The following is a 72,089-nucleotide window of genomic DNA, read 5'->3' as shown; positions in this document are numbered from 1 at the left end:
ATAATTAAAGCAACTTAGACTGATTTAAAAAACTTAGGAAATAAATCAGATTGTAAGGTAGTTACACAAAGAAGACTTGTAAGATAACTGTAAAATATATGTTTATCTCAGATAATTAAAGCAACTTAGACTGATTTAAAAAACTTAGGAAATAAATCAGATTGTAAGGTAGTTACACAAAGACTTGTAAGATAACTGTAAAATGTCTAAGAGATTTAGAAATAACTGAAATTTTCATTGTTCATTAAAGTTAACATTTTTATTTCACAAAAGGTTAAATATATGTTTACTTACACAAATTAGAACTGTAAAGATGTAAAGTGAAGTAACATTGATCGTTGTTAAATGATTATTATATAAACAAAATTCCACTTCTATCCAAGAAGTATGTGTTTGAGTCTAGAATAATTAAAAACAAGTTACTTGTGTGTGTGCTTAATATTGTTTTTACCATAATTGACATCAATCAACATTTTGTTTCTTTATACTAAAGAAAATTAAGTTCAGGTTGTAATTAAGAACATGTATTTGACATGAACAAAGAATGAAAACATTTAAACAGCTATAGACTGGGTAATAAAATACAATAGAAAAGTGACATACCTTCCTCATTTCCACCCTCTCTTGTAGAATCTGAAAATCTTTTGCCATAGTGTGGTGACCTTCCTCCCTGTGGGAGCCTTCACAAAGAATACATTTCTTGTACCTATACTTCTTTCTTTTCATTTACAAACTCTTGAAACAGTACAATTTTAAACAAAAACATGAATAACTAATGACTGATTAGTATGTTATCCAAATTATAAAAAACACTTATTTTACCTTAAAGAACATGAAGTCAAAACTATGTGTAACATAGTTAAAAGTAAAATTTAATGACATGTAAATAAAGGAAATGAACACAAAACAATATTTTAATCATAATCAGGTAACTTGTTTTCAATATAATACATATGATTATATAAGATTAATGAAACTATTTTCATTGTTACCTACTCCACAACCAAGGTTACTAGATCTTGTATTATGATTAGTTTACATGCAACTGTTTTGTTTTTTCTAATATTCTGCAGTACAATGCCAAAAAAACAAAACATTTTTCCCATCATGCAATGTTCTATCTTCCCCTGCATTAGATAACGAATGACATTTATAAATCATGTTTCGTGCGTTTTTTCTTTGAGAAGAAAAATTAGATGTATAACCATCATGTTTAAAAACTTCAATCCAACCAAATATTTTTATACAGTCAAGCAAGTCGGATGTTTTCCAACAAAAAAATAAATTACATACATATATATTTCATTTTCATTTCAGTACTTAAAATAAAAAAATCGCCAGTATTTTCTGACTGAAAGTTTACTGGTTACTTTTCCCACGAATCTCCAACAACACACACTAACAAGGTATCACTAAGATTTTAAAACCTAGTTTCCAGTTTTGCTTATCAAACAAATGTACAACAGGACATGATTGTTTGTTTGGCATAAAACTAAACTATTTGTAAAATGTAAAAATGAATCAAGATAAAACAAAACAAAACCCCATCTTCAAATCAAACTTAAATAGAATTAAAAAGGCCAATGGTCTTTAAAAAATTAAAAACATTAGTAAGGTAGGCAGTGTCACCATCACCAATGACTCTGTCCAACAGCAGGTGTAAACCCATGGAAAAAACATGTCTAAAATAGTGTCACTGTTCAGGTAATAATGACACAACAGTAAAACATGGGCTATTGTGACTTAAGTCAAGAATAAATGAAAACAATGAGTTAAAAACTGTAATCAATGCATAGCCTAACCAGGACAGCTCCCTCCTTCCAAACCTTATGGAAACAAGACAGCCAAAGAGCAAGAGGATTTGATCTGAAAAACCTTGTTTGTCATGTTGCTCATTCTAAGTTGACTGCCAACTGGTGTGAAGCCTAGCTTTCAATATAGGACCATGGCTCATATATGGGACAGGCATGGCAGTGATAGCACCAGAGCAGACAGACTTAGCTGTGGTATCAGCAAGCTTATTCCCAAGAATACCAACATGGCCTGGTATCCAGAAAAACTGGAGAGAAATGGGCCAGTTGGTTTTGTATTATAATAAGAACTTACCTGAAGCAATTCAAGGATAAGTGAAAGCTAAGTTAGTCAGTATAAATAGTACAACTGGAGTACTGATTAGCTTCTATATGATACAGGGCAAGAGGAATGGCAAACATATTAGCAGTAAACACAGAAACTGCAGATGGGATCCTGTGTGCAACCAGTGAACCACAATAACCCATGGCAGAGCCCACAGAGTAACCTGATTTCAAACCATCCATATAAATGGGAATAAAAGGATGGTTCAAAAGATGTTCAGAAAACAGAAGGTGGTACTTACAATCAGGAGTATCTGCCTTCCACAGATGATTCAAAGAAAAGTCACAGGTGGGAATGGTAAGCCAAGGTGGGATGGACCAACCAGTGGAGAAATAACATTATCCAAAGATAGATCCAAGTGCACCTAGATAAAAAGGCCAAAAGAAACAATGGCAGATCATCTATTCTGAAAAAGCATGGCCCACTGATGAGGAAGACACAACTCAGGTGAGATTTTGTAATAAAGATTTAAGCTTTAAAACATACAGTAAAAAAAAGTTGCAAACTGCAGAGGTGTAAATACAGTTCATGAGACTCAGTGTATAAATTCTGTACTAGAGAAATGCAGAACACCCTCACGTAAAGCCTAAAGTCCAAATGGTGAACCAGATCCAACATCTTCAAGGTTGAAGTCCTAGCAGAACCATAGACCAAAGAATCGTACCCCAGTTTTGATCAACTGAGGGCACAACAGGCCTTCAGTATATAATATCAATCTACTTCCCAAAAGATGGAAGAGAGGACACAGAGGATTTCAGTATCTCCACATAGTGTCGAAAGCGTTTTCAAGATCCAAGAATACAGAAACAAGATGTCACTTGAGAAAGGTAACTCTGGTCAATGTTCCAAGTCAAATCAGGTGGTCCATGGTGAAGCACTGTCGTCGTAATCCACACTGGGTGGGCAAGAGAAATTTCTTTGATTTTGAGGAACCAAGGAAGATTAACCATCCTCTCTAAGATCAGAGATAGCTCATCAAAGCAACTGGACAATAGTTTGAAGAAATTTTGGGATCCTTCCCAAGCTTAGAAAAAAGAGAACAATAGTCTGGCACCAAGCATCAGGAAAATCATTCTCTTGCAAGATCTGGTTATAAGAAACCAGAAGAATAGCAAGAGAGAGATGAGGCAGCATTCTGCAGTGAACATCAAGAGGTCTGACCAATGTACCTCAAAAACCAAGGAAGAGCAGTTTGAGTTTCACCAGTGTAAAGTGTTGATTAGCTTGAAAGGAAAGAGGTGATCACTCTGCCCGTGACTTGATATCCAAGAAGGTGGGGAACAAAACAAAAGTGCTAGATGCACAAGAAAAGCTTTCACCAAGATAATCAGTGGTGCTCTGGGCATCAGCAACTTTCTGGCCATTGGAGCGTAAGATCAAAAGGGGAAGGGAAGTATACTGTTTAGTGACCTTCTGAATCTTGTCTCATATGATTTTGAAACTAGTGTCAGAAGAAATGCCAATTGTGAACTTAATCCAACATTCCTTCTGGGTTTAGTGCCTTACCTACTGTGCATGTGCATGGGCCAGCTGAAAAGCGATATGATTTGAAAGTGTGGCATCCCAGGCCCATTTTTTGAGCATTCAGTGCCATTTGGCAGGTAGGATTCCACCACAAAAAACATGTCAAGCTTTTAGGAACAGAATGAGCAGCTGTATTAGTCAGCATTGCTGCCATGCAATCATCTATTGATGGCTTACAGATAATGGTGGGATCAAGTTCTGAGAGAACAGTGAAAGATGGCCAGTTGGCCTGATCCAGTTTCCACCATGGGTGGAATCAATCATGGCAGGTCTTTCTCAAAATAACAGGAACATTATCACTGCCCCATGGGTCACTGTCAAACCAAAAGAAGTGAAAAAAGTGAAGGGAAGCAGAGAGAGAGATCAATATCTGTAAAAGACCAAGCAGATGCATCAAAATAAGTATAAGAACCAGTATCAAAAAGAGAAAGGTTGTGATCTGAGAACATACTCTCCCCCATCAATATCAGCACCAACCAAGACAAAATTATGTATATTAAAGTCCCCAAAGATTAAAACGGTAGTCAGCAACTGTACACGGTCTGATTGACGATAAGTCATTCCAGAAGATTACAATACCAAACAAGGACACTGCAGCAATGCCACGGGTTTGTGAGCACTATTCCCAAACACCAGCATCAGACACAATATCCACAACACTCACTGAGAATATTCAACACTGTTACCTGATTGACCCTAGCCCAAGAAAACAAGCTAATTGACCCTGGGGGCCATTCCAAGACCTCTCATATACAGGAATTCAAGAACAAAGTAGCTTGTTGGGGACGGACACCATGCATGTCAAACACATGTGGATGTTCAGATCCCAAAAAAAGGTAAACAGAAAGTGCACAACCTTCTCTGGAAAATTCTCTCACTATATACAGGAATCCACCTCAAAGGGCAACAGAACAAAGAATCCACAGTAGACAACTATTTATTTTCCTTCTTTCAATTAAGCTTTTCTGCAACAGGGTGAAAAATTGGTAACTGACATTTTGTTTTCTTCTCACAAGATAAATACTCAACTACACTGGATAAACCTTACTAAAAAAATTACTAAATAGTACCGGGTTTTAATTAAAAAATCATACAGTTTAATTTACATTTTCTAGGCACTTTCAAATTGTAAAATTTCCAAACTTTTGTTGAGATAGTTTTGAAAAAAATATTTCATTCATCTCAGAATTCTTTTTATTTTTATCAACACATTCTATTTTATATCAGTTTTAACTTCTTAATGACAAGAAACCAGCTTGAAATAAAAATGTTTCTCAGTATGGCTGGTATAGGTATTAACACTTTTACTAATAAAAGCTGAAACACTGTTCTCTGCTTTATTAGTAAAAGTGTTAATACCCATACCAGCTATCCTGAGATAGTTTTAACTTGATTAATATTCATTTACATATTTCTGTTGTCATGGTATTTATTTGTTTGTTATAGCTTACATCACTTTTAATTATGAAACACATAAATATGACAAAACAGGCACATTTTCTCAAATTAATTCGATTTTTGCCAAGATAATATTTGGTCTAGATCTATCCATATCTAATAAACATAGTTCTTTTTGAATAACTATTATTTTATTTTTGTGAGTTTTCTTGAATAAAATAAACTTTATATCATTCACATAACTGAGTAAAACAAAAACAGCTGTGTTTCTTTAATAAAATAAACTTTATATCATTCACATAACTGAGTAAAACAAAGACAGTTGTGTGTTTCTTGAATAAAATAAACTTAATATCATTCACATAACTGAGTAAAACAAAGACAGCTGTGTTTCTTGAATAAAATAAACTTAATATCATTCACATAACTGAGTAAAACAAAGACAGCTGTGTTTCTTGAATAAAATAAACTTATCATTCACATAACTGAGTAAAACAAAGACAGCTGTGTTTCTTGAATAAAATAAACTTTATATCATTCACGTAACTGAGTAAAACAAAAACAGCTGTGTTTCTTGAATAAAATAAACTTTATATCATTCACATAATTGAGTAAAACAAAGACAGCTGTGTTTCTTGAATAAAATATACTTTATATCATTCACATAACTGAGTAAAACAAAGACAGTTGTGTGTTTCTTGAATAAAATAAACTTCATATCATTCACATAATTGAGTAAAACAAAGACAACTGTGTTTCTTGAATAAAATAAACTTTATATCATTCACATAACTGAGTAAGACAAAGACAGCTGTGTTTCTTGAATAAAATAAACTTAATATTATTCACATAATTGAGTAAAACAAAGGCAGTTGTGTGTTTCTTGAATAAAATAAACTTTATATTATTCACATAATTGAGTAAGACAAAGACAGTTGTGTGTTTGAATAAAATAAACTTAATATTATTCACATAATTGAGTAAAACAAAGACAGCTGTGTTTCTTGAATAAAATAAACTTCATATGATTCACATAACTGAGTAAAACAAAGACAGTTGTGTGTTTCTTGAATAAAATAAACTTTATATCATTCACATAACTGAGTAAAACAAAGACAGTTGTGTGTTTCTTGAATAAAATAAACTTTATATCATTCACATAACTGAGTAAAACAAAGACAGCTGTGTTTCTTGAATAAAATAAACTTTATATCATTCACATAACTGAGTAAAACAAAGACAGCTGTGTTTCTTGAATAAAATAAACTTTATATCATTCACATAATTGAGTAAAACAAAGACAGCTGTGTTTCTTGAATAAAATAAACTTAATATTATTCACATAATTGAGTAAAACAAAGACAGTTTTGTATTTCTTGAATAAAATAAACTTTATATTATTCACATAATTGAGTAAGACAAAGACAGTTTTGTATTTCTTGAATAAAATAAACTTTATATTATTCACATAATTGAGTAAGACAAAGACAGTTGTGTGTTTGAATAAAATAAACTTAATATTATTCACATAATTGAGTAAAACAAAGACAGTTTTGTATTTCTTGAATAAAATAAACTTTATATCATTCACATAATTGAGTAAGACAAAGACAGCTGTGTTTCTTGAATAAAATAAACTTTATATCATTCACATAATTGAGTAAAACAAAGACAGCTGTGTTTCTTGAATAAAATAAACTTTATATCATTCACATAATTGAGTAAAACAAAGACAGCTGTGTTTCTTGAATAAAATAAACTTTATATCATTCACATAATTGAGTAAAACAAAGACAGTTGTGTGTTTCTTGAATAAAATAAACTTAATATCATTCACATAATTGAGTAAAACAAAGACAGTTGTGCGTTTCACGAATATTTATTATGATTTCACCCATGAAGCCATCGTCATGCAGTAATAAATGAAATATTTGCACATTTTGGAAATTCCAACAGTTTTTCAAATACATAAAAATATACTGTATTAAATTATTGTTAATATTTACAGGAACATCATCTTATAATCTAATTTATTAGTGTCTATGTCAGGCTGACATTGTCAATTCACACACAGTAAATATATGTTTGTAACACATCTGATACAACAAACATGCCACTTTTGTGTAGATATACATAGCAAAATTTGAAATTAACAGTCAATATTCCTTCTCCAATACATGGTTGGTCCAATGGATTGAGTCCATGTGCATTTGAATTATGTAATGCATCATGTGGACTACACTGGTAGTGAAATCACAGTGAGATGAGGATTACTTACGTTACACTAACTCATCTAGAACCTAATAACATATTACAGACTTTCTACAAGTAACTGGTGACAAACAGATCCTGCCAAACTCAAAAACTATTTGCTAAATGATTTTTTTACTTTGTCTTTTCAAAACTAATATTTGCATTAGAAACAGTTTATGAGCATTTAAAATAATAAATTATCAAATAAGCTCTAATATTTATAAATACAGAGCAATATTAATCTTACACTTACCTAGGAACCCAAACAGGCTGCCCTGAATCCAACTTGTCTGTTGGTGATGACTTTAGGTGAACATTTTTGCTGTGATGTATGGCTTTTTTAATTTCTTGGATAACCTGAGAAACAGAGTCTGGATGAACATCACATGGGTCAGATGACAAGTGACCATTCTGTTCTGAGGGGGATGTAAAGGACCAGGACTAGACTGGTCTGATTTTTCAACTGAAACAAAACAGCAAAATTATTATATCTTTGCAAAATTTTCTATTACTCATGTAAAAAAAAATCACTTTTATAAAGGAAGGACTACCATTCTCAGCTTATGCCTCTAGCTCCAAATACTCCCACAGACAATACACACACACACACACATAAATTAAGCAAGCATTGGTATAACTTCCATTGCCAGTCCAATTTGTCAACTTTGTCATAACTCATGCTCAAGTTCATTATTGTTCTATATTGCTAATATTAATCTCATATCAACAATTAATGTAATTACTAATATTAGAGTTATATATATATATATATATACATACATACATACACCCACCCTTGTGCAAATTAATTTAATCAAGATGGAAATTTACAATTTTCTCAATTTTTGCATTTTATTTCTGAGAATCCAAAAATTACTCACAAATTAATACATGATAGGACCGCCTTTATTTCTCAGAAGATCATTAATCTGCTTTGGCATCAAGTCCATGAGTTGACTGCAATCTTTACTAATTTTTGGATCGCGGTACCACACCTCAATTCGCTTATCTTTTGTAATGAAGTCTTTTCCCCGAAGTCTTTATTTACAAATAATCCAAAGATTTTCAATAGGATTTAAGTCTGGAAAGTTTCTAGGCCAGTCCAGCAACTTTATTCGCATTGTAGTCATAAAATTCTTCAAGTTTCGATGTGTGGCATGGAGCCAGATCTTGTTGAAAAATGCCAGATCCATCTGGAAATCTCTTTTCCCATTCTAAAATGACTGTTCTCTGCCAAAGTTCAATGTACTGTGGTCCTCGCATCATACCTTCTATGATACGTAAGCCTCCGAACACCATAGTAGGTGATAAAGTCCCAAAACATCTTCTTCAAGGGATGTTTTACAAACTGATTGATGTGAGATTCTCAAATTTTCTTACCTGGAGATCTGTGAACATGCAGACTTCTTTGACCCTGTATGAAGAAATGAGTCTCATCATTAAATAACACCTTCCTCCATTGTTCATGCATCCAGTTTTTGTATTTCAGACCCCACTGATACAATTTTTTCTTCATTGAGTTGTTAAGAAGTTGTTTTTTGACTGGTCTCCTTGCCCTTCTAACGCAATTCCGAATGACATAATATTCCTCAAAATTTCGTCATGTATCCCAAAAATAGATCGACCATACTGCAAAACACAGCTAATGATGCTGCCTGTGTGAAAAAATAACTATTAAATAAAATTGGCAGGTCCAGCGAGCCTACACCGGCCGCTATGCTGAAAATATTGTAAAATAACCATTTGTTTCAATTAACTTGCACAAGGGTGTATATGAATCCACTGCCAATTACTTCTGAATAAAAACTCGGGAACTATTTTCTTTCTTCTGCATAACACAATTTTCAATTTGTAAATTAATCATACATAACTATGATGCTTATGAATATGGAAATTTTTGTTAATAAAGCATTTATGCCATTTTGTTTGTTTTCAAAGTACAGTTATTCCCTCAATAATCTCATTATATTATATGAATTGATAAACAAATGTTTCACTATCAATGATTATTGTTTTACACACCCTTGTGCAAATTAATTGAAACAAATGGTCATTTTACAATATTTTCAGCATGGCGACTGGTGTAGGCTCACTGAATCTGCTGATTTCCTTTAATAGTCATTTTTTCACACAGAGAGCATCATTAGCTGTATTTTGCTATATGGTAGATCTATTTTTTGGATAAATGAAGAAATTTTGAGGAATATTACATCAATTGAAATTGCATTAGAAGGGCAAGGAGACCAGTCAAAAAACAACTTCTTACCAACTCAATGAAGAAAAAACGGTATCAATGGGGTCTGAAATACAAGAACTGGATGCAAGAACTATGGAGGAAGGTGGTATTCAGTGACGAGACTCATTTCTTCATACAGGGTCAAAGAAGTCTGCATGTTCACAGATCTCCAGGTGAGAAACTTCAAGAATCTCACATCAATCAGTTCGTAAAACATCTCTTGAAGAAGATGTTTTGGGGCTTTTTCAGCTACTATGCCATCAGAGGTTTACATATCATAGAAGGTATGATGCAGTGATCACAGTACATCGAAGTTTTGCAGAGAATAGTTGTTCCAGAATTGAAAAAGAGATTTCCAGATGGATCTGGCATTTTTCAGCAAGATCTGGCTCCGTGCCACACATCGAAACTTGTGAAGAATTTTATGACTACAATGTGAATAAAGGTGCTGGACTGGCCTGGAAACTCTCCAGACTTAAATCCTATTGAAAATCTTTGGGTGATTTGTGATGAAAGACTTCGGGGAAAAGACTGTACTACGAAAGATAAGCTAATTGAGGCCATATTTGAGGTGTGGTACAGCAATCTAAAAATTAGTAAAGATTGCAGTCAAGTCGTGGACTCGATGCCAAAGCAGATTAATGATCTTCTGAAAATAAAGGCAGTCATATCATGTATTAATTTGTGAGTAATTTTTGGATTCTCAAAAATAAAATGCAAAAATTGAAAAAAATCGTAATTCTCAGTCTTGTTTCAATTAATTTGCACAAGAGTGTAATTATAATGGCAATTAGAAATAACCAAGTAGCCAGTTAGCTAGTTTTTCTATAGTATTTGTATAAACATAAAAATAATATTCAGTAAATAAAAATTTGTATTATTAGAATATTTTGCCATCAGCTGCTGTATTGCATATATTTAAGCTTATCTGATGTCTTCTCAAGGATCTTCTGTCAAACAGGTATAATTTATAATACAGAAACACTTTCATGAACAATAAGAAAGCACAAAAACATCCACAGGTTTGACATTTCTTCCTTCAAAACTTCCCACTAAATGACTTTAGTCCATCTTGCAGTAGCTTCACCCAGAAACTTCCTCACTAAATTATAAAGTGCCATCCACACTACTATTTTTAGCATCACTTAAAAAGTCTAATTCTTTCTCTATCCAGTCACACTTAAACTTACTTTTATAACTGTTTCTAAACTTGTATTTCATTGACAAATGATAAAACTACTTGATATTGTAAAAATGCTCGAAAATCAAGAAATGGACAATACACTGTTGATCAAATCTGACATATACTTGAATGTGTTTCACTATTTCTCACAATGAAAGTCTTATTTAGTTCACTAGCATGTGACATAGGGAAAGTACTCTCACCTTTTGAAACTTAAAACAACTAATATACACAATTACATTTTACTAATGTTAACATGGCACAATCAAGGAACTTCACACAATATAACTAACTTTAACAAATATTAACATACCCCTTGAAATTTAGTTAAGAGTTGTATTAAAACAGCACATTTTATAGTTATTAACATTAATAAACAATATAATGGTGTACCTTCACATTCCTATATTCTTGTACTCACCATTCCTACATGGAGATCATTACCTTATATATTCCACATTACAAACTATCTTAGCTACAATCAGTTTAATTCTATTTTGTAGCATTGCATTCAAACTTTTTGTTGTAAAACATCCATCAACTACATATCTTTTTCATTGTTTGTCATGCTCTTTCTTGTCACAACTGATAAGCTTGGCACATAAAAAACTGTATACATAATAGTCACAAGTCTGTCACACTATATTTCTTGAACAGTTGATCATAGAAAACATTATATGTTATTACAGGATAATTATTCATTTTTTCCAATTCCTATACATTCATAGTAATATGAACATTGATCCAGCAGTCTTTTTATGTGCTAACTGGTCAATCTGAGAAAAATACTTATTAAAAACATTTATTTCACTGTGGATTAACTGTCATATTCATCCATAATTCTCTTTAGAAAAATAACAAATGCAATGTTTCAATGTTAATGACACAATAAAACAAACCATTACATTTAATTTTTCCAGAATTTAAGGACTTTAGCAACACTAATAGCCAATCCTTGTGAATTCATCAGTTTCAAGATAATGTATTTCTTCATGTAGCTTTTTTAAAATTACATTTAATTTTAGCCAATAAAGCTTCCTTTTGCCTCATAATGAACTGGCATTCAAGTATAAATCAATGTTTTGTCCCAAATGCATTTGTTTAGTAAATATTAATAACTTTACTAATCATGACATTAAAAACCGATGACCTCTCACTCTGATGACTAAATTTAATGTTAGGATGTAATGAATCTAAAAAAACAACAACAAAAAAACTGTTCAACTATTTGTTCAGAAATCCCTCATCACCATATCTGGCAAAAACTGTCCAACATTATCTGTTCTTTTAATTTTACAGTGGACCTTGTTCATGAAAAATGTTAGCTCGAACAGATGCAAGTGAATTACCTATACTTATTTCTCAATATAATCCAAGAACTCACCACTAAGATGAGATCCCTGTAGAAAATAAAGCCCCGACATCTACATGTTTCTACATCATCAGATCGAAAAACATACATAATTTAACAACTTTTTCATTCTTAATTCTTGTAAAGATTGGTTGAACTTGTTTTCTTTACTGTTAGTGAAATTACAGTTAAATGTTTATAATACTATTGATCAATCAATAACCTTCTAATGGTATAAAAACTACAAGTTTGTACAAACACATACATTAAGTATTTTTTACTACAACTTTTGATGCAGTGTGTGTATCTTCACAAAATTTGGTAGACTTTTAGTAAACAAGTATTTTGTACAGAAAAAAACTAGTTTTAATGAAATATTTTGGGGAAATATCAGGTCTGTTTTGTTACTAGTCTGAATGAATGCAATGTTATTAGTAACTATTCTCCATTCCAAATATCTCATATATTTACAGAACCTATAAAACCACCTAAATACATTTCAAATGTTTGTCTTCAGTGAGACTTTATGTTTTATGTTATTTTCTACATTCTTAACTAGTAAGGTTTGTCACCTGATCAACCTCATAACCACTAGAGAAAAACATTGGGAAATAAATATAAATTAAGCTTTTTTTGTGCTAGAACAACTACGTAAAACATAAAAATACAAATATTTAGTTTAAATCTCATAATACTATATATTTATTAAACTGACTTTCCACTGGTCCTTAGCTAACATTGCATAACTTGCACTAATGAGGTGCATGTGCACTCAGGTTACCTACCCAATAATATAAAACTGACCTTTAGTCTTTCCTGTGTTTTAGTAGACTAGAATTTTGTAATATACAGCCACATTTCAATTATTATACATGTATATAGATTATTACTATTTAGAAATAAATTATTAAACTTATGTTTACTAAAACATAGAACAATAAATAAAGAACTAAAGCAAACAATTATCTCTTCTAGCTACAGCTTTTGAACTCAGCTGCTGTTGGACATAGGTTGCTGAGCCTTTTAAAGTTTCACATGTGAAAGATCAACATGTTTTTTTATATATATATATATATATATACACACACACACACTTGAATAACCAAGAAATAATAAATAACTACTTGAATACTACACAATTCCACTATAATTTAAGCTTATAACTGAGATTTATTTAGATTAAAAGAAAGATGAAAGTTCAAGCAGACTAACAACAACACTTGTATTATTGAAATCTTGAATTTAAAGAATGTTGTAATGTTTTCAGGCATTAAAATGGTGAGGAAAACACCCAAGGGACATTTTAAGCTGTTGATTGGTTATTCACATGTCATATATATTGATGTAAGTGTATATAAAGGACTGTTTCCAAAATGGAAAGAGATGAACTGGGCCATTGCATTTCATTCAGTGCATAAGCTATATATTAGCAAAATAAAAAAGATAGGAGATCCTAATTTTATATTCTAGCTTGATAACAGCAGTAATTTGAGTTCATACTATGCATGACACATGCTGATTTGCTACTCTTTTCTGAAGATGACTGCTTTCTCTCTGGTGGTGTGGGTAGAGGGAGCTCAGGTAGACATTAAAGATCCAGATTACAATTTCAGAGGTGCAGCTTGTGAAAAAAGTCATACTGCCCCAACCAAAGAGATCTCGATGACTTGATCAGAGATCTTGGTCTGACAAAGTTGAATGCTGGGCTTTTGACATCTGGGCTCAAGGAGTGGGATTTGTTATATGAAAGTGTGCAAGTTACAAGTCACTTCCAAACATTTTTGTTCATTGTTTATAAGTTTAGTATAAATACACGAAATCTTGATTCATATGTTGTTTTATTCAGACCTTATGTAAATGAAAATGTGCAAGTTTGCCCATTTCTACATATAAAATAGGTTAATTTCTAAATTTCATCATCCAAGTCCCAAAAGCAAAGATTGAAGGGAATAATGGCCATTTTCTGTACAACATAAGCAATAAAAAAAATTATACAGGAACAAAATTTGTTACATAATGTTATCAGTAAAATAAAGTAACTCAAAACCATCCACAGACAACAAAACCTTCCAAAATTTAAATAATTTAATACAAAACAAGATAACTCACAACTTTCAGTGAATTACTTACACCATTAACACAACAGTCTTTAACAATACATTATCTACACAACTGACACAACAGTCTTTAACAATACATTATCTACACAACTGACACAACACAGTACATTATTTCCACCACTGTGTTCCCAGGTGTTATAAATAAAAAAATTATAAATAATATTTATGTTACTTATCTTAAACAGTGTTATACTTTTGTTTATTAAGAAATAAACAATTTCCACAAATGTAACTTCAACAAGTAGAGAGAGATTCAATAAATTTGTTTCCCTAACAAGTTTTTAAGAAAAATGTGTTCAAAACTCAAAATGGTGAAAAGAATACAAAATTAGATTTAGCCAACAGGAAGTTCTATTGGTATTGCAAAAGTAATAACAGCGATGTGTATGAAAACAACTTTCAATACACTCATCCCTTGATATACAGAACAAATTCTTTTAATTCTGGAAAGTTGTTTATATATCAAAACCCATTTCACTACAGATTTCCATTAGATAATTGGAAAAGCATTACCCACAGAAAAATTCCAGCCCAAAGACATAATATATACACATTTAAGAACTAGCAAACCTGTTTTAAACACATATTCAATATAAATTATGTAACTTTATGACAACAATAAATATACAGCCTAGAAATTAAAATAATGGTATGTAATAATATTTCAACAATTACCAGAGACTGTGGTTATTGACACATAAAATGGTTTTGAGGGAAGTAACTAGGGCAAAAGGAGATGAAACAGTACATTCATCTCTCTCACCTTCCGACTCATTTTTGTCAGCCACAAGCAATGTTACAAATGAAGGAGTACTGTTCTTCTTGGTTATTTGGATACTGAAGGTCCCAAAAAATACATCCATGGTAACTGCTTTGAACTTTTTTTTCTTGTATATATTTTTATAAACTGACTATCATCACTTACCCTTCTGGAAACATCCACAGTTTGAATCAATCAGAATTTACAAATATGCTTCAAAATGTGAAAAATTTCATGCAGCTGATGTGGGGTAGATGGAACATCCTAACCCTTCTGCATTCTGCTCATGTTCTAGTGAAAAATTTCATGCAGCTGATGTGGGGTAGATGGAACATCCTAACCCTTCTGCATTCTGCTCATGTTCTAGTGAAAATTTCATGCAGCTGATGTGGGGTAGATGGAACATCCTAACCCTTCTGCATTCTGCTCATGTTCTAGTGAAAAATTTCATGCAGCTGATGTGGGGTAGATGGAACATCCTAACCCTTCTGCATTCTGCTCATGTTCTAGTGAAAAATTTCATGCAGCTGATGTGGGGTAGATGGAACATCCTAACCCTTCTGCATTCTGCTCATGTTCTAGTGAAAAATTTCATGCAGCTGATGTGGGGTAGATGGAACATCCTAACCCTTCTGCATTCTGCTCATGTTCTAGCTGCATCAGCTCCTCATTCAGAATATTTGTAGCAATTCCAATATACCCACTTTCACCATTTTCAAAGTCCATGTCACTAGAAGGAGCCACAATGTTTTCACAATTTTCTGGAATAGTTTCTGTTTGGGCAAAATTGTGTCCACACTCAGACCATAGTTTCCTTCACAAACTGTTCATGGTTTACAACTGGACTTCCTCCCATGACTTGGAGATGTTTTCTGTGACATTCATAATGTTATAGTTTTGCCCAAACTGTCTAGTTATAGTTTTTTTCCCCATTAGTTTCTGAGTTAACAAAAAGTTTTCCTTGGGTAATATGCCTTAAAGGTGGCTGTCACACCTTGATCCATAAGCTGTTGTATTTTTATGAAGGTATTCACTCAAATTTACTAGATGGCTTAGGACATTATCTAAGATAAAGAACATTTTGTTAACAAAGTTCTTTTGGTGCAGTAACAGTCTACAGCAAAGCAAAAATAAATTAGTGAACCACTCAAAAAAAATGCAAAGGCACCCAATACTACCTGTTTGAATGCTAAATCATAGCCCTTAGATTTTCAGAATAATAGATCAATAAGGCCTTGAACTTTAAATCACCCTCTGTAATAGTCACCCAAAAGAAGTGTTAATCAACCTCTGGCATCCTTGAAAACCAGGCAGACTTCTGTTCTTCACAAATAAATGTTCTGTCTGACACTGACATACACTTCCAATAAACACTGTGTCACTGATACTTGTTGTGGTGTGTACCTAATTATTTCTTTCAGCACTTTAGGGTTCTTATTAGCCACCTCTTTATCAGCACTGGTAGCTTCACCACACATTATGCAAACTATGGTGCCATTTAAATCTCTCAACCTACCCTTTACTAGCACTAAAACTTGCAATTTCACAGCTTGTACAGTTTTCACTCTTTAAATCTTCATAAACAGATTTTGCCTTCTACTGAATGGTCATAGCATTTACTGGCATGTTATCTTGAAAGTGGTCTTCGATCCAGACATTATAATTTTCCTACACTGGAGATATATTTCTCACAGGTATTTCTGCTCACATATATAGCTATTCTTTTTAGTGCTGCTTTATATTTGATTTTTTTTGCATGTTACAAGCCTTCACTCCCACATACCTATTGGTTCCCATGGTTTAACTACTTCACACATGCAAATTATCATGTGACAAACGTACATCAATAGTAGTGCAACACACCCATGTGCCTCTCTCTATGCTATTTACTCTATCACTTTGAGTTTAGACAGAAACCAAAGCACCAGAGAATAGTGGGGAGAAAGGGTGGGAAGTGCAAACAGAATGAAGTACCTGTCAGAAATATACTTTTAGTCTAGGAAAATTAAACTTTAGACAAGGTACCTCACTTCCACTGACATACATAGCTGGAATCCAACATTGAATAGGTGGAAAGGCTGATGTGAGGGAGAAAGTAGAAACATCCTTCAAATGCATCCAAAGAACACACTCATCATGTATCCTTTAATAAGAGGATGACACATGGGATAGTGCACCACTTTTGTACCAGACATACTCTTCACTCAGATATAGAAAATATGACAAATCTGGGCAGAAAAACATGAGGAATACATCCAAATGGGAGAGAAAATAGTTGGACAATAATCCTAACCACAATATATAAAAATTTCAATCTTCCAGATGAACAAAATGTGGATAAAAAAAGGAATTTGTTAGAAGGTGTAGAATGACTAGGGCAAGACAGACCATACATAGCAAGTCAACTAAACATAAATACCAGAAGTTGACATCCAAGTAAGAGCTGAACGACAACCATATGACTAGGACAAGACAGACCATACATAGCAAGTCAACTAAACATAAATACCAGAAGTTGACATCCAAGTAAGAGCTGAACGACAACCATATGACTAGGACAAGACAGACCATACATAGCAAGTCAACTAAACATAAATACCAGAAGTTGACATCCAAGTAAGAGCTGAACGACAACCATATGACTAGGACAAGACAGACCATACATAGCAAGTCAACTAAACATAAATACCAGAAGTTGACATCCAAGTAAGAGCTGAACGACAACCATATGACTAGGACAAGACAGACCATACATAGCAAGTCAACTAAACATAAATACCAGAAGTTGACATCCAAGTAAGAGCTGAGCGACAACCATATGACTAGGACAAGACAGACCATACATAGCAAGTCAACTAAACATAAATACCAGAAGTTGACATCCAAGTAAGAGCTGAACGACAACCATATGACTAGGACAAGACAGACCATACATAGCAAGTCAACTAAACATAAATACCAGAAGTTGACATCCAAGTAAGAGCTGAACGACAACCATATGACTAGGACAAGACAGACCATACATAGCAAGTCAACTAAACATAAATACCAGAAGTTGACATCCAAGTAAGAGCTGAACGACAACCATATGACTAGGACAAGACAGACCATACATAGCAAGTCAACTAAACATAAATACCAGAAGTTGACATCCAAGTAAGAGCTGAACGACAACCATATGACTAGGACAAGACAGACCATACATAGCAAGTCAACTAAACATAAATACCAGAAGTTGACATCCAAGTAAGAGCTGAACGACAACCATATGACTAGGACAAGACAGACCATACATAGCAAGTCAACTAAACATAAATACCAGAAGTTGACATCCAAGAGCTGAACGACAACCATATGACTAGGACAAGACAGACCATACATAGCAAGTCAACTAAACATAAATACCAGAAGTTGACAACCAAGTAAGAGCTGAATGACAACCATATGACTAGGACAAGACAGACCATACATAGCAAGTCAACTAAACATAAATACCAGAAGTTGACATCCAAGTAAGAGCTGAACGACAACCATATGACTAGGACAAGACAGACCATACATAGCAAGTCAACTAAACATAAATACCAGAAGTTGACATCCAAGCTGTAGATAAGTTGATTATCATCAAAACCCAACTTATGAGAAGTGACCTCCATGTGGTGGTAAGAAACAGGATCCTACAGTCTTCAAGTTCAGACAATCAAAGGAGATATTCCTATCCCCAATCAGGAAAGTGACCTCCATGTGGTGGTAAGAAACAGGATCCTACAGTCTTCACGTTCAGACAATCAAAGGGAGATATTCCTATCCCCGATAAGGAAAGTGACCTCCATGTGGTGGTAAGAAACAGGATCCTACAGTCTTCAAGTTCAGACAATCAAAGGGAGATATTCCTATCCCCGATCAGGAAAGTGACCTCCATGTGGTGGTAAGAAACAGGATCCTACAGTCTTCAAGTTCAGACAATCAAAGGGAGATATTCCTATCCCCAATCAGGAAAGTGACCTCCATGTGGTGGTAAGAAACAGGATCCTACAGTCTTCAAGTTCAGACAATCAAAGGGAGATATTCCTATCCCCGATAAGGAAAGTGACCTCCATGTGGTGGTAAGAAACAGGATCCTACAGTCTTCAAGTTCAGACAATCAAAGGGAGATATTCCTATCCCTGATCAGGAAAGTGACCTCCATGTGGTGGTAAGAAACAGGATCCTACAGTCTTCAAGTTCAGACAATCAAAGGGAGATATTCCTATCCCCGATCAGGAAACAGAAATACTTAAGATATTTCCACACAAACCAATGGAGGAACCACCTCAAGCATTGTAATTCTTTAACAAAGACACAGAAAGTTAGTGCCAGAGGAAAAAGCAGAACCAACAATCACACCCACTATGACCCACAACACCAAAGTAATGCACCTAAGGCAAATGAGTGAAGGAACCTATGAATAGGTACAAGGACTCAGGGTAATTTGTTCAGCTGTAAATCCAAAATTTAACTACTGACAATCAACATAGATATGAGGTTAGAATGAAGGTTTCCAGTGGTTGAGTTTTGGAGTGTGGACAGTATGGTCATTGGTTCAACTCTAAATCCAAATTTAACCAGTGGGAATTGACTTCCATGCACAGACAAACCTATGTAGAGGTGGAACATCTAGTTAGAGGACATCTCACCACCTGACAGCATAACACTACCACCCTACTCTCAACTTACTGGAGTCCTTATTGTTCATACTGTATATCTTTCATTCGGGAGGATTCTCTTACTCTACTACATGAAACGAGAAGGAAAAATTCAGTGGAGAGCCTGATGAAACATTCATACCAGATGTAATCCAATGGGTAACCACAAAACACTATTCTTAAAAGCAGCTCAAACTATTTATTCGATCCAGAGAACAGCAGGGATGGGCAGCAATTCCCTTCTGTTTTACCTATGAAGTCCGTGGATTAGTACAGTCTGGAATGGGCATATTTATGAAGTGAATATGTCTAGAGGAACAACCAATAAATGATCTTACTAAACACTCCATCTCTAACTTGTGTGATTATAAAAAACAGTATGCATTTTGGGGCCATATAAATTACGAAAATAAACATGACTTTGCAGTATGGGGTTTTGTACAATTTCATGTGATTGAAGTATACCTGGACAGTCATCACTTGTCACAATGTGTGATCCTGGTCAAAACATGGAACAGCCCCCTGAAAATTAACATATAATAAAAGAAAGAAAACTTATCCAGGTACAGTCTCATCAAAGAGTGAAGAATTAAAATATGTGGAACTTGGTACCCCAACTAGGAAGAAACAGCTACTACTCAAAGCAAATACTAGGAGATGAATGAACATATGAAGTGTAGTCCCAGTGCTTGTTATACAAAGGACCTCCAATGGATGACAATGTTGAGATGCAGGTCAAAGGTAAGGTGCCTGATCACAGTGATGATAACCAGGAATTGATTACAAGAATGAAAGGCTAATTGAGTAACAAGCTGAACCTAATGGGTAAGAGAGGAAGGATCAATAAGGAAGACTTGACCCAGTGCAACATGAATGATCAAAATCACCTTGAAAGATTGACAGTAAGAAAAAGTAGGTGATAAATCAGGGACCAAATAAAAAGAGGTAATTTAGAACTGAGATAGAAGTGGATACTTCTTATGGAGGAGTACCCCACAGGAGGCAGAGTAGAAGTCGATACTTCTTATGGAGGAGTACCCCACAGAAGGCAGCGTAGAAGTTGATACTTCTTATGGAGGAGTACCCCACAGAAGGCAGCGTAGAAGTTGATACTTCTTATGGAGGAGTACCCCAGAGAAGGCAGAGTAGAAGTCGATACTTCTAATGGAGGAGTACCCCACAGGAGGCAAAGTAGAATTCAATACTTCTAATGGAGGAGTATCCCACAGGAGGCAGAGTAGAAGTCGATACTTCTAATGGAGGAGTACCCCACAGGAGGCAGAGTAGAAGTCGATACTTCTTATGGAGGAGTACCCCACAGGAGGCAGAGCTACAAAAAACTTAAAGCTTAAAAGGCCACTCCTTGGAAGAAATCATGTTGGGTCTGTAAAAGCATTCTGCAATGAGGATGAAAGCACCTGGAAGAGGATGTCAGAAGAAGTGTGAAACATGCGAGTTTAAAATGGGAGATCCACAGTCTACAACAATGGGAACAAGAACAAGCGTATCCTTAGCAAGTGAAATAAGTAACCACCGCTGAACAGTTAAAATAAAACATTAGTCAAATCCTGTTATTTCCAGTAGTCCAACATGCTTTAGTAAGTAACCACCGCTGAACAGTTAAAATAAAACATTAGTCAAATCCTGTTATTTCCAGTAGTCCAACATGCTTTAGTAAGTAACCACCGCTGAACAGTTAAAATAAAACATTAGTCAAATCCTGTTATTTCCAGCAGTCCAACATGCTTTAGTAAGTAACCACCGCTGAACAGTTAAAATAAAACATTAGTCAAATCCTGTTATTTCCAACAGTCCAACATGCTTTAGTAAGTAACCACCGCTGAACAGTTAAAATAAAACATTAGTCAAATCCTGTTATTTCCAGTAGTCCAACATGCTTTAGTAAGTAACCACCGCTGAACAGTTAAAATAAAACATTAGTCAAATCCTGTTATTTCCAACAGTCCAACATGCTTTAGTAAGTAACCACCGCTGAACAGTTAAAATAAAACATTAGTCAAATCCTGTTATTTCCAGTAGTCCAACATGCTTTAGTAAGTAACCACCGCTGAACAGTTAAAATAAAACATTAGTCAAATCCTGTTATTTCCAACAGTCCAACATGCTTTAGTAAGTAACCACCGCTGAACAGTTAAAATAAAACATTAGTCAAATCCTGTTATTTCCAGCAGTCCAACATGCTTTAGTAAGTAACCACCGCTGAACAGTTAAAATAAAACATTAGTCAAATCCTGTTATTTCCAACAGTCCAACATGCTTTAGTAAGTAACCACCGCTGAACAGTTAAAATAAAACATTAGTCAAATCCTGTTATTTCCAACAGTCCAACATGCTTTAGTAAGTAACCACCGCTGAACAGTTAAAATAAAACATTAGTCAAATCCTGTTATTTCCAGTAGTCCAACATGCTTTAGTAAGTAACCACCGCTGAACAGTTAAAATAAAACATTAGTCAAATCCTGTTATTTCCAACAGTCCAACATGCTTTAGTAAGTAACCACTGCTGAACAGTTAAAATAAAACATTAGTCAAATCCTGTTATTTCCAACAGTCCAACATGCTTTAGTAAGTAACCACTGCTGAACAGTTAAAATAAAACATTAGTCAAATCCTGTTATTTCCAACAGTCCAACATGCTTTAGTAAGTAACCACCGCTGAACAGTTAAAATAAAACATTAGTCAAATCCTGTTATTTCCAACAGTCCAACATGCTTTAGTAAGTAACCACCGCTGAACAGTTAAAATAAAACATTAGTCAAATCCTGTTATTTCCAACAGTCCAACATGCTTTAGTAAGTAACCACCGCTGAACAGTTAAAATAAAACATTAGTCAAATCCTGTTATTTCCAACAGTCCAACATGCTTTAGTAAGTAACCACCGCTGAACAGTTAAAATAAAACATTAGTCAAATCCTGTTATTTCCAACAGTCCAACATGCTTTAGTAAGTAACCACCGCTGAACAGTTAAAATAAAACATTAGTCAAATCCTGTTATTTCCAACAGTCCAACATGCTTTAGTAAGTAACCACCGCTGAACAGTTAAAATAAAACATTAGTCAAATCCTGTTATTTCCAACAGTCCAACATGCTTTAGTAAGTAACCACCGCTGAACAGTTAAAATAAAACATTAGTCAAATCCTGTTATTTCCAACAGTCCAACATGCTTTAGTAAGTAACCACCGCTGAACAGTTAAAATAAAACATTAGTCAAATCCTGTTATTTCCAACAGTCCAACATGCTTTAGTAAGTAACCACCGCTGAACAGTTAAAATAAAACATTAGTCAAATCCTGTTATTTCCAACAGTCCAACATGCTTTAGTAAGTAACCACCGCTGAACAGTTAAAATAAAACATTAGTCAAATCCTGTTATTTCCAGTAGTCCAACATGCTTTAGTAAGTAACCACCGCTGAACAGTTAAAATAAAACATTAGTCAAATCCTGTTATTTCCAACAGTCCAACATGCTTTAGTAAGTAACCACCGCTGAACAGTTAAAATAAAACATTAGTCAAATCCTGTTATTTCCAACAGTCCAACATGCTTTAGTAAGTAACCACCGCTGAACAGTTAAAATAAAACATTAGTCAAATCCTGTTATTTCCAACAGTCCAACATGCTTTAGTAAGTAACCACCGCTGAACAGTTAAAATAAAACATTAGTCAAATCCTGTTATTTCCAACAGTCCAACATGCTTTAGTAAGTAACCACCGCTGAACAGTTAAAATAAAACATTAGTCAAATCCTGTTATTTCCAACAGTCCAACATGCTTTAGTAAGTAACCACCGCTGAACAGTTAAAATAAAACATTAGTCAAATCCTGTTATTTCCAACAGTCCAACATGCTTTAGTAAGTAACCACCGCTGAACAGTTAAAATAAAACATTAGTCAAATCCTGTTATTTCCAACAGTCCAACATGCTTTAGTAAGTAACCACCGCTGAACAGTTAAAATAAAACATTAGTCAAATCCTGTTATTTCCAACAGTCCAACATGCTTTAGTAAGTAACCACCGCTGAACAGTTAAAATAAAACATTAGTCAAATCCTGTTATTTCCAACAGTCCAACATGCTTTAGTAAGTAACCACCGCTGAACAGTTAAAATAAAACATTAGTCAAATCCTGTTATTTCCAACAGTCCAACATGCTTTAGTAAGTAACCACTGCTGAACAGTTAAAATAAAACATTAGTCAAATCCTGTTATTTCCAACAGTCCAACATGCTTTAGTAAGTAACCACCGCTGAACAGTTAAAATAAAACATTAGTCAAATCCTGTTATTTCCAACAGTCCAACATGCTTTAGTAAGTAACCACCGCTGAACAGTTAAAATAAAACATTAGTCAAATCCTGTTATTTCCAACAGTCCAACATGCTTTAGTAAGTAACCACCGCTGAACAGTTAAAATAAAACATTAGTCAAATCCTGTTATTTCCAACAGTCCAACATGCTTTAGTAAGTAACCACCGCTGAACAGTTAAAATAAAACATTAGTCAAATCCTGTTATTTCCAACAGTCCAACATGCTTTAGTAAGTAACCACCGCTGAACAGTTAAAATAAAACATTAGTCAAATCCTGTTATTTCCAACAGTCCAACATGCTTTAGTAAGTAACCACCGCTGAACAGTTAAAATAAAACATTAGTCAAATCCTGTTATTTCCAACAGTCCAACATGCTTTAGTAAGTAACCACCGCTGAACAGTTAAAATAAAACATTAGTCAAATCCTGTTATTTCCAACAGTCCAACATGCTTTAGTAAGTAACCACCGCTGAACAGTTAAAATAAAACATTAGTCAAATCCTGTTATTTCCAACAGTCCAACATGCTTTAGTAAGTAACCACCGCTGAACAGTTAAAATAAAACATTAGTCAAATCCTGTTATTTCCAACAGTCCAACATGCTTTAGTAAGTAACCACCGCTGAACAGTTAAAATAAAACATTAGTCAAATCCTGTTATTTCCAACAGTCCAACATGCTTTAGTAAGTAACCACCGCTGAACAGTTAAAATAAAACATTAGTCAAATCCTGTTATTTCCAACAGTCCAACATGCTTTAGTAAGTAACCACCGCTGAACAGTTAAAATAAAACATTAGTCAAATCCTGTTATTTCCAACAGTCCAACATGCTTTAGTAAGTAACCACCGCTGAACAGTTAAAATAAAACATTAGTCAAATCCTGTTATTTCCAACAGTCCAACATGCTTTAGTAAGTAACCACCGCTGAACAGTTAAAATAAAACATTAGTCAAATCCTGTTATTTCCAACAGTCCAACATGCTTTAGTAAGTAACCACCGCTGAACAGTTAAAATAAAACATTAGTCAAATCCTGTTATTTCCAACAGTCCAACATGCTTTAGTAAGTAACCACCGCTGAACAGTTAAAATAAAACATTAGTCAAATCCTGTTATTTCCAACAGTCCAACATGCTTTAGTAAGTAACCACCGCTGAACAGTTAAAATAAAACATTAGTCAAATCCTGTTATTTCCAACAGTCCAACATGCTTTAGTAAGTAACCACTGCTGAACAGTTAAAATAAAACATTAGTCAAATCCTGTTATTTCCAACAGTCCAACATGCTTTAGTAAGTAAACACCGCTGAACAGTTAAAATAAAACATTAGTCAAATCCTGTTATTTCCAACAGTCCAACATGCTTTAGTAAGTAACCACCGCTGAACAGTTAAAATAAAACATTAGTCAAATCCTGTTATTTCCAACAGTCCAACATGCTTTAGTAAGTAACCACCGCTGAACAGTTAAAATAAAACATTAGTCAAATCCTGTTATTTCCAACAGTCCAACATGCTTTAGTAAGTAACCACCGCTGAACAGTTAAAATAAAACATTAGTCAAATCCTGTTATTTCCAACAGTCCAACATGCTTTAGTAAGTAACCACCGCTGAACAGTTAAAATAAAACATTAGTCAAATCCTGTTATTTCCAACAGTCCAACATGCTTTAGTAAGTAACCACCGCTGAACAGTTAAAATAAAACATTAGTCAAATCCTGTTATTTCCAACAGTCCAACATGCTTTAGTAAGTAACCACCGCTGAACAGTTAAAATAAAACATTAGTCAAATCCTGTTATTTCCAACAGTCCAACATGCTTTAGTAAGTAACCACCGCTGAACAGTTAAAATAAAACATTAGTCAAATCCTGTTATTTCCAACAGTCCAACATGCTTTAGTAAGTAAACACCGCTGAACAGTTAAAATAAAACATTAGTCAAATCCTGTTATTTCCAACAGTCCAACATGCTTTAGTAAGTAACCACCGCTGAACAGTTAAAATAAAACATTAGTCAAATCCTGTTATTTCCAACAGTCCAACATGCTTTAGTAAGTAACCACCGCTGAACAGTTAAAATAAAACATTAGTCAAATCCTGTTATTTCCAACAGTCCAACATGCTTTAGCTCATTTTCTTATTCTTATCTGCATTTGACTGAAAGAAAAAATTAAAAGAAAAATCCAAAGAAAACCTTAGCATGGTTTGTACAGCAACTGAAAATATCATACATATGCCAAACCTAAAGAAAGAAGTGTTTCCATAGAAGCCACATCCTCAAATGTATCCAAACCTACCTTGCAATAAGAAAGTTAATTGTGATGGTGTGGATAACTAAAATCTCTGACAAATGCATTCAAGGAGGAAAAAAGATGGTCCTGACACAGATGAATGTGTAAAAAACAATCTTCAAATAGACAATTAAGTAGTTAGAGGAAGAACTTGTCCAATGTAAGAAGTAGATGTGTAGGAAATAACCAAACATCCAAGCAGTGGTGGGAGTTTAAAAAAACACCACCAAAATGTAGAAGTTGGGTGAATCACAGAGCACCTTTCAAATGAAATATGGAAACAAAAGAAGTCTGAAGGGCATGCCATGAAATCAATACCACATTGTGGTGAAAAAACTAAGATAGCAACCTGACAAATGACAAATATGAAAATGCATAGTGGTCATTTTTTGTCCTGCAGAAGTTTACCACCCAACTGTGATGAAGTATTAGATATTAAAATACAGAAGAACCAAGAAGTTATTGTGGCAGGACCAATCAATTCAGAACTCCAAACAGTATCAAGTATACACGAAAAACGGAGAAATCCTAAAGTACAACAGGTAAATAATAGAAAGGTTAAGACATAGAATATGAATAAAGGTGATAATGTTACAGAATAAAACATAAAAAGCAACTGAATTAAACAGGATATAGCTTTACAGAAACTCCATGTGATGCTAAATGTAGTAAAGAAATAAAAACAAACTTGTAGACAAAAACTGCCAACAGTAAGTCCCTATTAGAAATGGATAGTAAACAAACAGTGCAAGACAATGTCCAACCCCAGAAAAACCGAAAAACAAATAAGCCACATATGGAGGGAAAGAACTGTAGATGATAAATGCCCCATCACAGACAGAAGAAGGAAATGTCCCATGAATATCCCTAAATACAGGCATAATGCTTAAGCAAAGGGAGGAAATCTGGACATTTCCTGTAGAAGAATCAATAAAGTAAGATGATGCTGGAATACTAGGTGGATGATAAAATGGACAGAGACTACCCTCCCCCTACAGGCTACAGGTTCTAAGTACAAAGAATCAAGAATATTTGCCTGATGGTAAGCTATGGCAAAATGAACAAAACCTGTGCAGGGAAGGCATGCAAATACTCTCTCTCAAAAAAGAAACAAAATGTTCATCATGAAACACCATCTGGAGAAGGATAGGAAAATTATACTGTCCAAGGTCGGTCTAGCAGATTCGAAAGTAGAAGCCTAGGAAAATAGAGGAAAACCAGTAAAATCACAGACAAAGAAGAACAATACCATGAGAAATTAGAGTGGAACCCAGCCACTGTGGGTTTCCACAGATTAAAATAATTAATTGTAAAAAACATAAATTACAAGGAATTATGAAAACGAAGTAGCTGATATAAAGAAAGTGTGTAGCAAAATAAACATATGTATTAGATGCTATATGTTAATAAAAATAAGATACATAACAAATTATTAATTTACCCATAAAATGAACTGCACATAAATCAAAAGCAAGACATTTGTTACGCCTAATCAAACTGCACATAAATCGAAAGCAAGACATATGTTAGGCATAATCAAACCGCACAAAACAAAGTATATCATTAACCGTTACTAATTAAAAATACAACAAAGTATTTACTGTATCAGAAGTTTGTGTGGACCCAGCTTCAGGAGTTAATACAAAGTATAAAAGATAAATAATAGCAAAAATAAAATAGGTATTACACAAGTGTATATTGACAAGAACACATACATGAGATGTAATGCAATGAAAAAAAACAAGTTAACCTACTTTTCAGTATATACTTGTGAGATGAATTACAAGTAATCCTGAAATAACAAAGACCCATATTAAGCCTAATCTACTGTTATAGGACAAAAGACAGAAATGAGCTCTAATTTCTGACCTGAACTTGATTATGATCAATCCAACTGAACTTGTGTTACTGAACCCAAATAACTTCTGATAACATTAACAATAAAAACATCCCAAAACCACAACAGTATAACATCATCTTGCCAAAGTCACGAGATCGTATTTCAAGATGTGTTGACCCCAATCTCGAGTCTTGTCCTAACAAAGATAAGATGACTGGACAATCAATCTCTCAATAAAGTAAAGCCAATAATCTCCCTGTTAATGGTTACCATCTTAATACTGGATATTTAGTGACAATAATAGTAAATATGCATTTATTTTTTCACAGTAAATATACCTATTAGATTGTTAAAATTATGTTATTTGGCATGGCATGCATGTATTTTTGATCAGTTAGTTAATTATAGATTTATTTTTATACCAATGACAAATTTTCACCTGTTATGTTACAGTAAGTTAAATTATCATATTTAAGTTAATTGGTGAGATAATTTAAAATTGTATTTACCCTTTTTTAGCTTGTTAGAATGTCAGCTCAATCAGCAAAAAAAACAAAACATTCAAATGGAAAGGAACAGCAGCAGAGATTTTCAAGAATCAAAGACTGAATGATCTGGCATGCTCAATAAGGGTGATAAAGTATTATAGATCTTATGTTCTGAAACAGTGTGTGCAGGACTTCCTCTGTAAAGTAGCATTATGTTCAAATATGGCTTTGTGATAAAGAACAAAAAGAACACATTTATCGAAACTTGTTTCAGGTTGTTCCAACTTAGTTGCTGCTAGTTTTGAGATTTGAAAGATTATTGCTAAGCATGGAAAACCAAACCATGGGGAGTATAGTAAAGAATTATAGCTAGAATGTGTTCCTTTCTTTTTTTTATTTCTTTTGTACAGAAAAAGAAAACAATTCTGTTGATTAGGGAATTGCCAATGAGTAGAAACACAGTAAAAGACAGAATATTAAAGATGCAAATAAACATACCAGAACAGCTAATAAAAGATATTGGTTCATGTAAATTCCTTTCTATTTGTCTTGATGATTGCATTGATGTTACATCATCAGCTAGGCTAGCTATTATTGCTCGATTCTGTAGGGGTGATGAAATCTGCAAAGAACTGGTTAACTTGGTAATGCTACCTGAACATAACACAGAGGCTAAAATATGTTGCAGTGGATTAACTTGGATAATTTTGAGATGCAACTGATTCATTTACAGAGCAGCTCAAGTTAGAGGCAAAAACTTGTCAACATAAGAGCTGAACTAGAAAATGTTGAAGACTGGTTAGTGACTGAAATAATGGTGAAAATTCTGAAACTCTAAAATTCTACACCTGAAACTTTTGACTGTCTACAAAATGTAGCAATAGCAGTATTTTCATCAACATATTTATATGAGTCATTACTTTCAGTGATGAAATTGCAAATCATAATTATAGGAATAGACTAGCTGATTCAACTAGTGCTGCATGCTTAGCTCTCAAAACCACCAAATACAAGCCTGATATAAAATATCTGTCATTGTTGGTACAGCAGCTAAACAAATACAAGCCTGATATAAAATATCTGCCATTGTTGGTACAGCAGCTAAACAAATACAAGCCTGATATAAAATATCTGTCATTGTTGGTACAGCAGCAAAAGTCTCACTAAAAGTAAAATGTGCGTTTTTTTACTTTCCTTGTTTTTTATGTCACATAATATGAACCAAAGCTTATCATTTCACAAGATTCTTTCTGTTAATATTAAAACAAAAAATGAATGTAGATAAACAAGAAGAATCCTTTACTTAAAAAACGTCCATTATTATTGTGGTTACTGATTCATTAATTTTATTTATTGTGAATTACTATAGTTATTAATAACATGTAACTCAAAGCTGTTTCATTTAAAATAATTCAAAGTAATAATAATGATAATCTGCTGCTAAAAATGGGTGTGCAAGAGAATGTTTTAGAAGACTATCCCCAGTTTGGGCACACACTCTCAAAAAGGTTCACCATCCATGTCCTAAGCTTTTGCATTTGGATATGCAAATATGATTTCATCAACTAGGAATGATGCTGGATGTGAAAAAGTCATTTTCTATTAAAATGAATAGAAAACTCCAGTCATGGTTAACTATACAGCAGTCAGTAGAAGCTGCTGCTAGTAGTACTGTTGACTACAGCCTATCTACCATTCTTTATACTTAATGTTAAATGGGATGTTAATAAGTCATTATTTTGGACAAAAACATATTTACATTCACTTGTTTATTTACTATATTGATAATCAAACACAACATAAAATACAAGATCAAAAGAATATTATAACTGTGTGTAGGAAGGACACGAACAAAATAAACCAACAATAATCAGTGATGTCAAGAAAACCCACTTGTAGAGAAATATATATATGCAAAAACGGCTCGTTTGGGTTGAGAAAATATTTTACATAGAAGAGCGAACAACGTTTCGACCTTCCTCGGTCATCGTCAGGTTCACAAAGAAACACAACATAACCATAGAAAACACTCAAATACTAAATAAAGAAATAAACATAAACAAATGCAAAATTAAAGAAGCCTTACTTATACAACAACTTAAACCCAAAATAAACCAATATAAAAAAACGCCTTTATACCTATATTAATATAATAAAATAAATAAAATTATATATTCAAACATCTAACACCGCCCTCTACGTTCCGACACTCAGTAACACAACCCCTTTCAAACATGTGGTCAGCTTCCGGTCAGTTACCTCTTTCTTTGTGAACCTGACGATGACCGAGGAAGGTCGAAACGTTGTTCGCTCTTCTATGTAAAATATTTTCTCAACCCAAACGAGCCGTTTTTGCATATATAAACCAACAATACTTTTAACTGTTCACAATCAATAACCATAAAGGTGAGACAATAAGGTGGTCAGTTATACTCATGATTATTGTTGTAACAAAATGTAAATTCTGACTTATGAAGGTTCAGAACACCTTATTAAATATAGCTCGAAACCTTCAATAGTATTAATTTGAATAATTTCCTAATGACAAACTAGTAATTTCTGGTTGATTAAAAACACTTATTTTACAGGTAATTCATATAAGTGAAAGAAAACTTTCAAATGTGATGTTATATGGAGTTCTTACTTAACATTTACCATTCTGAACAGATTAATATAAAAAGTACTTAGTATTAATGTCTTAACACTGTTTGATACTTATTCAACCACAATACTTCTAGTTTCTTGTATGGAAGATATTCATTTGACACAATGAAACTACTAAACATACCCCCTGTACTTAAACAGAATCATCTGCTTCAAAGAACTGTTATACACAACATTTCAACAGGTTTTTTGTTTTAAATGTACTATCCTTTATATAATGGGTATTTTACAATGGGTATTATGCATATGACTGTTATTCACACAGTCATATGGTTTCTGTTAACAATGGCAAAATAAGTCTAACACTTCTTCAATCTTTGGAATTATCATGAAACTGGCTACCAAACCAACCTTCAAACACAACCCTATCAATAATCAAGATATACATGTAACTTATACAGGTTCCTTCTTGACTACTAACTAGCACTGGTCAAAATAAGCTATGGTCTGTAAAATGTATTTTCATATGGTTACTGTATATGCACAGCATGGATTTAACAACTTACTAGAAATGAATTAAGTAACAAAGCTAGTATATAACATAAGCAAAAACATCCATTAATTTCCAATGGTTTGGGAGCAGCAAAATTATAAATTCTTGGTTTAAAGAAAACAGCAAAATCTTCATTTATATTCTGTTTATAAATAGCAGAATATGAAAATGTTCCAGCTACTACCAGGTGATCTGCACAATATAGTTTGTACCAAGTGGATAATAACTTTGTTTCCCAGGTGATTTTGGGAAGAATTTTATAAGGACACACATTATAATGAAATTAACTGTGCAAACTTTACAATAACAACATTATACTGAAAGACTGCAGAAGCAAGAAATACTGTACCATAGATTACAACATAAATACTGTACCATAAATTACAATATAAATACTCTACTATAGATTACAATATAAATATTGTACTATAGATTATGATATAACAAAAAGATTCAATGTGTTATAGAAGTAAATTCATTCATTATTTTTTGACATTTTAACTTTATTTTGGTAAAGTATAATAAAGGTGGCCCTTTCTTATCTTGTTGTATGTGATCTTACTTAAATAAGCAATATTAAACAAGTTTCATACGTTTTACTTTGTCTGCAGTCTTAACATGTATGTTAGATTAATATGATTTGAATTTCTAACAAAACTTGATCCTTCATTAAACTAGTACAGTGAAAAACAGTTAAAATAACTGAACTATAATGTAATTATATATCATACATACACAAGCAGTTAAAGTCCAGGTTAACTAAGCTCAGTTTAGACTTGCCATAAACCAATCAACCCTTATAGGTAACTCTTAACCACTAAGACCAAAAATAAATTTGTGTTTATGGTAACACTACCAGAAAAACCTGTAGTGGTAGGTAGTGTTTTTAAATGCTATACTATACTGTAGCATGCCATTGTGAAAACAAGATAATCAAACACTGTTACTTGAAAAGGGAGGAGGGAATAGCAAACACTAAAAATGTAAAGAAACCAGAGAAGTCAAGATATTGACAACAAAACACCTAAAGAGTAAACACACTACACTTGAAGTTATCTACAGTATTTTCTCAACATGTCTGTAGTACTTATCAATTTTACTGGAGTCCAAATATGGATTTATAGGTTGAGGAAATAATATAATTGAAAATTATGTTTTTCAACAATTTACTGAAGCATTAGTTTTTCTTCCATCCAACCATTATTTACTGAGCCACGTGGCCGAGGTTTTACGTAAACATGTTTAACAACCATCAATGGCAGTTACTCATACTCACATCACATCTATTATGTATTAATAACAATGTAAATCAACTATTTTAAATAGATCATGGGCATTCATGTTTGGGTGGTCTTCCCTACTGAGAAGGAAAGTTTAGTGTTGTTTCAACAATAAATCTGTATTGTAAGTTGGTTCATCATAGAGAATGTTTTACATACATTCTGTCAAAGCAACATGCAAGTCACTTTTAATCCAAGCAAGTTTCTATTTAATTTTGCTTGCTCCTATTAACGTACAAGTGCCTGAATAGACTTATGTGAGACAAGTGTAACATACAGTTTACTAGCAGTATAAATATCATTGGTTATTTCGACTTACTTTAAACAACTGGATAAAATTGTCATGATACGTCTAAGAAACTGTAACTAAAAATTATACTGCTTTAGTTCCTGTCAATAAAGTAAACAACTCTATAAAAACTATTAAAAATTCTGTCTTGAGAAAACAAAAATGTGAACTGTAATAAAAAAACTACAAAGAAGTAAAATATATTGTATTAACCACTAAGGAGTTCCAACAAACAAAACTTGAAAATAGTGAAGGAATAAAATACAAGCTTAATACTAATGTTAATATAAATTTATTATAACAAAACTCTCACATAATTTCAATGTTAGTTCCAACAAAAGTTACAACTGGTGGTAGGTTTCATTATGAAAGCCAGTTCACACAATTAATAAAACTGTTAACTGTTAAATTATTTTTTCATGTTCTCTGGACATGCTTTCAAAAAACAAGTAATACTTTAAGTTAAGCAGGTTACCTCAAACACAACGTTTTTCTAAGGTCTACGTAAGAATAATCAATAAACTTTTATCTATATTCATTCTGCATGAAGTTTATTACTCATCTAGAAACAATGAGAAAAACTACAATTTTTGTAACTAATTTATGAAAGTATGGGAAAGTAAATGAATAAATTTTGCAATTATTTTTTAAAAGTTATGCAAAGGGCACAAGTACTGCAATCATGGAAGAGAAAATTATATTTAGAGATGACCATGCTTAATGACTCCACTAAAACATGGGCTGGACTTGCATAATAATTATTCATGTATGGTACTATTTAAAATTATAGGCAAACTTTTTTGTATGAATTTGGATCAACAATACCTGTAAGTAAACAATAAAAGATATAGAGTTAATTAAACTGTTGGTAACTACTGCCTTATAAACTAACAAAACACTAGAGTCAGTGAGCAACATTTTTTACAATTGATTCTGTAACTTATCCAGACACTACAACGATAGTAATTAGCAAAAAACTAATATTTAATTATTAAAAATACAATTTCCTACAACTTAACACACTATAAAAATACAAATATTACATTTCACATACTTGATACAATTATGACACATCAACAATATAACAATGTTTTAACAGTATATTCTAGAAAAGGAACTTTTATACGTTGGCTTTTGTAGTTTCAGTACACGTATCACTGAAAATAATATACACATATCTGGATTAGAGACATTTTTGTAATTTGTGACACACAGTACTTTATGAATAAACAAAGTAAGCTATAATATGATATCCAATATCTTTCATCTTCACACAGTACTTTATGAATAAACAAAGTAAACTATGATATGATATCCAATATCTTTCATCTTCACACACCTATTTTTCTGCTTTATTTTATCTAAATGTTTTTTATTATAGGTGCTGACAGTTATACAGAGAATAATACTAATAAGGTGCATAATGCTTCATCCAGAGTACTCACCCAAAGTATCAAACAAAGTGAGATCAGGACAGTTATACAGAGAATAATACTAATAAGGTGCATAATGCTTCACCCAGAATACTCACCCAAAGTATCAAACAAAGTGAGATCAGGACAGTTATACAGAGAATAATACTAATAAGGTGTATAATGCTTCACCCAAAATACTCACCCAAAGTATCAAACAAAGTGAGATCAGGACAGTTATACAGAGAATAATACTAATAAGGTGTATAATGCTTCACCCAGAATACTCACCCAAAGTATCAAACAAAGTGAGATCAGGACAGTTATACAGAGAATAATACTAATAAGGTGTATAATGCTTCACCCAGAGTACTCACCCGAAGTATCAAACAAAGTGAGATCAGGACAGTTATACAGAGAATAATACTAATAAGGTGCATAATGCTTCACCCAGAGTACTCACCCAAAGTATCAAACAAAGTGAGATCAGGACAGTTATACAGAGAATAATACTAATAAGGTGTATAATGCTTCACCCAGAATACTCACCCAAAGTATCAAACAAAGTGAGATCAGGACAGTTATACAGAGAATAATACTAATAAGGTGCATAATGCTTCACCCAGAGTACTCACCCAAAGTATCAAACAAAGTGAGATCAGGACAGTTATACAGAGAATAATACTAATAAGGTGTATAATGCTTCACCCAGAATACTCACCCAAAGTATCAAACAAAGTGAGATCAGGACAGTTATACAGAGAATAATACTAATAAGGTGCATAATGCTTCACCCAGAGTACTCACCCAAAGTATCAAACAAAGTGAGATCAGGACAGTTATACAGAGAATAATACTAATAAGGTGTATAATGCTTCACCCAGAATACTCACCCAAAGTATCAAACAAAGTGAGATCAGGACAGTTATACAGAGAATAATACTAATAAGGTGCATAATGCTTCACCCAGAGTACTCACCCAAAGTATCAAACAAAGTGAGATCAGGACAGTTATACAGAGAATAATACTAATAAGGTGTATAATGCTTCACCCAGAGTACTCACCCAAAGTATCAAACAAAGTGAGATCAGGACAGTTATACAGAGAATAATACTAATAAGGTGCATAATGCTTCACCCAGAGTACTCACCCAAAGTATCAAACAAAGTGAGATCAGGACAGTTATACAGAGAATAATACTAATAAGGTGCATAATGCTTCACCCAGAGTACTCACCCAAAGTATCAAACAAAGTGAGATCAGGACAGTTATACAGAGAATAATACTAATAAGGTGCATAATGCTTCACCCAGAGTACTCACCCAAAGTATCAAACAAAGTGAGATCAGGACAGTTATACAGAGAATAATACTAATAAGGTGCATAATGCTTCACCCAGAGTACTCACCCAAAGTATCAAACAAAGTGAGATCAGGACAGTTATACAGAGAATAATACTAATAAGGTGCATAATGCTTCACCCAGAATACTCACCCAAAGTATCAAACAAAGTGAGATCAGGACAGTTATACAGAGAATAATACTAATAAGGTGCATAATGCTTCACCCAGAGTACTCACCCAAAGTATCAAACAAAGTGAGATCAGGACAGTTATACAGAGAATAATACTAATAAGGTGCATAATGCTTCACCCAGAGTACTCACCCAAAGTATCAAACAAAGTGAGATCAGCTCCATTTAGTGAAGGATGATGTAACACACCGTGGCTCACTTTCATCAAGAAATTCTTCTTCTGAGACCGAAGAGCGAGTTCCTCTTCTATTTCATTGATTTGTTTTTTCATTAACAATAGTGTTGGGTTATCACCATATTGTGATTGATCCTGAGACCACCCATCTGTATCGATCTCTTCACCACTTAAATTTTGATTAAAAACATCTTCTCCATCACTGCTGTGACTAGAGAGACCATCCTCTAAAACTGGCATACTACTGGTTAACCTATTTCCTGATTTCTGACTTCCATCAACAGACACTTCACTCTCCACATCATTACTTTCACAGTCAGTAGTTTCTAGTGAAAGAGTAAAGTTACGCGTATGGTCTACTTGTTCACCTATTTCAGTTTCCCCCAAGTCTTCGGTCCCAGGATACGTGCTGACAGAATCCCCGTCTTGCTCAGACATCTCTACCTGAAGAGTGTGCTGATGCACCCTTTCATGAAGAAGCATTAGTTCGTGTTCATTAGATAAACAGGCCGTTCGTTCACTGCTATCTGCTTCTATCTGATTGCCTTCCTCTCCATTTTTGAGACTTGCTTCTGTTTCACTTCCGTACGTATCCATTCGTCTTGGGCTATCGTGCGTTTCTGCTGCACAAGATAAAGCTAGCCGTTTACCTATGTACTTATTTCCAGAACTAACACGATAAAGTTTATAATCTAAATCATCAAATACAATACCAGACACTGGCAGAGAAGGACTTTGGTTATCTAGATCCCTGGTAACGTCACAATCAAAGTCTTCTGACCTTAGAGTTTTGGTAGAACGAGAACAATTACTACTGATACTGTTTGTCACATCACAATGAAAGTTACTCTCAGGCTTATATTTTTCTACATGTACCTTATCAGGAGATTCATAGGACAAAGGGAACTTTGAATTCTCTTGATAAACATGATTACTAACATCTACACACAACTGTTCATTTTATTCTGATAAGCTTCTTCCGCTAAGCTCCGTTACTACTCTTTGAGGAAATCCTGGCCTCGGACCGTAACGTCTGGGAGAACCTTCGTACTGTGCTATTGGAACATTTCCTATTACTCTTGCAATATCTTGTTTTTCTGGAGAATTTGGTTGAGAGTCTGTATCCATCTCCTCTATACTCAGTTCAGGTGATTCTTTCTTATCACTTTGGGAAGGCAAATCTGAAGTGATATTAGAATCACAGTAAAAATACACTGAGCTTTCTGAATTAGGAAGCTGACTCCTACTGTTACGCAACTGTTTCATCTGAGTCATATCTGTAAATACTTTTTCAGGTGTATTAAACTTTGTTCCCAAGAATTGCCGCTTGTTCATTTTTTGTCTGTCTGTAATATCACCAATGTCATCATACACTATGGAAGCATTCTGAAGAGTTGCTTCATAAACCAAATGACCAGAGGCTTCATTTGTCAATGTCTCACAACTGTCATTCAGTAATCTGGATATTGAAACTTTCCTATTCCCAGCAGGCCCTTGAAGCCATTTGTCTGTCAATTTTAGTTTTTCTTTCTTATTCAAAGTATGGTTTTCATCATGCTCCATATCCAGAGTTTCCATTCTTTTAGTACTTTGGTCAGATTTCCTGTAAGAACATGGTAAGAAGGTATATTTATCAAGTCTTTTAGTCATACAGGAACTCTCCACTATGTGATTTGGTCTCAGATGACTGACCACTAGAGCTATGTAATGGATGATAAACTACTTCATCACTGTATCGTTTTTTAGATGGTCTGCTTCGACTTTTAGAAAATATCTCTCTTCCACCTGCAATTTCTATTCGACTTTCACGAAGAGCATATTCTGATTTTTGACCAACAGAAAACCCTCCATCAAATTCTTCATCATAAACATCAAAATGTTCTTTTTTTTCATCAACAATTTGCATGAATTTCTCACTGTCGTCATTATGAAGAGAGGATTCACACGAATTGCGTCCACTAAAAACTGAGTCGTCGTCTCTTCTTTCTTTAGCTCTGCTAGCTAAGAGAACATGGTTCAAGTCAAATCCTTGTAATGTTAGCTGTTGACCATTTTTTATTTCCATACTTGTCTCACAGTTCAGCTTCTCAAGATCAGATGGAGAACATGACCTACTATCTTGTGACAATGGATTTTGGTTAACATCATTGTTTACTTCTACACCAGACTTGATTCGGCATTTCGGGAATATCTTATTTATTTCTTCATTATCACTGCTTGTCTCTGAGGTTGGCTGACTGACAAGTTCCATCATCTAATGTTTTCTGGTCTAGTCTCTTGAATCCATTGCTCCACCTATATATATTTGGAAACAGAATACACATTTACTACAAAACAGCACAATTTTAATTACTAAATATTTAAATAAGAAACTCAATTTAATTTGAAAATAATGATACGTGAACAATGGAATTTGAATTATCTATGTAGTAACATATGTCAAACTATTACTTTTGTTAGCCTTGAATTACAAAGTTATAATGCGATAGTAATTCAAAAACCCTGAATAATCAACCAGCATCTGAAAAATGGAGGGCACGAAAATGGTAAAATAACATCATCATTTTCATGACCCGTTTCATCCCCAAAGAGGGATAGATATTTCTTTTAGAAATGTAAAGCTGTCTCTCTCTCAAGTTAGGTGAAAACAATAAAATTATGATTTTAATAAAAGGATGGCCATTATCTTTGAAACAGAATCTGAGTGACTGATAATAGAGGTTATAATAAAACTAATAACAAAAAGAAAACAAAAGTGACAACATTATGATATTAGTCAAATATCATTCATAAAGAAACCAAAATGTTAAAGAGTGAAAAAACCAGTAATTAAATACTTGGTTATGAATGAAATATGTAATGGAGACATACGAATAAATCACTTCATTCTTTCTTTTTGAAGCAGAGAATTGCAGGTGGTTTTAATCAAGTTTAAACTATTATACAAGTAGAATAATCTGTTTATGGGTGGTGATGTTTCAGTAGTGGATGAAATGATTGGGAATACTACAATGATATGAGAGAGATACCATATTTAAAGTCAAAACACACAAGTTCCAATCAGTAATTTCTTAAGATCTAGAATAATATTCACATCTTCTCTTGTGAAAATGAAAAAAAAGCTAGAAACTCAAATATCCCATACACTTTCACAATAACCCTTCCTTCAGCATCCTTCAAGTGTCTAAGTCCCATTTTAATACTATATTTACCTTTAATATTTTGAAGAAAACCTTGTTGTTATACAAATATAATTTTTTCTTCATATGCCATTTTTGATTTTCTAACACTAAATTTTCAACAATCTTTGATAACAGAAGTTAATTTGGAAGTTTTTAAATTTGTAACCTGTGGAACAAACTTATCTTAAACATTTAACAATTTACTTTTATAATCAACTGATTCCTGTCTCATTAATTCAAAACTCAGTTATTCTTGATTTCTAAATTGTACAGTAAATCTGAGTGGCTATATTTAGTTTTGTTTTTGTTCATCGTCATGAGTGAATAGATGACCCTAAAGGACTGATAAAACATTCATCATGTATACTTTTGTAAACTCTTTATTTTCACTACCAACATAAAGACAAATCATTTACGATATTAACAGTATATGGTATTTTCAAACCTCCTATAGTGATCCATATCCATTTTCTGAAACAAACCTGTGGACATGTTCATTCTTCAACACTTAAAATTAATTCTGTAAAATATCTAGCAAAACCATTGTACACTACAGTGATTCATATTGTAACATTACTAATATAAAATTTAACTAGTTTTATTACCATTTAAAACTACTATAACTCACTAATGTGTGGTAAATTAAATTATATATTGGGCTTCATGTCTATTTTTATTACTAAAGCTTTGTATACACATCAGTGTATACTTCAAATGCAATGTAAAACCAATTTGCATTGGAAGAGTAGAACAGTTTGAAACCTTAATTTTTTCCCTTTGACCAAATAAAGTTATTTGGGAAACTTTCTGAATAAAAATGCCATATACTTTTAATAATGATATGGTGGTAGTTTGATGGAATTCTAATTCATGCTTTGTGGTTATAACAATAAATAAAGAATGAATATTAGTTTTTCTTTTAAAACAAAGTTTTGAAACAATGAGGTAATAACTATTTTCAATATTAACTTAATGATGAATAAAAAGAATTATTAAATCACTCTACACTATAACAGTGGAAAAATATAAAGTTTTGTTTTCTTAGGTGTTTTGGTCAGTTTTTTTTAACGTATGGTGTTATTTTAAAACTTGGTTATCAAACTGTTTAGATAAGTTTAGTTGTCTATATTTACCATTATTTGTATAATTATAGTAACTATTATATATCTTTTAGTCTAATTTATTTAGTATTCTTAATTAATGGATCTTAAGATAGTTTACAGAGTAAAACACCTAAAAAATTATTGTTTTAAGTATAAACATTAGTTTCTGAATGAAATAAACATGGAAGAAAAATGTTCTGAATATATTTATTAACTAAGGAATAAGTTTACATTGGTATACTGAGTATACATACAATACAACTAAGGAATAAGTTTACATTGGTATACTGAGTATACATACAATACAACTAAGGAATAAGTTTACATTGGTATACTGAGTATACATACAATACAACTAAGGAATAAGTTTACATTGGTATACTGAGTATACATACAATACAACTAAGGAATAAGTTTACATTGGTATACTGAGTATACATACAATACAACTAAGGAATAAGTTTACATTGGTATACTGAGTATACATACAATACTTACCAATACTCATACCTGTTACTCTTTTAAGATAAGTGATAGGCACGATAATACACATACATCTTATGTTAAGATAAGTGATAGGCACGATAATACACATACATCTTATGTTAAGATAAGTGATAGGCATGATAATACACATACATCTTATGTTAAGATAAGTGATAGGCACGATAATACACATACATCTTATGTTAAGATAAGTGATAGGCATGATAATACACATACATCTTATGTTAAGATAAGTGATAGGCACGATAATACACATACATCTTATGTTATACAAACTGAAAAATGCACAAAAACAGACTTTCTATGTCGAGAAAAGAAAGTAATTGAAATTTCAGCATTATTGTTGTATTTTTAGATTCTTTTATGGTTTTTGTCCTTTAATATTAACATTCCCACAACATTACTGGAAGAAAAGTACAACAAAGTATTGAAGACTATGTTGTTTTTTTTAATTAAAAACTTATTGGTTCAGCTATCTTTAAGTCATTAAGATTAGTCTTGCTGTTAAGAAAAGCTGACTTGTAAGATATTCTTCCTATGGGTTGTCCACTTGAAGAATTGAAACAATTTCTTGTCCAAACTAAACTTTACAAGTAATAAGTGTAAGATTTTGGAAACCCAAGTTGTACATCATCAACTGATGCTCCTACCTACAACATTCCTGATGTTTAAAGGTTAAGGGCATGAAGTGCTATACATAAGTTGTTCTAGATATTTAAACAAAGAAATATTTCTCTCAAAAGTGGTTAAAACTGATAACAAAATTATTCATCAATAGACATTAACAACAATATTTTAGCTGAGGATTTCATGTATCCAATGTATCAAATAAAATACTATAAACAGCAGCAAGCATTCTCTTATGAAAGGCTATATGTTTACCATTTAGTTTTTTTCTCATACTTATGAGTTCTATTGGTTCCTAAAACAAGCTTTTTCAAAAGTTTCCAGATTAATAATTAATCTTTAAAGGAGGATCAGTACAAACAAATTCTGTTCAAACTTGAGGAAGAGGAAAAGCCAACAAACATGTTGTTCAGAATAACTAGAACAAGGTTATTTACCAAAGTAAATCATAATTTCTACAAATTTTACTTCTTGTAAATGTTCAAGTCATTTTATTGAAAAACATGAACACAAAGGGGCTGCTGGTCCATTAAGGCTATGCTATCCACATTAAGCTAAAATTTATAAAAAAAAATGACATTCTCACAGCTGAGTTAACAGCCATTGCAAAATCAAAACAGCTAACTGAGGTGTAAATCATCCATTTAAAAAATCTTCATTTTCTAATCATACTGATCTCAAATCTAGGGTTGCCAATGAAATCAGGTCAGTATTAATTTACTTCAGTTAAGTGTCATCCATTCGACTATGTGTGACAAGGGAGGTTAAAAAGCAGCTTAAATCATGTAACATCCTTTATCAATAACCCCTTCTAAAAAAGTCCTACTATTAAATTTAAGAGTTGGCAACACAAGTCCAATCAACCGATCTATTCTTTCTTATGTATTTACATAAGCCTAGCATTCAGATCTTGTAACATATTTATGATCTAAACTGCACAATTAAGTCTGGACAGAATTAGATGTCTTCATCATATTCTTTACTTATGGACTAGCTTCTCTAATCTTCCTTTTACAATTAGTTCCTATTTACATAATAAAGACTGCATTACTGCTAGCATTTTTTATGGTTTGTTTTGACAGTTGCAACTGACACAACTTAGTTCAAGGTCAGAAATACATGCAAACATCACTTGATTACTTGCTGTTTCAATTAAACAACAAAATACCACATGCATTTCACCATACCATTCAAATCTAAAGAGCAATTTACACTTTGTTAAGCTTAAATACTTCAACTCAAGAAAGTATCTTTAGGTACTGAAGCCACAATAACCAGCAATAAATTTATATCATTTCGAGAATAAACAATTTCAGCAATCTAAAAATTTCAATATATATATATATATATATATATATATATAGTTAAAAATACAATCGTAATAATGCTAAACCCAACCTACAGGTAAAATACTGTCACATTTTGTTAATCCTTTAGAGCTTACAAGTTACAGCTATAATCTCCTCAAACTTTAACTATACATACATAATTTACTTAATATTTTATGTATGAACAACCAAAACTTTTAGTATAAGATAATGCTAGTAGTACTACGAAAAAATTCACATTTAATATGAATAACACGAGTACAAATTAGGCCTACTGATTATGGGATAGGCTTAACTATAGGCAGTTTCGGTAGCTCTTCCAAAGTTCTTGTACAGTACGATTAATAACTGAGTAACCTAGGTTGTGCATCACAAGAAATGTATCAATTTGATAAATGTGAAAAATATTTTGTTCAATTTTACAATATTATTTCTTATATAGCTAGTCTTACATTTTATAACGATAAACGAAACCTTCACTTTTGCAACATAGCTTTTAACAGTTTAAAACAATCTTATATCGAACCATACACAAGTAATCACACTTGTTAGTGGTGCCATCTGATGGATAAAACGATTAATATATATCATTTACTTAAATTTATTACTATCCATTCAAAAAATATATTCCACGATAACATACTATCTTTGTTTGATTTTTCATTTTGCAAAATTCTTTTCTACTTCGTGTTACAGCATTCATCAAACTCATCTTTAGTAAGAGTTCAAACGAAACTGTACCAAGATATATATAAGCAGAATATTTAACAAAATGTATGTTATGCCTGATACAATAGAATATGACATTTAGTTGTAACGTGTGCGCGATAAAACGTCACATGAACTAATAACAACTTAAAGCACGTGACATTTCACTGGAACAACACGAGTGTCTAGCGAAAACTGTCAATAACTAGCGACTTGCTACGTAAATAGTTTAACGTCATGCAAAATCTTTATAGAGTCTACAAAAACAAAGTATATTGGTCAATTTTGGCATGTGGTCAAAATGTTATTACAAATTTGTAGGGCCATTCAGTGCTGACGTTGGGAAACATAAAAGTAGCAATGAAAAATGATATAAGATGAAGAGAGGAAAGTGGAACTTGAGGCCTCTATACAGGAGTAGACGTTAAATGTCGTACGCCAAGACACGAAAACATTAAAGTGTGATATATAAGGATTACGTAAGATTATGTTACCAAGATTCCAAGAAAAAGGAATGAAAGAGGATAACTATCAAAAGAAGGGTAAAGATACTTGGAAGTAGATCAGAAAATTGGGTGTTTATGTAAGTAGGCAAAAGATAAGTATTTGAACAAGAAATATGCAGAAATTGAGGACTATGAGTCAACACATTACATGAAATGCAAACAAAATAGTCCAATATAAAATCAACCACCTTCCAGTGGCACCTTAGAGAAATAAGAATGACTAAATATGTTTTTTTACTTGAGGAAAGAATATGTCAGAGAACTGTATAATAATGCAAGGAAAGATAAAGAAACTCTTAAACTAGGAGAATCCATCTAAATACAATAGCCTAGCAATTCTATACAGAAAGGTACAGGAAGCTAGCATAATCTTCTGCATAAAACTTCCAGACCATACTTTATTAGAGATACTTTTAACTTTGTTGAAAATCACTGTGCCTAAATACCAAAGACTAAATTATTAAGTCACATTTTGGTACTATGACCAAGAATTTGTTTCTGCAAAGATAATATATGCTGCTACTTTCATCTTACTGTCCGTTTATTGTAAGATTTGTAAGTTATGATAACTAACACTTTATGCAATCACACAAAGATTGCAGTGAAAGGGGAACCTGCAGTTGAGGTGAGAACACTCAATAATTGTGGTATATCAACCATCCCTTCTCATACTATCAACTGTGATTGTTCAAATGACATCTCAAGGCTGATATAGGCTGTTATTATATAATAACTATGCAAATTTGGACTAATTGGAAAAAAAATATATATTGCATCTCTTGTAGGGTGTATAACAGTGTTTAGTGTTGCCTGGAGTTAGGAACAGATTAGTTCTACCTAGGTATATTTCCACTGTAGATAGTGTTATTAATGTAACTTCTGATTGCATTAGGCACACTTTCATCTGTTCTACAGGGGTAACATCTGTGATGTTGAGAAAACCCACTTGTAGAGAAAAATATATACATGTAAAAACGGCTCGTTTGGGTTGACAAAATGTTTTTTACGTAAAGGAGTGAACAATGTTTTGACCTTCTTCGGTCTTTGTGAACCTGACGATGACCAAAGAAGGTCGAAACGTTGTTCGATCCTCCACATAAAACATTTCTCAACCCAAACGAGCCATTTTTACATGTATAGGGGTAGCATCTGTTTACTGTAGGTCTTATCACACATTTCATACAGAAAATATTTTCCAAAACATCCTATTCATTGTGAACATTAGTACTGCATGTAAGTTGGAAATAACTCAATTACTTTTACAGCTCTTGTACATCTTTTATATATGGAGACTTGAAATACAATTCATTCCCAGGAACATTTCTTTGTAGCATGGCCATTTGTATTCTGTGGGCTTCACCAGATTGTACCTATTGTATGCATTGGATATGATGTCGTGAGAGATGTAACGTCTGCTTATTTATTGTATATACTAATTTTCAATATCTACCAATGCTTCCCAGTAGGTTTTGTCGCTCGTGTCAAGCAACTAGATTCAGTATTTATTGTCTATTTATGCGTATGTCTGGTACACAAGTAACTAGCCTTAACTATGTACATATGCAACAATACCATTCATAAGTCAGCAAATCTTTTCATAAAATGGCTATTTAAATAAATATAACCTACAATATTAAACTGTTAATAAAATATGTTTTTATGTTACAACCATATTACTTGCATATTACATAACTTACATTATGTTGGCCCATGTCTGTGGTTATAATTAACTATTTATATAGGGATAAGTTTGTTTGTAGATGCAAGTTAAAAGGCTTTTTATGCATTAATCTTTAAGAAATGAAAACTTTTAGGGCAGATTACACTTGCCACATGGGAAAAAATTACATTTTAAGATACAACTTTTAAAACTGTGAAATATATTGTATTCTGAGTTCTCAACCAAACTTTATTTCAAGTTTCAATACAAAATGTCCAACCTTTCTGATTATTAATAAACTATTGTGTTTTATAAATTCATCATACAAAAGTTATCTGGATTTTCATTTCTATAGTTCATCCAAAGCTAGATATAAAGAGCTACCTGATACACCCGCACTATTCTGGTGTGTATGTCACTTTTCAGCTATCTAGAGCAAATAGCCAAAATCAATATATTATTTTTATTCATCATCATCTCAATATGCCTAGGATTCACCAAGTTTAGCAGTAACTATAATTTTACGATCCTTGACTACCTATTTTACTATTGTTCTATGCAAAATTTATGTGTTAGATTACACACTGTAACCCATGTACACTGGCTTATAATAAAAAATAAACATAAAATGAATTAGAACAAAAGTTTATTGCTAAATGAAAGAGCTATGTAGGACTGGCTATTGAACTTGAAATAAAGGAACCAAAGAAGATATGGATCCAGTTAATAATCATATAGCAGGCTGTCTTGACTATACATGGAGAATAAAACCCTTATATTACTAACTTTCTCAGTGACAAAATAAATAGAACCAGAATATTCAGTTGTAAAATAGTTATAAAAGTAGTATTCTAAAGCTGACTAAAGGAAAAGTATAATGATGAAAGACAAATTCTATTTAAACAAAGTGGGGAAGCCAATAATGTTGGGGTTTCATTCCTCACTAAAGACAGCTTAGTCTGCTGTATGATTATCAGCTAAATCAATTGATGTATCCATTTCCCATTCTTCACATACATGTGGGGTGCATCAGACTATAAATGGGAGATTAACTTTGACCAAAACCAGGCAAACCACGATAGGGACATCCAACCTCTGGTAGGAAGAAGGTCCTCTACCTTTCTCCTCTGATATGGAAATTGATAGGAAAGATGAGCCTCCATACCAAGGATCCTCATCACCATGTGTTCATATCCAACACAACCATCACCATATTTGCCAGTAACCAACAATTGAGGAATGGAAAGCAAGTGGTGGTGCATCACCAGACAGAATTGGAAAATTTTCATCTTAGTCTATAACAGGAATAGGGTATCCTGTCACACACAAGGACTTATGTGGCTTGTCCAGCTTCAACCAACATCCAAGGAATGGTAGGAAGAAGGATACCTCAGCTGTAATTGCATGTTGACAGAATATATAATCCAATGCCTGAAAACATGGAATTATAAAACAGGTCCACAGTAGGATGAGCACCAATGACATCTGCACCAGCTGAACACTGCTAGAATGGAGTTCACTTAGAAGGAAGCCTTCATGGTCCACCACTTCAGCAGCTAGGAACTGCTAAGTGGTAAGGACTCCCATACCCCATTTGAAGAAGGGGGGAAACAGTGTTGGAGAGTCTGGAGAAATGCTGTACTGGAGAGAGTGCAATGGATGACCACAATATTTTGAAAAGTAGGCTGATCCTGTGACCTACAATACATGGATTATCTAGAATGGGCAGTAATACCTGCCCATCCATGAGTGGACAGTCCAGGTTGAACATCTTTATGAAGCAAAATACCATGAGGTATATCTGCAAGTGGCCTTATGGACTACCTCATTTCAGTAGAGGGTATGTGTGACATGCAGTGTGAATTTAAGAATAAGTATACCTGATCAGACAATAATTTCCACTGAGCAGAATTCAAATATCTGACAAAGAACCCTGCAAAGACAAAAGATGCACTTCCAAGTGAAATCATCATAAAGATAATGAGCAATAAAGATATGGAGAGTGGTCCACATATTGACACAAGTGATGTCCTCCAAATGATGACAGAAATGAGCAGCCAGAAACATGGTAAGGTGAAAAATTTGAAGGGAAGATACATGAAAAAGATTACCAGCATCCACAAAAATGGAGGAATAAGCCAGGTGAAGCCAATCCATATAGATGATCAGAAGAGGGCCAAGGGGTTGGAAAGGAGTGCAATGAATAAACATACAGGAATGGGAATCACAGAAGGAATTAGTGTATGCCAAGTAACAGAAGAGAGGGACACAATCAGGGACAGAACAGTGTGAAATGGAAGGAAGGGAGTAGGTGTGAAGGGAAATTACCCTCCCAGGCAGCAAATATTTTGGGCAGAAAAGAACAATGGGCAAAAAGGACCACATGAAAACTATGAAATAATATGTGGTAGACATCATTAGTGAACATATCAATGATGTTTGTACACCAGCAGGAGGAGGAAAAGGGGCTTCAAATAGAGGCTGATAAAGGTTCAAATGGATTAACAGTAAGGGCAAGAAGGACATATAGGTTCCAATCTGAGAGAGACAGGGTAAAGAGGACAGGTGATGCAGAAAGAATGAAGCATATGGACAAGACAGGTGAAAGGAAGCTACATGCATATCATTTAAAATGAAGCATGGTTCACAATGCAATGCAGTAGCCTGTGACAGAGAATAACCATGATGTATGGGCCAACCACAGTATATGTACCACATCTGTTGATACATAGCTAGGAATGACTAGGGGAATGGGAAATAAAGGATGCCACATAACAGAAAAGGCCTGCCTACCAGACCAGAGACTAGAGAAAAGTCATTCACGAAGACAGAATGAAAATGAATGGATGACATGTCAAGCTGGGTCTGACAAAAAACGTTGGAGGAAAGAGGAAGTGGAAGAGAAGGTAACACCAGCAGTCAGTGCAAGAGTGAAAACCACATCAAAAGATGGCCAAAATGGAGCTACCAAAAGAATCAAGATATCTGTATAATGAAAATGATAAGGGGAAGCTTAAGAATAGGAGAGAAGACACATAAGTATAGACCCATCCATCTTGACTATGAGTATCCATTGATCCAGCCAAAAAATGTACAACAGGAGACCCAATTCAGGGGAGATGAGTGGCAAAGACATTCAGATCTGGAACATCTCAATTGGCAAAAAGCCCGTGAAACATCATTAGTGGGCCTAGTGGACTACTCTGTAGAGAGAATCGTGTTTGGATGCGATAAGTGATGCAAATGAGAATCAGGACATCCAGAATATAACAAGCCAACAAACTAAATAGGATTGCTGTGAAACCAATAAAGGAGGTCCAATATCATATAGTAGAAGTCTTTAAGACCAAGTGCATCCATGTGTGAAGAGCCAAAACCAAATAAATGGTGAGTGCCTCCAACAGATTGATATGGAGAGAGGACTCAATAAGCAATGACTGCCCCAAAACATCCAGAACATTCAAAGAGGCACCTCAAACAGAATAAGAAGCATTTGTAAGGAAGAAGGAAAAGTGATAGGGGCATCCATGGGATTCTAAATGAGGCTCCACTTGCCTGATGAAACTCTCTTAAGGTGACTAAACGAAACAAGAACTTCCAGAAAAGCCCATGTCCCTAAAAGAGAGAGAGCCTCTGACACAATGAGAGGAGGAGGAAAGGATGCAGACTATAAGATCCATATCCCTCGACTGAAGGAGAGAAGGCACGAGTAATAATATATACACCAATGGGCAAAATAATGTCTAGATACATGGAAGATGGAAATGTATAAATATGCATCTGAAACGTCAACCTTTGTCATCAACAAACTCAAGGTGAAAACCCCATGAAGGTATAAGCTTAACTCTGTGTTCTAGATGAATTGTGGAACAAAGTGGAAAGAAAAGACTTCCTCTAATGCATTTATATACAAGCTGGATTTGGGGTTTTACTTTTCTTACTTATTAAGAACATTTTTTTTGTTGAATTAATTTGTAAATACATATGATTTTTAGTTCTCTCAACAAAAGTCAACTGTTAAATTTTTCATTTGAAAATAATTTTAAGCATGGTTGGAAAGGACCATTATTTATTACTAGTCTTAGGTTTTAAAAAGGTTTTAATTCATCAAAATATCTAAATTTTACTTAAAGAGTTAAACAAGATCTCTCTTAAGCTTCCAACTAAATTTACCCAAAACATTACTCAAGCATTTTTATTCTGAAAACAATATGTATCAGGTATCATTTCTTACTGTAATACAGCATTAGCTGCTTCTGAATGTATTCATGAAAAAAATATTACTTAATGAATTTGACAACAATATGAGGTCTTGATAAGGTTCATTACATATTCTAACAGAACTTAGTAACTTGCATGTCCACAGTCATGTTTATTAGGTTCATTGCATATTCTAACAGAACTTAGTAACTTGCATGTCCACAGTCATGTTTATAAGGTTCATTACATATTCTAACAGAACTTAGTAACATGCATGTCCACAGTCATGTTTATTAGGTTCATTACATATTCTAACAGAAATTAATAACTTGCATGTCCACAGTCATGTTTATTAGGTTCATTGCATATTCTAACAGAACTTAGTAACTTGCACGTCCACAGTCATGTTTATTCGGTTCTTTACATATCCTAACAGAACTTAGTAACTTGCATGTCCACAGTCATGTTTATAAGGTTCATTACATATCTTAACAGAACTTACTAACTTGCATGTCCACAGTCATGTTTATTAGGTTCATTACATATTCTAACAGAACTTAGTAACTTGCATGTCCACAGTCATGTTTATAAGGTTCATTACATATTCTAATAGAACTTAGTAACTTGCATGTCCACAGTCATGTTTATTAGGTTAATTACATATTCTAACAGAACTTAGTAACTTGCATGTCCACAGTCATGTTTATTAGGTTCATTACATATTCTAACAGAACTTATTAACTTGCATGTCCACAGTCATGTTTATAAGGTTCATTACATATTCTAACAGAACTTAGTAACTTGGATGTCCACAGTCATGTTTATACGGTTCCTTACATATTCTAACAGAACTTAGTAACTTACATGTCCACAGTCATGTTTATTAGGTTCATTACATATTCTAACAGAACTTATTAACTTGCATGTCCACAGTCATGTTTACAAGGTTCATTACATATTCTAACAGAAATAAGTAACTTGCATGTCCACAGTCATGTTTATACGGTTCATTACATATTCTAACAGAAGTCAGTAACTTGCATGTCCACAGTCATGTTTATAAGGTTGATTACATATCTTAACAGAACTTAGTAACTTGCATGTCCACAGTCATGTTTATAAGGTTGATTACATATCTTAACAGAACTTAGTAACATGCATGTCCACAGTCATGTTTATAAGGTTCATTACATATTGTAACAGAACTTAGTAACTTGCATGTCCACAGTCATGTTTATAAGGTTGATTACATATTCTAACAGAACTTAGTAACTTGCATGTCCACAGTCATGTTTATTAGGTTCATTACATATTCTAACAGAACTTAGTAACTTGCATGTCCACAGTCATGTTTATGAGGTTCATTAGATATTCTAACAGAACTTAGTAACTTGCATATCCACAGTCATGTTTATTAGGTTAATTACATATTCTAACAGAACTTAGTAACTTGCATGTCCACAGTCATGTTTATTAGGTTCATTGCATATTCTAACAGAAATTAGTAACTTGCATGTCCACAGTCATGTTTATTAGGTTCATTGCATATTCTAACAGAACTTAGTAACTTGCATGTCCACAGTCATGTTTATTAGGTTCATTGCATATTCTAACAAAATTTAGTAACTTGCATGTCCACAGTCATGTTTATTAGGTTCATTGCATATTCTAACAAAATTTAGTAACTTGCATGTCCACAGTCATGTTTATTAGGTTCATTGCATATTCTAACAAAATTTAGTAACTTGCATGTCCACAGTGATGTTTATTAGGTTCATTGCATATTCTAACAGAAATTAGTAACTTGCATGTCCACAGTCATGTTTATTAGGTTCATTGCATATTCTAACAAAAATTAGTAACTTGCATGTCCACAGTCATGTTTATTAGGTTCATTGCATATTCTAACAGAACTTAGTAACTTGCATGTCCACAGTCATGTTTATTAGGTTCATTGCATATTCTAACAGAACTTAGTAACTAGCATGTCCACAGTCATGTTTATTAAGTTCATTACATATTCTAACACAATTTAGTAACTTGCATGTCCAGAGTCATGTTTATTAAGTTCATTACATATTCTAACAGAACTTAGTAACTTGCATGTCCACAGTCATGTTTATTAGGTTCATTACATATTCTAACAGAACTTAGTAACTTGCACGTCCACAGTCATGTTTATAAGGTTCATTATATATTCTAACAGAACTTAGTAACTTGCATGTCCACAGTCATGTTTATTAAGTTCATTACATATTCTAACACAATTTAGTAACTTGCATGTCCAGAGTCATGTTTATTAAGTTCATTACATATTCTAACAGAACTTAGTAACTTGCATGTCCACAGTCATGTTTATTAGGTTCATTACATATTCTAACAGAACTTAGTAACTTGCATGTCCACAGTCATGTTTATAAGGTTCATTACATATTCTAACAGAACTTAGTAACTTGCATGTCCACAGTGATGTTTATAAGGTTCTTTACATATTCTAACAGAACTTAGTAACTTGCATGTCCACAGTAATGTTTATTAAGTTCATTACATATTCTAACAGAACTTAGTAACTTGCATGTCCACAGTCATGTTTATTAAGTTCATTACATATTCTAACAGAACTTAGTAACTTGCATGTCCACAGTCATGTTTATTAAATTCATTACATATTCTAACAGAACTTAGTAACTTGCATGTCCACAGTCATGTTTATTAGGTTCATTACATATTCTAACAGAACTTAGTAACTTGCATGTCCACAGTCATGTTTATAAGGTTCATTACATATTCTAACAGAACTTAGTAACTTGCATGTCCACAGTCATGTTTATTAGGTTCATTGCATATTCTAACAGAACTTAGTAACTTGCATGTCCACAGTCATGTTTATAAGGTTCATTACATATCCTAACAGAACTTAGTAACTTGCATGTCCACAGTCATGTTTATAAGGTTCATTACATATTCTAACAGAACTTAGTAACTTGCATGTCCACAGTCATGTTTATTAGGTTCATTACATATTCTAATAGAACTTAGTAACTTGCATGTCCACAGTCATGTTTATTAGGTTCATTACATATCCTAACAGAACTTAGTAACTTGCATGTCCACAGTCATGTTTATAAGGTTCATTACATATCCTAACAGAACTTAGTAACTTGCATGTCCACAGTCATGTTTATAAGGTTCATTACATATTCTAACACAATTTAGTAACTTGCATGTCCAGAGTCATGTTTATTAAGTTCATTACATATTCTAACAGAACTTAGTAACTTGCATGTCCACAGTCATGTTTATTAGGTTCATTACATATTCTAACAGAACTTAGTAACTTGCATGTCCACAGTGATGTTTATAAGGTTCTTTACATATTCTAACAGAACTTAGTAACTTGCATGTCCACAGTCATGTTTATAAGGTTCATTACATATTCTAACAGAACTTAGTAACTTGCATGTCCACAGTCATGTGTATAAGGTTCATTACATATTTTAACAGAACTTAGTAACTTGCATGTCCACAGTCATGTTTATTAGGTTCTTTACATATTCTAACAGAACTTAGTAACTTGCATGTCCACAGTCATGTTTATTAGGTTCATTACATATTCTAACAGAACTTAGTAACTTGCATGTCCACAGTCATGTTTACTAGGTTCATTACATATTCTAACAGAACTTAGTAACTTGCATGTCCACAGTCATGTTTATAAGGTTCATTACATATTCTAACAGAACTTAGTAACTTGCATGTCCACAGTGATGTTTATAAGGTTCTTTACATATTCTAACAGAACTTAGTAACTTGCATGTCCACAGTAATGTTTATTAAGTTCATTACATATTCTAACAGAACTTAGTAACTTGCATGTCCACAGTCATGTTTATTAAGTTCATTACATATTCTAACAGAACTTAGTAACTTGCATGTCCACAGTCATGTTTATTAAGTTCATTACATATTCTAACAGAACTTAGTAACTTGCATGTCCACAGTCATGTTTATTAGGTTCATTACATATTCTAACAGAACTTAGTAACTTGCACGTCCAGTCATGTTTATAAGGTTCATTACATATTCTAACAGAACTTAGTAACTTGCATGTCCACAGTCATGTTTATAAGGTTCATTACATATTCTAACAGAACTTAGTAACTTTGTCCACAGTCATGTTTATTAGGTTCATTACATATTCTAACAGAACTTAGTAACTTGCATGTCCACAGTCATGTTTATTAGGTTAATTACATATTCTAACAGAACTTAGTAACTTGCATGTCCAGTCATGTTTATTAGGTTTATTACATATTCTAACAGAACTTAGTAACTTGCATGTCCACAGTCATGTTTATTAGGTTTATTACATATTCTAACAGAACTTAGTAACTTGCATGTCCACAGTCATGTTTATTAGGTTCATTACATATTCTAACAGAACTTAGTAACTTGCATGTCCACAGTCATGTTTATTAGGTTCATTGCATATTCTAACAGAACTTAGTAACTTGCATGTCCACAGTCATGTTTATTAGGTTCATTCCATATTCTAACAGAACTTAGTAACTTGCATGTCCACAGTCATGTTTATTAGGTTCATTGCATATTCTAACTGAACTTAGTAACTTGCATGTCCACAGTAATGTTTATTAAGTTCATTACATATTCTAACAGAACTTAGTAACTTGCATGTCCACAGTCATGTTTATTAAGTTCATTACATATTCTAACAGAACTTAGTAACTTGCATGTCCACAGTCATGTTTATTAAATTCATTACATATTCTAACAGAACTTAGTAACTTGCATGGCCACAGTCATGTTTATTAGGTTCTTTACATATTCTAACAGAACTTAGTAACTTGCATGTCCACAGTCATGTTTATTTTTGTAGTCTGTAATATTCTTATATAGAATTGCATATAGATAAGTCACAATCAAAACAGCTGGAAGAATGAATGCTTAGATCAAGCTGACTATTCAATGATGTTTGAAGACCAAACCATTATAGTGGAGGAATTTATATGTGGTGGAAAACAAACCAATTAAACAGAAGATAGCAAAATGGCCACTCTACATTATTATGAGAAGGCTGGAATAATAACACATGAAGGTCATCTTCCACTAATTTTGAAGTTCAAGGCCAATGTTCCAAAATGTTACAATCTTAAGGTACAGGCCTACACAGTGGTCAATATTAAACTGGTGAAGACAACTAAAGTTTGAAAGTATTACACAAGTTTTGAACAGTATAATTTGTAGGAATAAAATTATGATAGCCTTGGCGAGCACACCCTTCTTTCTTTTAAAGAGATCACTGACCTACTTACTTAATTAAGGTTTAACATTACTATATATATCTTAACTTTTTACATTTCAAACTTCTTTGAAAATAGCTTTAAAAAGTTTGTTTTTTATTTCACTCTTTGCTACCCTTATACTTATGTATTAATGAAACTAATATTTTTATGATCTGTTACTACATTTCTGAACAAAAATATAATCAGTGAATGTTTTATATCTGGATTTATAGACAAGGTATGTCAATGAAATTACAGTAATGAACATAAATGTTTTCTGTAGTGGTAGAGATCAGCACAAACACCATTTCCAATGCCATTTCAAGAGCACTGATTGCAATACATGATAACTTGCCAATAAATTTGGGCAGATAACTAAGAATATGCTGTGAAATAGATTGCTCATCTTAACTTGAACAAATATGTTTTTTAAACATAGAAAACACCACAGTTACCTTGGGAAAATCATGGAACAGGTTAATTAACCAAACAATGACCTTAAGACATGAAACAGTATGGCAAAAGTCTTGAAAATCATTAATACATAAGACTACACTATTGCATAGTTATACTAAATAAAATACAATAATACAGTATTTTCATAATAAAACTTCTCCTTTCAATGTTAGAATAAGAAAAATCCCATTTTAGTGAAAAATCTAGTTCAAAAATAATCAGTCTAACAGAATTAAAACCATACTAAAATTTTGGAAAACTCAAATCAAAGATTCATGTCAGGATAAGCTCAAAATCATAAATAATAAAATAACTAGAACAAAGAAACTTTAGTTATCAAATATTACACAAAAATCTAAATTTAACAACAAGATAAACATTTTCTTAGGTCACTTAAATAGAATAATAATAATAGCAGTTCAAAAAACAATGATAGTGAGAAACATAGAATAATAGCAATCAAAATAAATGAAACATTATTTTAATACAAACAGCTTACAAATCAACATATATTACAGCAAGATCAAAGACTTAATAATAAATATTCATTTTGTACAAGTACTCATTATGTAAGTTGAGGTCAAAGAAAACAAGTGATATGAAATCAACTCATGAATATGAAACTAAAAACATTAAACAGTTCAAAGTAATTATAAAACAAGTAAATTTTCTAAAAATCATTGGTCAAAATTAATATACTGGATATTAAATAAATAATGCTTAATTAAATACAAATTAATTAAAAGTTCAAACATAATATTGCTTTACAAAAAATAAGATTGATTACAATTTTTTCAATCAGAAAAACTGAATATATGGTAACAAAAGACAGTATAATGAAACAAAAGTGTAAGTCAGTCCAGAAAAACTGATAAAATTATTATAGACCTAATACACTCTAAAACATAGTTTAAACAGATTGGACAAAATGAACAATGAGCTTTTCTGGAACTTAAATTAAATAGCTCTTAGAAATAACAGAATTAAATAAATAATACAATAATATAAGTAAATTATTGTGAACTTCACATGGGAAGTTGTTGGTTAGGAAGATGTGGTCAATGATAACAGAGGATGGTTGGGCAGTATGTCATATATCATTGCTTTATATCATGCCTGTCTTTTAGTGGAAGTGATGAAGATGGAAGCTAACAAAGCCAGACATGCATTCACTCAAGAAAAAAAGAAATCATTCATCAATCACTGGTTACTGCCAGTCATAAAAGCCAAGAGTCAAGTATGTAGCATAATAGTATGTGAAAAACTCACTGGTGCTGTAGCCAAACAAAACCTGTTGCTGGTATTACAATCCATCAGATGCAATAATACTGGCTCATTCCCTGCTACAATTAGCTCAGCATTTCAAGATAAATCCATTGTGAAAACTACAAAACATTGACATGAATACAGTTATCGCCTTAGCTACATGTCACAACAGATCAGCTGTCGCATCAAGCAGAACACTTTACTGTAGATTCCTAGAATACTACAACATGAAGACAGTTGTAATATCACATACTATACAGATTAGTTACATAAACTACCACTCCAACTTTCCTCCTGGGTTCTAAAGGTATAACACAATGTCAGTTACTCTCCCAACAGTGAGGATGATGACAATTGCAAGATCTTGTACAAGATGAGTTAGCAACATAAACAGCCGTACCAGATTCCTTCTTGGCACTGAAGGCAAAAAATGACTCCAGCTGATCTCCCTTTATTCCCTGCAGTAAAGGCATGAATTAATGTTGATTTTGTGGTCTTAAAGCTGTGCTATATATCACAGCTTATTAGCTTGTGGATGGAAACTTTTGTAACATGTTTCTCCCAATTATTTTAGCTAGAGATAAAGACCAGTACTGTAGGTATACCACTCTTTAGTCAAAATAAAAGTGGCCAATCTGCACAGTAAAGGCTTATAATGTATCTTACTAACTAGAGAGAGTAAACATATAAATATAATTACAAAGTAAAAGGCAAATTTAGACATCTTAGTCACATGAATAACAGTGTAATTTTAATTTCAAATACTAAACACAGTACATTTGAGCTTTGGAATTTACACTTAGTACATTTCAGCCTTAAAATATTTGCAAAATGCTAGCTAAGAATATTACATCTACACAAATTTAAACAACATGATAATAATTAATACATTTTAAGCTTTAAGCCTTACAATTCCCAGCTGCCTTGACAACAGTTGTCAAGATGACAGTTTAGAATAAAAAATATTAATGATAATTTTATTTAAGATTTAACATCAACAGAATTTGTACTTAAGTGCATAAATATATATGCTTTTAGATGTGTGTAAAGTGTTTACATGAATATACTTCTCTACAGATTGAAAATAAATATTTAAAAATTACACTTTCTTGAGTAATGCATTTAAGTTAATAAGTACTGAAGAAAACTTTTAAAAATAATACATATATCACCACCAGCTAAGGCATCATAAACAGACTCAAATACCAATTTCAAGTTCACATAAACTTAGTTATTTTCAGATTATACAATGAAATATAATCTGCTAAGCAGAGAAGAGAGAACAAAACAGGTTAATTATGACATATGAATCTAACATTCAATAACTGCATCTCATCACTGATGACAAACTTTAATACATGTATATAGTTTAACTTGTAAGTCACCCAACAAGTTTATACTGTGTGAAAAGTCTGGGTACCAAGTTATAGCTGCCTGTTGTGCTTCAGTCTTTAAACCTGACTTGACAGAAGATGCAACTCTAGACTGGGTTAAAATAATGTAACATGCACCTTCTTCAGCTACTTGTACAAACAGCTGTGCTTCAGTCTTTAAACCTGACTTGACAGAAGATGCAACTCTAGACTGGGTTAAAATAATGTAACATGCACCTTCTTCAGCTACTTGTACAAACAGGTGTGCTTCAGTCTTTAAACCTGACTTGACAGAAGATGCAACTCTAGACTGGGTTAAAATAATGTAACATGCACCTTCTTCAGCTACTTGTACAAACAGTTGTGCTTCAGTCTTTAAACCTGACTTGACAGAAGATGCAACTCTAGACTGGGTTAAAATAATGTAACATGCACCTTCTTCAGCTACTTGTACAAACAGTTGTGCTTCAGTCTTTAAACCTGACTTGACAGAAGATGCAACTCTAGACTGGGTTAAAATAATGTAACATGCACCTTCTTCAGCTACTTGTACAAACAGGTGTGCTTCAGTCTTTAAACCTGACTTGACAGAAGATGCAACTCTAGACTGGGTTAAAATAATGTAACATGCACCTTCTTCAGCTACTTGTACAAACAGGTGTGCTTCTTCCAGTTACATTTTATGAACTCCTAAGATATTAATACATAGCCTTATATAAACTTTAACTCTTACAGTCTGTGTATCCTTCCCAGTACATAGCAAATATTGCAGTATTGCAGTCATGTCCAAAATGAGTTGGGTTGGTTCACTTTTGGTCCTGTTGATGTTTAATTACGACTTTGTCAAGGGTGAAATGTCCTGATAATAGTGCAATTAATATCAAACCAACCAATGGAGAAATAGTAAACTCCTAATATAAGAGGTAATACTGACCTGGGCTACTTTATTTTTGACCGGCCTGGCCTTATTTTCCCTTATTTTACTTGATCTGTCTAAATTCCAGGTTGACGAACCAAAATTATATGTGACTTACTCTGTTGTATTATTAAGTACAAACAGTGACTTACTCTGTGGTATTATTAAGTACAAACAGTGACTTACTCTGTGGTTTTATTAAGTACAAACAGTGACTTACTCTGTGGTTTTATTAAGTACAAACAGTGACTTACTCTGTGGTTTTATTAAGTACAAACAGTGACTTACTCTGTGGTTTTATTAAGTACAAACAGTGACTTACTCTGGTATTATTAAGTACAAACAGTGACTTACTCTGTGGTATTATTAAGTACAAACAGTGACTTACTGTGCGGTATTATTAAGTACAAACAGTGACTTACTGTGCGGTATTATTAAGTACAAACAGTGACTTACTGTGCGGTATTATTAAGTACAAACAGTGACTTACTGTGCGGTATTATTAAGTACAAACAGTGACTTACTGTGCGGTATTATTAAGTACAAACAGTGACTTACTGTGCGGTATTATTAAGTACAAACAGTGACTTACTGTGCGGTATTATTAAGTACAAACAGTGACTTACTCAGCGGTATTATTAAGTACAAACAGTGACTTACTCTGCGGTATTATTAAGTACAAACAGTGACTTACTGTGCGGTATTATTAAGTACAAACAGTGACTTACTGTGCAGTATTATTAAGTACAAACAGTGACTTACTGTGCGGTATTATTAAGTACAAACAGTGACTTACTCTGCGGTATTATTAAGTACAAACAGTGACTTACTGTGCGGTATTATTAAGTACAAACAGTGATTTACTGTGCGGTATTATTAAGTACAAACAGTGACTTACTCTGTGGTATTATTAAATACAAACAGTGACTTACTCTGTGGTATTATTAAGTACAAACAGTGACTTACTCTGTGGTATTATTAAGTACAAACAGTGACTTACTCTGCGGTATTATTAAGTACAAACAGTGACTTACTCTGCGGTATTATTAAGTACAAACAGTGGCTTACTCTGTGGTATTATTAAGTACAAACAGTGACTTACTGTGCGGTATTATTAAGTACAAACAGTGACTTACTGTGCGGTATTATTAAGTACAAACAGTGACTTACTCTGTGGTATTATTAAGTACAAACAGTGACTTACTGTGCGGTATTATTAAGTACAAACAGTGACTTACTGTGCGGTATTATTAAGTACAAACAGTGACTTACTCTGCGGTATTATTAAGTACAAACAGTGACTTACTGTGCGGTATTATTAAGTACAAACAGTGACTTACTGTGCGGTATTATTAAGTACAAACAGTGACTTACTGTGCGGTATTATTAAGTACAAACAGTGACTTACTGTGCGGTATTATTAAGTACAAACAGTGACTTACTGTGCAGTATTATTAAGTACAAACAGTGACTTACTCTGCGGTATTATTAAGTACAAACAGTGACTTACTCTGCGGTATTATTAAGTACAAACAGTGACTTACTGTGCGGTATTATTAAGTACAAACAGTGACTTACTGTGCGGTATTATTAAGTACAAACAGTGACTTACTCTGTGGTATTATTAAATACAAACAGTGACTTACTCTGTGGTATTATTAAGTACAAACAGTGACTTACTCTGTGGTATTATTAAGTACAAACAGTGACTTACTCTGCGGTATTATTAAGTACAAACAGTGACTTACTCTGTGGTATTATTAAGTACAAACAGTGACTTACTCTGCGGTATTATTAAGTACAAACAGTGACTTACTGTGCGGTATTATTAAGTACAAACAGTGACTTACTGTGCGGTATTATTAAGTACAAACAGTGACTTACTGCATGCGGTATTATTAAGTACAAACAGTGACTTACTGTGCGGTATTATTAAGTACAAACAGTGACTTACTGTGCGGTATTATTAAGTACAAACAGTGACTTACTGTGCGGTATTATTAAGTACAAACAGTGACTTACTGTGCGGTATTATTAAGTACAAACAGTGACTTAATGTGCGGTATTATTAAGTAGAAACAGTGACTTAATGTGCGGTATTATTAAGTACAAACAGTGACTTACTGTGCAATATTATTAAGTACAAACAGTGACTTACTGTGTGGTATTATTAAGTACAAACAGTGACTTACTGTGCAGTATTATTAAGTACAAACAGTGACTTACTGTGCGGTATTATTAAGTACAAACAGTGACTTACTGTGCGGTATTATTAAGTACAAACAGTGACTTACTCTGTGGTATTATTAAGTACAAACAACCACAATAACTAGAAAAATGCTAATTTGAATGAGTCCTTGATGTCTGAAAGATAGTCTTAATTGTTAAAGTGTAGGAGTTGAAGCACACTGCAGATGAATTTTAAGATTTAAAAACAAAGACAGATTAAGTGGTGCAATGGGGAAGAAAACAAAAAGGTTTTAGTCACAGTTGAGCTAGAAATAATAATGTTTATTTAACTATTTTTTATCATTTAACCCAACTGTAGATGAAACAGATTTTACTGGATGAACACCAATGGTCTATTAACCAGAAAGACATACAGCTACAGAGATTTAAACATACATCCAGTCATGGGTAATTTTATCCGTCAACACATTAAAATCACCCTTCACTCATTTCCAGTCCAACAATAAAATAAAACATGGGCATGATAGAAGATTGGTGTCCTATGGAGAAATGTTACAATCTCAAGGTACAGGTTTACCTTGGTCAAATCTAAACTGATACAGATCACAAAATATTACACTCATACAGATCACTAAATCACAAAATATTACATAAAAATTTGAATATTGTAGGAATAAAAATAACAGAAAGGCTAGGAGTTTTCTAAAGAAACAACTTATGACTAGAAAATTAAAAATATTAATTATTTAACAAAAATAGAAGAAATTACAATGGTCAGTTTAATGGCCTTAATATAGAAAAAATTGTTATAAAAGAAACAGAGAAGTACTTGGAAGTTAATAACTGCTTTTTAAAAAATATTCCCAGCAATATTTTAGAATTATTCATTCTTGATGCAGTTAATTCTTAGAAATGATAGAAGACAAAGTGTATATGATGTGAAAAACTATTCAACTTTATTTGAATGGATCTATTATAAATGTTTCACAGTATGCCTCACTAGTAATAGTTAAATAATTCAAGAGCATAAAGCACAGAAAAAAGAATCATATGCATGAGTAGCATATTTCATGTTTCTTACAAAATGAAATACAAGGATTGTGGTCAATGATAATGTTTTTCAAAATTGCCAACTACAACGAGCACAATGCCTCAAGTTCTGTCTAGACCCAATAATATTTTCTAAGTTCATGGACAAATGTTGTTTGGAGATAAAAATAAGGTCCATAAAATTTCAAAAAATTATTATTAAGCTAATAAGGTTCATTCAGTTTTCCATACTAAACCTTACCAAATGGTATGTTGGTAATTAATAATGTAAAACTTGTCATTATATTACAACAAGCAGACTTTCATATAGAAAATAAATACTCTTTACATAATTTAGAAAAACAAGATATCTGATACCTGAAACCATCAGTACATAATGAATCTCTATAATTACAAAAATAAGACAAACTCTGACCTATTTTAAAATACTGCAGTACATCATGAAATTATTTATATGTAGAAAGATAAAACTGTAAACATTCTAAAACCTTTTTACCAAATTATTACACAGTGTGGAATGCAACTTTACGATCATAAAAAATGGAAGAGCTAATGCGACCTCCAAGTTAAGATCTTCACACCAGACAAACATTACTGTCCTTATAAGGTTCATCTAACTATTCTACATGCAAGACAGCTTGAAAATAATATCCACACCTACATTTACTTCAGCAGTTTTGCACTATTCCAAATGACTGGAAGATGGTGAAAGTAATCATTAAAAAAATAACAAATCTCATTATGAAAGTGACAAACCAAATATAAGAAACACTGAATTTGCTTTGAAAAATATTAAAATGACAGATTAATCACAATATGCAGCACAATTCCTATATATTAAAGTTTGAAAATATAAGCAAAAAATTAATATAATGAGACTCCTTTACAATTAAAACAAATATTCAATAAAGTGTAATAATACAAAAATAATGGTATACAAGTCATATCTGTCACAAAAGAAAAATAAAAGATTTTTTTTAGATCCACTTATTGTAACTGTGTTGTAATCCTTTATTACTATCATAGGAACTTATAGTTCATTTAAAAATTTTGTTTCTAATACAGTTACATTATTCAGTCATCAACTGCTGTTATTAAAATTTGTTCTAGTGTTTATGAAACATCATGATATAACCAAATTTCAGTACTGCGAGTACCTCTTAAATGATGAGTAATAATACATAGTGTAATAATACATAGTGTAATAATAATACATAGTGTAATAATAATACATAGTGTAATAATACACAGTGTAATAATAATACATAGTGTAATATCTGTTAATTCCTAAAAAAAAATAAGACAAATACATTGTAAGCTGGCTAATTACAACCATTTGCAACACAGAAGTATATTATTAAAAGAAAACTGAAAGGACAAATGACATTTCAACACAGAAAATAACTAGTGTGGTTCCTGATAAGTCAATGGTTGCTGCTCTCAGCAGTAATGGAAAAACTTACACCAAGCAACTTTTATAACAAAAGTACACAATGTTATGAGTATTTCTGAAATAAGTTTAAGAAACAACACATTTCTACACCAGCCTCAGATGGTGCAGGAATTCTGACATAAGATTCACACAAAAATAATCAAATTACACTCACCATAATTTATTACAATTGCATTAAAGTTATAAATCATTTTATCTTTTTTTATCTGTAGATATATTTATGTGTTACATTGTTTTAAGTGTATAAAACTTTATAATGTTTTGGGTTTAGGTAAAAGCGAAGCAAAAAATTGAGAACTGAAGTCTGTCTTCTGGACTAACAACAACCAAACTTTAAGTAAACTGTGTAACAACATCTGGGCTGATCAACATATAGTAGTATGATGAGTCATATTAAGTGGCTCAGTACTACTGACCTAGTCATTCTCGTTATGAAGTATGACTATGACTCGGGCTGTATCAGGAGCATGACCAGTTAGATTATCATGGCTATACACGTGTCACTCATACAGTCACATTCTACTACAATCACTAGTAACATTAAAAAATTCAAACTCTAGTCAATAACTACTTTTAAACTTAAAGTGTTTTTTTTCACTTATCTGAAGTTATCAACCACGAATGTAAATTGAGTTGGAAAAAGATGCTCGACTGATTTAAGTGTAAATTTTGGGCTAAGTCGTGCTATTACATTCATTTGTCATGAATCATACTTCAAAATAATAATGGTATTCCTAGTACTGGTAATAGTTAATTTCATTATCACTTACGGCGTCTTACTGCGATCCTCTAGTCCTAAACATGCTAGATTCCTATTTATTATAAATCACGATGAGTGATTTACAAACTTAGCCTATTACAAAATATAATTAGCTTATGAGTACGAGTGTGAATCATCCAGAATTAATAATTTGTAATTCAGTGGAGTGATTCCGATATACGCCTAAATAATACTAATAGTAAATATTTCCAACTTAAGAGTAAAAATTTGGAAAAAAAAATAATATTTTCCCAAAATATTACATACCGTTTTTTATTACTAATGATGATATTTAAGTACAGAACCTCTAGCACGAATAAACGTTATTATTAATATAAAACATACGTTACATTCAATGAACAATATTCTGATACAACTCAACGTAACTATTAGTAGCAATAATACATCGGATAATTGCGTAGACTAGGTAGCGCAACGAACTGACTTTACTTACCATCTTATGCGAGCCGTTCTTAAATATTTAATATATATATATTTTTTTGCTTAACAGTTTTCTAACTTACTCAGTCAAAAAATTACTTCTTTCTCCTTCTTTAGGTTATTATTCTTCTGAGGAAATAGCAACAATGAACAGTTAAGGGAATATCGTTAATATTGCACATGTTAGAATATTATGTTACTTTGCACGATATTTTATGCCAAATCAACAGAACTGGCACAAGTACAACAATAAATATCTAGAGAGATAAAATAAAAGTATAGACTATGGATTCAATGGCCAGTGAATAATCTTCCTCCACCAGAAGTTAGTTTTCCAATGGATTGCCGTTATCACTGTGAGTGTCAATACCTTAACGAGAGTTAATATTCTACAATCTACAGAGATTAAAGTGAAGTTTCAAGCAATAACATCTAATTATGTGTGTGTGTGTGAGAGAGAGAGCGAGAGAAAGAGGGTAAAAAAAGAAGAAAAAACAGCAGAGAATATGACCTTGGTATAATCATAGCGAATTACGGTCCTCATATCGTTATTGCTAATTTCTCCATATTTTGCACTACTAGTTAGTTATAAGCCCATTCCAGTCTTGAAGTACTGGTTTAAAGTTGTAAAGTTAATTTTTAGGAACAACTATGATCTACAAACATGAATAAACTTGAAATACTGTATGAGTTAAACTTTGTAATTACACAGTTTCTCTAAGTACTGATAGCTTCAAATATTAATGATTAATTGCATACAATCAAATTATATTGATATTTTCCGAAATAGAGAACAGACGCCAAAGAGAATTTGCTATGATTAAGCTGCTCACATCTTTGAAAGTCAAATAACATAAAAGCCTTCAGGTAAGTTTACAGAAATCTCTATTTTTTAATGATTTAATATAATTAAACAAGAAAATAATACAATGAATTTATAAGTAGGAAACATTTGACAATAGTTTATGCCAGAGAAAAGTCGGTTCTTTGGGATAAATATTCTGCTTTAGTTTTTGGAAATAAAACCATTGAATCATTTATCACCGTTTTCAACATGTGTTAAAAGTGTGCTGTTTTTATAAAACTCATTGCATTTTGTAAAAGCAGCATTCGTTTCACGTTTAGCTCTTCCCTTAGAGCCCTTAGAGCTGAACCCGGCATGGCCAGATGGATAAGGTACTCGACTCGTAATCCCCATCACACCGAACATGCTCGTCCTTTCAGCCGTGAGAGCGTTATAATGTGATGCTCAGTCCCACTATTCGTTGGTAAAAGAGTAGCCCAAGAGTTGGCGGTGGGTGCTGATGACTAGCTGCTTTCACTCTAGTCTTACACTGCAAAATTAGGGATGGCTAGCGCAGATAGCCCTCGTGTATCTTTGCATGAAGTTCAAAACAAACCAAAACCAAACCTTAGAGCTACTGCAGACTATTACAAGGAGATTTAGATTATTTGATGTGTTGGACCAATACGTGGTAGACGATGTTTAACAATCCAAAATGTAAAGAGATGCATGTAAGTTTTCACAGTTCAAATTATTGTTACAGTTTAATGGGAATACATTAAATATTGTCATTGAAGGCAAATATCTTGGTGTTGTGGTTGAGAAATTACCTAAGTTATCTAAATAGTGTCTTGCATTCTCTCGTGTATCTGAATGTGACCAAATAAGGTTTGGTTTGTTTTGAATTTCGTCTCTAATTTAGCAGTGTAAGACTAGAGGGAAGGCAGCTAGTCATCACCACCCACCGCCAACTCTTGAGCTATCCTTTTATCAACGAATAGTGGGACTGAGCATCACATTATAACGCCCCCACAGCTGAAAGGGTGAGCATGTTTGATGTGACGGGATTCGAACTCGCGACCTAAGAAGGTCGAAACGTTGTTGTGTAATTTATTTTAAATAAAGTTTTAATATCCATGTCAGCCGTCAAGAGAATACATTTTTACTTCAAGTGAGTTTCTCATCATTATGAATGAACAGTGTCTTGTAGATAGAATTAGGGCTAATAGGATTCGGGGTAGAATCTACAGAATTATTAAATATAAGATAAGGGCTGTTATTGTTTCACGGTATAGATCATTTGTAAGGCTTCATTTAGAGTACTATATATAGTTTTGGAATCCCTTGATGAAGAAGGACATTGGATTGTTGGAGAAGGTTCAGAGAAGAGCCACTAAGATGGTAACTCGAATGGTGGGATTGTCCTACGAAGAAAGGCAAGAAATCTCTAAATTCTTTTAGGGTAAAATTGTCAGAGAGGGATTCATTGATGTTACACAGATTATTAAGGGTATTAATAATATAAATCCAGCAACGTTTTGTGTGTGTGTTCAGCAATGAAAACAATAAACTAAGGGGCATTAATTAACATTTTAGGAATAGCGTAGGAATCGTCTGCTGCTTAGACAGTATTTCTTTTAAAACAAGATGGTTGTCTTTTGGAATTAGCTGCCTTCAAGGATGATGGGGCAGAAAATTTAACTGAGTTCAAGGAAGGATCGGATGAATACATAAATAGTAATGGATGATTATGATTAAGAGCGGAAGTGACATCCTTGATGGGCTAATCCACAATTAGAAATAACATATCATTATCTGGTATATATTATGATGTTTGTTTTTGTAGATTTACATGCATGTGGTTTATGGCATTCTTGTAAAAAGAACATGGTTGTACACCTATGATTTTCTTTTGTTTAAAAATACATGTAAGACTTATACTTGCTTGGTCTTGATTCAATATTATGCTCACCTTGAATGAGGTCAGATTCATTCTAAAAAATAGTAAAGTGACTTATTTGAGTTATGGAGGGGTATTTCTCTTGAATATATATATCATCTGAAAAAATCATCGACAGTAATCTGAAGATTGTACGATTTTACTTTAGAACCATAATCTGAGTTTAAAGTATGGTGTCGCAATGATTTTTGTCTTGCTTTTTATCTCGTATGAACGTTATTTCTATCAGGTGTCTGCTTTAGCTATCAGTTGTAGCCGAGTGTAATGCAAAACTCATGCAGTATATTGTGAGTTGTGTAAAAATAAGGATTATTGTTTTATTCAACCACTTCTTTTTTTCTTTGCAAGATTTTACAGAGCCAAGTGTGCTGTGGATACTGATTAAAATCAGTGTACTTGAATATAATTTGATAAAATTCATTAAGTTGTCAGTCCCTCAACTTGGTGATCTTCTCAGACACATCATTAGAGATATAATGTGTATATATATATAAACACACCATTAGAGATATAATGTATATATATATATATATAAACACACCATTAGAGATATAATGTGTGTATATATATATAAACACACCATTAGAGATATAATGTGTGTATATATATAAACAAACCATTAGAGATATAATGTATATATATATATATAGAAACACACCATTAGAGATATAATGTGTGTATATATATATAAACACACCATTAGAGATATAATGTGTACATATATATAGAAACACACCATTAGAGATATAATGTGTGTATATATATAAACAAACCATTAGAGATAAAATGTTTGTGTATATATAAACACACCATTAGAGATAAAATGTTTGTATATATATAAACAAACCATTAGAGATAAAATGTTTGTATATATATAAACAAACCATTAGAGACATAATGTTTGTGTATATATAAACACACCATTAGAGATAAAATGTTTGTATATATATAAACAAACCATTAGAGACATAATGTTTGTATATATATAAACACACCATTAGAGACATAATGTTTGTATATATATAAACAAACCATTAGAGATATACATTTTAAATTGTTGTTGCCTATGTGTTTCGTTTCGACAAGAAGAGTTACTCACATAAACAACATCACTTCTTTTTACTTTGGCTGCACGTGAGACCAGGCCAAAATTTAGTTATTAAATACATTTTGTTTCGAAAAGAATATTTGTGATTTCATTCTTGATGTCCTAAATAAAATAAATAGTTGTTTTTTATGTCAGATGCTTGGATGAAATGCTTATACAATTACACTCAATGTTTGGCTATATTTGAATAGTTTTTGATCACGCAACTTGAAATATTTCAAAAGTACAGATGTTTCTGAATATTTTCTTAACACAATGAAGTTACAATCCACGAAAATTCCAAGAGCGCACTTAATTTAGATATAAGAAGGAAAACCTTCATAGCATAACTGAGTAGTTGCTCTCGTTTGTGCTGAATTTGTACAAAGGAAAGCCAGATGTTGACGTAATGAATTTCTGTAGTCAGAAAAATTATGTGGTGGAACGAATTTTTGCATCATCCAATTTTTCACACTTTTCTACAGAACCACCGTCTATTTTGAGGCTTTAATGAATGTAAGTGCAAAAATGTTTCATGAACGATGCAATACCATTTAATTATTACATTAGCAGCTTATAGACTGTCCAGATGTTGCACCTTACCGAATATCGGTGTAAATGCCTATCTGTTACAACGTGTGTGTTATGCTACCAAGGGCAAAGGTTGCAAGTTAATTCCAAAGGGGAAATAAAACAGTGATTGTTTCTTTGAACAAAGAGGGACTTTTGACAAGGCAGGTTGCCAGAAGAATTGAGTTTAACCAATCTATTGTGAACTGCTGGGTGAAGAGATATAGAGAGACTAACTGTGTGTAGTGATAGAAGGGAAGTGATAGGAAGAAAACTTGCACAGTAGTTGATGGTCGTGTTCATATATGTATGAGAATCGTTGGCTGTCGTTCACAGATCTCAAAAACAATGGCAAGAAACTTCAAGAGCCACTGTTACCACATGCAATCTCCAGTGTTGTATGATCAGCTGGTCTTGCAGCCACTGTTACCACATGCAATCTCCAGTGTTGTCTGCTTAGCTGGTCTTGCAGCAAGATGGTTAGGAAAGAAATTCATTCTCACCAACAAAATGAGGTTCAACTTGACGATCATGCTGGCTAAGCTGAAACAGTATGATCTCCTCAGATTAACCGAAGTTCAAACCGCATGGGAAACACTTTGTATGACGTCAATGTGTAATAGAGTTTCAATGCAACTGTGAAGCACCTTCATGGTCAGGTGATATTGAGATGCATCTCTGGCCAGGGTGTGAGATGCCTGAATTCTGTGGAAAGCGCTGTCAATGCCGACAAATATAGTAATATCTTCAAGGCCAAGTTGAAGTCAACCAGTTCAGAAACATTTACCAATGCGCATTTCAGAATCACTCTGCTTCATGCCACAGTGCTAAAATGGTTAGAAATATTCATGAACTCTGTGAAAACACATATCAGGTTTAATTTCATTACTCAAGTAGAGGCTGTGAAACACATATTAGGTTTTATTTCATTACTCAAGTAGAGGCTGTGAAAACACATATTAGGTTTTATTTCATTACTCAAGTAGAGGCTGTGAAAACACATTAGGTTTTATTTCATTATTCAAGTAGAGGCTGTAAACGCACATATTAGGTTTTATTTCATTACTCAAGTAGAGGCTGCGAAAACACATATTAGGTTTTATTTCATTACTCAAGTAGAGGCTGTGAAAACACATTAGGTTTTATTTTATTATTCAAGTAGAGGCTGTAAACACACATATTAGGTTTTATTTCATTACTCAAGTAGAGGCTGTGAAAACACATTAGGTTTTATTTTATTATTCAAGTAGAGGCTGTAAACACACATATTAGGTTTTATTTCATTACTCAAGTAGAGGCTGTGAAAACACATATTAGGTTTAATTTCATTACTCAAGTAGAGGCTGTGAAAACACATATTAGGTTTTATTTCATTACTCAAGTAGAGGCTGTGAAAACACATATTAGATTTTATTTCATTACTCAAGTAAGAAGGGAGAAAGTCAAGAAACTATGGAAAACTACTAGAGGTTTAGAGCCTCTAAAGTGCAAAACAAAACCAAGAAGCACCTTTGAATTGCAGGAATCTATAATCTATATTAACTCATCCCTGTCTACATTGAGACCCTAATATATCTTATACCACGGTGACGTCAAGCACATTTTAAGACCAGAGGGGCATTACCAAATATTAAACAAGAAATAGACTCTGCAACTACTATATGTCATTTACATTATTTTTAGGTTTGTGTTTTCTTATTCAGAGATCCATGTGAATAGTTATTAAACATTTAAATCTAACAAATACATTGCAGCAGATGGTCAACAAATAGTTGACAAATACGACAATATTTTAATTTGAGTCGGTTTGCACCAATAACCGTTTTACACTAGTTCTGACATGTGCACAATTTTGTAAGAATCACATGAACCAAGAAAAGTGTGAAAAACTGGGCGATGAAATAATTTTTCCATGACTGTAATTATCAATTATGAAAGAACTCATGAATGCAAATTTACACAAAAGTAAACAATATTGAATTTAAGTTTCGCTTTCACAAAAAACTTAAAATAATTTCACAAAAACTTTCACAAAAATAATATATATATATTATCCAATTAATAGTATAGTTAGAACTAATAATGGCTTTCACCACTGTAAAATAGCCCCATGACTCTCCCGTTTATTTCCTACTGAATCTAAGGTTCTACTTTGGATAATAATAAATTGTAGTGGATGAAAAGTGATGTGGTTCAAGAATATATGTAAAC

The 72,089-nt window shown here is 32.9% G+C and overlaps 3 protein-coding genes across 8 annotated transcripts in view; all 3 read right to left on the bottom strand.

The window, feature by feature from the left end:
- The window catches only part of LOC143240330 (protein lin-10-like), a 77,118-nt gene extending 62,054 nt beyond the window's left edge, over positions 1-15,064 (bottom strand). Inside the window, exons 1-4 of the mRNA XM_076482590.1 lie at positions 14,965-15,064; positions 11,152-11,156; positions 7,565-7,752; positions 604-680 (exon numbers count right to left, since the gene is read on the bottom strand). Coding sequence (XP_076338705.1) covers positions 604-680; positions 7,565-7,752; positions 11,152-11,156; positions 14,965-15,064 — 370 coding nt within the window. The remainder of the gene's footprint in view (positions 1-603; positions 681-7,564; positions 7,753-11,151; positions 11,157-14,964) is intronic.
- Positions 15,065-36,459: 21,395 nt separating this feature from the next.
- LOC143239827 (uncharacterized) lies at positions 36,460-65,717 on the bottom strand. Of its 6 annotated transcripts, none has more exons than XM_076481377.1 (2): positions 43,648-43,750; positions 36,460-38,743 (listed from the first exon to the last, which is right to left on the bottom strand). In XM_076481377.1, exon 2 carries the CDS (start codon positions 38,700-38,702, stop codon positions 38,091-38,093), a length of 612 nt encoding a protein of 203 aa, XP_076337492.1. In that variant the 5' UTR covers positions 38,703-38,743; positions 43,648-43,750; the 3' UTR covers positions 36,460-38,090. The 6 variants fall into 6 exon arrangements, 5 of the variants coding, with proteins under 5 accessions (XP_076337492.1, XP_076337491.1, XP_076337488.1 ...); XM_076481376.1 differs by lacking the exon at positions 43,648-43,750 and adding an exon at positions 65,561-65,717 and having other exon boundaries at positions 38,085-38,743; XM_076481373.1 differs by lacking the exon at positions 43,648-43,750 and adding an exon at positions 65,304-65,461 and having other exon boundaries at positions 38,085-38,743.
- LOC143240316 (uncharacterized) lies at positions 37,409-38,026 on the bottom strand. The gene has a single exon (XM_076482554.1). It carries the CDS (start codon positions 38,024-38,026, stop codon positions 37,409-37,411), a length of 618 nt encoding a protein of 205 aa, XP_076338669.1.
- Positions 65,718-72,089: the final 6,372 nt, after the last annotated feature.

This window comes from Tachypleus tridentatus, chromosome 13, assembly GCF_004210375.1.
Source record: "Tachypleus tridentatus isolate NWPU-2018 chromosome 13, ASM421037v1, whole genome shotgun sequence".
NCBI classification, from domain to species: domain Eukaryota; kingdom Metazoa; phylum Arthropoda; class Merostomata; order Xiphosura; family Limulidae; genus Tachypleus; species Tachypleus tridentatus.
This window is presented reverse-complemented; position numbering and strand designations above follow the sequence as displayed.

What these genes read in the sequence shown, in the direction of transcription:
- LOC143239827 (XM_076481376.1), bottom strand. Translation starts at nt 38,702, where the DNA reads ATGATGGAACTTGTCAGTCAGCCAACCTCAGAGACAAGCAGTGATAAT.
- LOC143240316 (XM_076482554.1), bottom strand. Translation starts at nt 38,026, where the DNA reads ATGGAAACTCTGGATATGGAGCATGATGAAAACCATACTTTGAATAAG.